We start from the raw sequence: 72,089 nt of genomic DNA, 5'->3' as shown, positions 1-72,089 counted from the left end.
GCATATAATAATGTAGTCAACACAAATTAAAAGACAAATCAACTTATTCGGTACAATATCAAATTAGATAGAAGACAATATCAGCTCCCAAAATACCCCATTAAAAATTGCTGCAATAATCCCACTGGGGATACACAATATTAAAAGATGTCAAAAAGTCAGGGTGAAGTGAACAAAAAAATGCTTTTTCTTTGTCTTTGTGAAAATTTCTTTGCGAAAATATATCACTTTAGGTGCCAGGCAGAGAGAGCATTTCAGAGTCAAGGAACTAACACTGAAAAGACTTTCTCTCATACATGCCTTAAGAAAATGGGAAACATGCACTAGATAGTAACAGGGGATTGTGGATTTGCAATGTAATGATTCCTGAAAATGACGACAGGCTAAAAAAGTGAGGCCTGTAACAAAACATTGCACCCTTAACTACAAGTTAGTTTGTGTTGCTGTTTCACAGAATTTCCGCTAATTTCCCATACAAATTGATCAGGAGATTTTAGCATAGCAGCCAATATTATGAGTGGTGAGCTAGAAAACTGCAGGATTGAACTATGCCAAGCAGAGGAATCCAAACCCCCATTCCACCATACTGGTGGCGGGTTGGATGCAGCAGTAGCCTTCTGCCTGGCTCTGCTGGCGGGGACCTCTGCCACCAGGCAAAACTGTGTATGGGCAGAAGTTACCACTGGTGGTACCCTTGCCAGCGGCAGCTGGAGAGAATCCCATTAATGGGAGGTTTCTGGGGTGGGATGGAGTGCAGCTGGGCCTGTGAAGGATGCACTGGGTTCTAAGCTGGGCCAGCTATGGGCAATCAGTCTGATCCAGGAGTCTCCACCACACATAGCTGCCAAGTTATCCCTTTTTTTCAGGGATTTTCCATTATGCTGAATAGGCTTCCTCGCAAGAAAAGGGAAAACTTGGCAGCTATGCCACCACATCAGCCTACAGCTAGGACAGCAAAAATTGGTGCTGCCACCCCTCATCTTCTTCCCTGGCTTTCACAAGCAGCAGCTCCATAGCTCTATTCAGCCCTTCTGCTCCCCAAGCTATGACCTCCAGGTGCGGCCTTAGACCATGGGTCAGCAAACTAAGGCCTGCGGGCCGAATCAGGCCCAATTGCCTTCTAGATCTGGCCCGTGGATGGTCCGGGAATCGCTGTGTGGATCTCCAGTGCACGCGTTCTGTCCCTCTCCCTCACACGGTGGTGCTTTTCTCCTCAGGGATGGAGCAATCTTGTCCCACGGCGGGCAGTGCTGTGAAGAAGGCGTGTTGGTGCCGGCTGCCAGCTGCTGCTGCTCCTGCCTCTCCCTCAGTCCGCCCTTCCTTCCATCTTCCCTCCTTCATTCCCCCCATGGCGTTCAGGTAGGTCATTATGGTGGCCACGGCTGCCGCTTGAAGGTTGGTGGGCAGCTCTGTCTTCTTCTCCATGGTGCCTCTTGGGAAGCAGCAGCAGGTGGTGGGTAAAAGCTCCGGCAACGCCCCAGTTCCCCTACCTCCGCCTGCGGCTCCTCCACCAGCGCTGCTGCTTCTGTCTTCGCCAGCCAACACAACCTCCTACTGAAGAAGCCCAACTGCAGCTATTGGGACGACAACCGAGACAGGTAAAGCGAAGCATCTTCAAGCCTCTTTGCGCATGGGCAAAAATCGTCCAATTTTTTTTGCCCAAAATATAGTCCGGTCCCCCACAAGGTCTGAGGGACAGTGGACTGCCCCCTTGCTGAAAAAGTTTGCAGGCCGCTGCCTTATACTGTTATCTCTCAGCCTCCCAGCTGCAACACAAGGGGATAACCCTTTGTAAGGTTCCCTGAAAGAATATGTGTGAAGAGAGTTTTGGATTTGATATCCTGCTTTATCACTACCCGAAGGAGTCTCAAAGCGGCTTACAATCTCCTTCCCCCACACACAACAGACACCCTGTGAGGTGGGTGGGGCTGAGAGACTTCAGAGAAGTTTGACTAGCCGAAGGTCACCCAGCAGCTGCATGTGGAGGAGCGGAGACGCAAACCCTTTTCCCCAGATTACGGGTCTACCGCTCTTAACCACTACACCACACTGGCGGTGAACACTCCAAAAGTGTTAAGGAGACTCTACAGCCTTATGTAAAATGATTCAATTGCTTCTCATGTTTTTGAGTCCTTAAGGACATTTAGCAAGGTCACGGTTGAGGCATTGTTTGAAGCCGGGGCTCCTCAACTCTCCGTTTGCACCAACAAGGAGCTGCTTGAGCTTCCAAAAGGGTTCCACTGCTTCCATGTAAGTTTTTTTTGTACTGTTCACTATCTAGGAAAGTCTGTGATGCATGTTGCATCAAAATGTGGTTGCTGTTGTTGTTTTTTACCCAGAAGGATCTGTTTTTCCTTTCCCTTTAAAACTATTAAAAAGTATTAATAGTTGCAATCACCAGGGCAGGGAGAGAATATTTCAACTCTTTTGTCAATTATGCTACTTAATGGCATGATAGGACAGCGCACAGTAGGGGGTATATTTGAAGGTCATTAGCAATGCATGAGTGAAGCAGCTCCTCCTCTGGAGAGAGGAGGAGGAACGTTGGGGAAAGCTTTCGTTTCGATTTAGCAGAGGTTATCGTAGCATGAAAAGCAGGAGAGACAATTCCTGTAAGTGCAGGGGTCACAATTCAGTAACTCTGCGATTCATTTCACCGGTTTGACATGCAGAATTTGTGCTATGTGTATTTTGCTCATAACTCACACAATGTCACACAACAAGATGTATTTTTTCCGTGTATAAGACACCCCCATGTATAAGACGACCCCTATTTTTTTAACCCAGTTTAGCTTTTTGGGGTGGGGTGGGGGAAGTCACGTCCACCAATCGCTCACCCGCCTGCCCACCACTGCCGATCGCTTGCCACAGCCACTGCTGATCGCACACCTCGCCACAGCGGCCAGTTGTCTGCCCGCTTGCTGCCACCAACAGCCCACCTGCCCACTTGCCGCAGCCGCCAATCGCCTGCCTGCCTTGCCACAGCCACCAATCACCGCTGCCAATCTCCTGCTTACTGCTGCCATTAATCGCACTTCCCCCTTCTGCATGCACTATCTGTGTATAAGACAAGACCATTTTTGCCTATTTTTTAAATCAAAAAAATCGTCTCATACACAGAAAAATACAGTAATTCATTACAGTCATACCTCGGTTTAAGTACGCTTCAGTTTGAGTACTTTCAGTTTAAGTACTCCACGGACCCGTCTGGAACGGATTAATCCACTTTCCATTACTTTCAATGGGAAAGTTTGCTTCAGGTTAAGTACACTTCAGTTTAAGTACTCCGAGGACCGTCTGGAACGTATTAATCCACTTTCCATTGCTTTCAATGGGAAAGTTCGCTTCAGGTTAAGTACGCTTCAGGTTAAGTACAGAGTTCCGGAACCAATTGTGTTCATAAACCGAGGTACCACTGTATACGGCACTAAGATGTATTGCAATACATCAAGTGGTTACTTTCAGCAGGTTAGGGCTAAAACAAAGTTGCAAAAGGGAGCTGTCCTGAAACAGTGAAAAGGTTTACCTTCTTCTTAACACAGGACACATTATCTGATGTGATGTAAGCAGATATCAGTTATGTATTGTATGCAGTGTATTCAGAGAGGGGATTTTTTAAATGAAAGGTTTATTTATATAGTATTTTCCTGAAGAGTTGGTGTGCCACGCTTTAGATTTACAGCAAAATTAAGTCTTTCCTTCCACCCTTCCACACACCACACACACACACACACACACACACACACACACACACACACACACACCAGTTACTGTGTACATGGGAGGGGAATAAAACCCTGGTGTTATTTTCTTAAGAATCTCAAAAATCATTTTAATCTGGCTGACAATTGCTACTATCTTAAAGCATAGGCCCATTTTTCCCTGTTCAGTTTTTCCTTCTATAAATTGGTTACATACAAAATTTCAAACTCCACAAAAGAGCATGTTATTGTTGTTGTTGTTGTTGTTGTTGTTGTTGTTGTTGTTGTTATTAAAGCTATTAGGACAATTAAAATACTGTCCTCCTACCCAAAAGGACTTGTGGACCATTTAACAGCTCTCATTTTGCGTTACAATCCAATTTTCTAAGGAAGAATCATAAAGCATCTGGAGACCTTCTGTTTGAGAGCAGCAGCAGAGGCTCAGGTCAGTCAAGATATCTTATAGTCAATATTTCATGAAAATGAGAAAAGTTTTGATGGCTCATGTAATCGATGTCCTTGCCAGGGTAGAGCTGCTCCCTATCGAAAAATGGCCAGTTTTAAATTGGGATCAGGTAAAGGTCACATTCAGACTGATACTGAAGGCCTCGAAAGTCAGGACTCCCAGCACAGTTCAGTGGCTATCAAGTGACAGGGAACATTTGTGTTACATTTCCTCTCATTTTTATCCCGGTCCTCTGAGGTATAAGTGACTGCAAGGGGGTGGCGATACACAGGCAATTATAACTGCTCAACTGAGCAATATAACATAGTTTTCATCTTAGCCAGTTCTTTTGTACTTGTAGAAGTCACCCCTTAACAACTTCCAAAATGTGGTGAGAGCCCACAATAATGATGGGTGTAAGACCTCGCTGGGTAAGAGTCAGGGTGGGCGTGCCTATCATTCACCCCGTGCATGAGGGACTGGAAGCCTTTGATGTCTCAAGGTCGAGTCCTGGGTCCAAGCTAGTGGATGCAGGTGCCAGGGCCGGCCCACTCATGAGGCAAGGGGAGGCGACTGTCTCGGGCAGCAGTTTGTCCAGAAATTCAGATATACAGAATTTGCGATTGTAGCTTTCAGATTCCTTAAGCATTTCCTAAAAAGGCAAAACCATGGCCAGGGTGGAAGAAATGCTGCTTTGCTGCACCTGTTCTCAGGTTGGATCCTGTGCATCCAGTGCTAGGCTCAATTGAAACACCCTGTTTTTGAGGTTTCTGCTGGGTGGTAACTTCCACCCACTATTTGGGCAGGTGCATTGCACCTTTGAGGCTCCCCAGAGACAGCAGAGCTCCCTGACCAGTGGAGGCTGGTGGGGCCAGAAAGAGCTGGACAGAGGGTCTTCTCTACTCTCTCCAAATCTCCTCCAGCACAGCAGATCAGGGGCTTGGGTCGCTCTGTAATTTGTTGCCATGTTCTCTATGTACAGACTGCTTGCAATTTGCTAAATATCACATAATCGCTTATGCAACATTTCAAATACATCTCACAAAATCTCATTTCTTATCCCCTCTGTTTCTGTAGAATGAATTTTTGTGTGCGGTATGTTGCAAGTAACAATTGCTGATCAGGTTTGCAAAATAAAATTTCTGAATAAAGTTTATTTGTGCCCTATATAATCACTTTAAATGGAACCAAATAATTGTTACAGCAAAAAAAGTTCTTCATTTTAACTCATTTTCACAGTACTTGAGAGACTTCCAGAATAATTTATAGAGTCTCCATAGCTAATTCTTTACCTTCCATTTCTATTGTCTTGTTTCTTTAGAATTCAAATGCTTCACATCTTTAAAACTCTGTTGCCTCAGGCTCTTTATTATCCAATCAGTCCCAGTCTGTTAAGCTTCAAATGTGCCTTGATATACTGATCTTACAGTATTCCTCCCCCACCCCACAGCCCATCAGGACTGAAAGAAATCAGTAGGACTTCAGTGAGTTCAAAGACGGACTATTTATTTTTCCTGCTGCTCAATTTCCCAAAAGCTCAGAAGGTTCCAAACACCTCAATGATGGTGAAAGAGATATACAGTACTGGAATGGCTCATTGTCTCGTTTATTCCACTCTTCTGATTGTTCAGCTTTTTCTTTGGTCTTTTCTCTTTCTTCTTGCCCTTGTTCCCTCTGGGATATTCCCAAATATGATCACCAAACACACATTTAGCCTGACCTACAAAGGGTGGCTTTGATTGCAAGTGGAGTTTATTACAGAGAAATTTGCAGGATGTTCTCCTCCTCTGTTCTTACCAAACCCTTCTGTCTCCTTGCCTACATGGAGGTGAAAGCTCTCCTAATCCGCAAGTAGGTTGTATAATGCTGGAGTCTTAGGAGCTTCTACTAAAGTTTTCCTCCAAATCCCAGCCTCAGCTGCATCTGGCCTTCACTTGGGGAGATAAGTAGGAGATATTCCCTCACCTACAAAGTTGCACTGACTTCCACTGGAGAGGTGTAAGCACTTTAAACCAGAGGTGGCGAACCTGTGGCTTTCTGGGGTTGGGGGTTGGGGTTGGACCTGTCCATTGACTACGTTGGCTGCAGCTGATAGGAGGCATAGCCCAAGAAGATCAGAAGAACCAGAGATTCCCCATCTCTGCTTCAAATGAATGAGAATTAAGAGTGTTCAAGTTTCTCTCCAAGTGTGAGGGTTTCTCTTTGTAGCGGGGAGCGGGTGTGTTTTTTGTCTCTCAAGTACAAATTCATGCTGGGGATGAAGTGTGACTATTGTGGCACAATAAGCATGATTAGGAAGAAAATGCTCATGGAAGACAACAGAATGAGAATGCTATACAGTGGCACCTCAGTTTACAAACACAATTGGTTCCGGAAGTCTGTACTTAACCTGAAGCGTACTTAACCTGAAGCGAACTTTCCCATTGAAAGTAATGGAAAGTGGATTAATCCGTTCCAGACAGGTCCATGGAGTACTTAAACTGAAAATACTCAAACCGAGGCGTACTTAAACCGAGGTATGACTGTACCTGCTTACATAGAAAGTTGTCTTCTACTGAAGCAGACCTGTGGTCAGTATGGCTTGTACTGACTGCCAGCAGATTCCCGGCATTTCTCCTGGACATGCCAAGGATTGAACCTGCAACCTTCCACATGCAAATCAAGCTCTGCCCCAACAAACTATGGTCCTTCCTTGAACTGCCCCCCCCCCAAAAAAAAGTTGTCTGGGTTTTCTTCAAAGAAACTTTTCTTAGTTTGAGTTAAAATTTTGCCTGTTTAAATTGTGCTCGGAAAGAGGTTAATTTGATTCAGTGGCCTGTGTCTCCAAAGGCACCACGGTTCTGTCTCCAGAATAAGCGCCGAGAAGGAAAGTACACATTGCACTAGAGCAGACTTGGCTTGAGTGAAAGGAAATATTGATATGTTCCCTCCCCTCTTGGCGCAGGGGACATGTGTCCTGCTGCTCTTGTGAACTGGCGCTCAGCAAAAAGCAGAGGGCTCCTTTGTGTTGAGCTGAAAGCAGCTGCTGGCACATTTATTCCAATGAACAATGTGTAGATTCTGCTCCTCCACAATGCCCATCATTTGCAGCCGATCCCCAGGTGGAACTTTTTTTATATACTTCTACGAAGAAAATCTGTTGCACAGGAATGGATAGCTGAGGGCAGAGCTAGTTGTCATCTGGACATGTGTTCTCAAGCCCTTGGTTTTATTTTATTTTACTTTTTAACAAAGGAAGGAGAGTGGGGAAGTGGGGGACACATACAGAAGAGGATCAATAGATGGGACTAGGAGGGATGCACAACTAATAATTCCCTTAATAACCACCCCAGGCATTTCCCCCACAGCTGAGCTTATTGTTGGCTACAGAGTCCATCTTCGCGAGAAATCAATGAAACAGCAGTAGAGAAGTCTAGGTGCTGGGGAGAGCCAGTGGGTAGGGTCAAGGATTGAGCATGCTCTCTCCCAGCTACCCAATTACCCTTGCAAGCACCCCCTCCCACCACAACAGTGTTATGAGTAAAATATGGGCATAGAAACTCCTTTCCCCGTAATAACTATTGGATTCTGCCTTTGATTCAGTTGCCTGAATTTTTAATTCAGGAGCAAACAGTAAACTCTTGAGTGCTGGAAGCAGATGTTGTAGGAAGCAGGAGAAATTTCATTTCCCCCATCCCTCTATATCTTATGCAAAAGCAGCATTGTGCTTAAAAGGGAGAGATATTCTTTTCTCGTCTTTCTGGGGACCAGACGCCTGGTTGCTAGTACTCCACCTTCCTTTTTTATCTGCTTAAATAAAGAATTGGGGATTACCATATGCTGGACAAAAATTCAACAGAGCTGGCCACCATCCTGAATGTTGCACTAATGCCCAAGAGAGAGAAACAGTGGACACCCAGCGTATTTCAACAAAACGAGATTCGGTTCTACTCATTTTGGAAAGGTTCAGGAAAAGAATTTGGAGCAGCCCTATAAGGGTTTCTCCCTGTGTAAATTTAAAGGCAGAACTTCATACAGTATCAGTTCTTCAATGTAATGAAGATTTTAGCAACGAATCATTATTATTATTCAATTTATTAGTTGCTTGCCACTTTAGGAGTCTCCATTCAACGTACAAAATTGCAAGACAATAAAGCCTAACATACAATCAGAAAAAGAACAATTCCTCATATTAAAAACCATTGAATAACCTAATAGAACCACAACAAAAAATATACAGCAAAATCATGAAAGACTGAATATTGCTGGAAGGGAATCTACAAAGACTGCAAATTTCTCTCATGTGGGCTTAATTTGTCTGGCGGTCAAGACTTTCTGACTGAAAACAATCAACAGAATGATGCAAGCTCTATTCATTATAGACCTTTATGCCCCAGTAGTATCTCTCTTGGTTGGATAACAGTTCAGTTAAGGAGTTTGCTGTGGCTTTGTTTATTATAGCAAAAATTGTTATTGCCCGCCATTGGTAGAACTTTGACCCTTTATGTCCACAGCTAGGAATGGAACAGAACTGGGAGGAGCAGGATGAGAGAGTACACCAAGATTGGGTAAACCAGGGCACAATTGTTTTAAATTGATGTGGGTATTGGTGTGGCAAACACCCTTGCAGTAGGCCTTGTGCCAGTGATACCCCATAGTCCAACATGCCGGGAGTTGTAGAGGGTTGCCAGACTTGCTGTGGTGAAATATAAATAAGTATTGTGTGGTTCTCTTGACTGGGACCAAGACCAGCTCTTCATTTTGCTTAAGCTGTTTGCAAGAAGTGGGGGGGGGGGCGCTTTGCTGTGCGATTTTAATGCCTTTGAATCCGTAGGGTATGATTTCTCTTCTCACTGTGCCGAGCAAAGGAAATTCATCCTAGGGCAAATTAATCGTTCCAGCCAATGTGACTTTAGGAAATTTGGCAGACAAACCTCATTAAAACAGCAGGGCCCATATTCTGTTTATCACACACACGCACACAATTTATTCCAATTCAATTTACTAACTCGCTCTGACTTCTGTCGAAAAATGCAGGTCTCCATCAACATCAGCTCTCTTCTCCAAATGAAGGAATGCCAGCTGCTTTATGCTTCACTGCAGTGAGCTGCAATTCACAGGGTCCGAGAGACTAATTGTAGGGCATTAACAAATTGTATCGCAAGAAACTGATAATGATTTTGCACTAACCGTTCACATCCTCTCTGAAATGCTCATGTTTCCACCCATGTTGCCATCCAAGTACATAATGTTCAATGGGCTGAACAATTTCTCAGCGTGCCTCTGTGCCTTTTGTATCAGGGGCTTTTCTAAACTGTGTGGCTCAGGCTTGCTATGTTGTGTATTAGCATCCTGACACTAAAATTAAACTTTAGGATTTCTGGAGAATGCACACATCTGAGAGACTCTGCCCTCCAGGCCTTAATTCATTAGCAAGAAGACTACCAAAGGTTTCGGAGAAGTTAAAGGTAAATGTCTGGCGGTATCTGATATATATAAAGTCTTTAGAGCTTATTTCAGTTGAATTTCTGCACTAAGAAGACTGTTCATCAATGCGGTCTTAAGAAACTCCAGAGTGGATGTTGAGGGCACTTGTTTTTTCATGCACCTGTGACCTGTAACAGAGTTCAAATAAAGCAAATCGCTAGGCACATTTGCAAACATACACACACACACATGCAAAAACCTTCTAGACATTTTTTTATTAACATGGCAGCTAGTGCCTCTTGGGGGAAGTACATGTAAAAGAAATTTAAAACATACACCGCAGCCCAAACTGCTAGGGAACCTGGCATTTCAGGTTGTAGTGCTGAGAATGGGAAAAACACAAGGCTCAAAGATCTGCTTTGCAATGTAAGGGGAATGAATGGCTCATAGCAGACACACACCCATGAACATTCAACGCACAGAGGGAGAACAGGACCACATACCCCAGCTTCACACCACCACCACTTCCAAGTATTCAACACATTTGAAAGAGAAGCCCATGCTTTTATAGCAGTGCATGCAATTAGTCTCTCCTTCTGAATGTTCTCAATCTGCATGGAGAAAGTCTCTTCCCCACCTCGGGGGGAGGAGATGTTGTGGGCGCCACGAGGCCTTCACGTGGGGGGGGAATGGTTAGCATTCCCCCCAGCCCATTGGTCATCTCCCTGCCGCGGCACACCCCTAGCACAGCCAATTAGGTCGCTCTGGGGGGCGCGGCTCGCCTATTTGAACAAGAGCGCGGCAGGGACTCTGCCTTGCTTCTTCTGGATTCAACAACTGTGTTTCTCCCACCCACCTCCCCCACGTAGGCAGGGTTTCTTCGTGACAGTGCTATGGACTACGGTTGGTCGCCTATTGGGGCCTGGTAGGAGTTTTTCCCACTTGGCCAATTGGCTCAGGCCTTGTGGTTTTCGCCTACCTCGTAGCTACTCGTCACAACTTGGGTTTTGGCGGTAGGCATTGGATTATCTCGTGAAGGTACAGGTGTGGGGGGGAGGTTGCGGCCATCACCTCCCCCAAAATGCGGAAAGGTACTCCCTTAAGGAGTCCGGGGGCGTTGCCAAGTCCGAAGCCGTGGTAGGTGAGGGCCAGAGGGCACGCCCCTAGCGGTGGCCCCAGGATGAGCTCCTAGTTGATGTGCATCGCAGGACTCATCCAACGGTGGTTAACCTTTCACAGACTGCCAGCAGAGCGGGCTGGAGTCAGATATAGTCGGTTAGATCCAATGCCTAGGCCAATACCCCTCTACATCCTTAATCAATAAAGTTGTGGCCTTCTATGCCCATTAACCTTATGCAATGTGTCTAGTGTTTTTGTTTCTCGGGGAGGCATCGGGGTATCGCCACACAATGTGTACACATAGAACTGTATGTGTATTAGGCTTCCTTTTCGAGCACTGTGCTGATGTGAGGAGTGGGGCCAGTAGGGTACATGAAGTTGGAGGCAGGGACAGCCTGCTCCACTGCCTACATAGACAGCCATCTGATGGGATCATTTAAACATTCTGTAGTCCGGGGTAGGTACTGGTACCTACCAGTTGATGCTGGGCTATAACTCCACGGACCTCAAACCATCGTGATGGTAAGGGTTAATGGAGTTGTAGGCCAGCAACTTCCGGAGGGCACTAGGTTGGCCACTACTGCTACTGTCAATATTATTTATGAAGGGTGGTTGAGGTAGTGCATCTTATGGGCATTTGTTGAACTTACGTTAGCTCTTAATAAGAAGGGATACGATTGCACTGTGCACTAAGAATAAGCACAGGTGACCTGAAACCTGGAGAGGAGGCACATCCGCACCTTGCCATGCCTAAATAGCTGCCCTGCCAGCACCTTACAGGACACACGTGCCTCTTGTGCTATGCCTCTCCTTGTCTGATTTCTTATTGTTTGGATTGCGAATCACTACTACGGTGACATACGTTGTCTTTGACTACTGTACAAGAGCTAAGCACTACTACTATTAAAAAAAAAAAAAATTCCTTCAGTAGCACCTTAAAGACCAACTAAGTTTTTATTTTGGTATGAGCTTTCGTGTGCATGCACACTTCTTCAGATCACTTCTGTTTCTAGTGTATCTGAAGAAGTGTGCATGCACACGAAAGCTCATACCAAAATAAAAGGACCTTGACTACTGCATGCTACTTATGCACATGGATGGTGGTGATGAAATAGAAAAGCAGACAAATGCTTTTTTAATAATAAAAAAGCTGAAGGTTCTGTTTTAACCAGTGCTGGTTCTGCATTCACATTGGGCAAAAGAATCACAACCAACCCAAAGTATGCATTGGGGGTTATTGTTTTTGTGGTTTTATATTGTGAACTACCCTGTGATCCTTGGATGAAGGTGTCAGGGACATGCCCAGCAGAGGAGAATCTCTAGAGGAGGAGGAATAGGCTGCACCTGAGTCACCAAGAAGTAGGAGGTGGAGCAAGCGATTAGAGCAGAGGTGGGGCAGCAGAAGGCAGGGAAGGATATCTGGCCTTGGGAGGGGTCAGAAGCCAGTCAAGTCAACTGACTCCAATGGTGAAGGATGAGTAGTGGAAGCCTGGACTGCTGTAAGCCTGTTATTGAGAAATAAACCTCAGCTACTTAAACTGCCAGCGTTCCGTGTCTTGTGTGGGATAAGTGCTAAACCTGACAGATGGACATCCTCATCATCAGTGCTTTTTTCAGGGGGTACTCAAGGGTTCGCGGTACTGGCACCTCTTTTTTGTTGTTTAAAAGTGTTTAAAAGTATGATGTTTACTGTAACAACTTCATGGTGTGTACCAGCACCTGTTTTTCTAGGGGGGGAAGCACTGGTCGTCATCATATGGTAGCAAAATAGAGATTGCTGTTGTTTAGAATGTGGTAGGGAACTTTTAGTCAAACTTCCCCACCACATACTAAACAACAGTGATCCCTATTTTGCTACCATAGGTGGGTTTCTATATGAACTTACCAGATCTGCACAGACTAAGGCACAGAGTGGAACTTAAGCTATCCCCTAAGTATAAGCTTTTATATTTCCCATAAAAGAAAGAGATAGATGATTAGATAGATAGATAGATAGATAGATAGATAGATAGATAGATAGATGATAGATAGATAGATAGATAGATAGATAGATAGATAGATAGAGCTTTTAAAAATGCATATTAAAAATGTAAACTTCCATACTGATTTGGTAGATCAATGTCAAAACATGCCAGAACCGGGTGGCCACATGCAATAGTTATACTGTAAATAAACTGTTTCAACAATGCCTAATAGGTTGCAAATTGTAACTTTATATTGTTGTCAATCAGGGGATTGGCCACCTGAGGCCACAGTGCTGTGATTCTTAGTTCTGAGACTGAGCTATGGGCAAGGGAGGACTAATGAGACAAAAGCAGAAATGCTGGCAATGACACTGGCAGAGCAGTCAATGAACCACATTTGCTAAGGAGATGTCTCTTAATGGACAGGAACGCTGGAAGCAGGGGGCAATTGGCAAGATTCAGCGGGGCAGCTTGCGCAACTCATATTTCTTTCTACATCTGATCAGAAATGCACGAGAGGATACTGCTCACAAGCAGCCCAACTAACCTCAGACATCTTAACCAGGAAATGCTGCTTCTTTAAAAGGTAGTGTTTCCTATTCTGCTTTCTTTGTTGGGCACAACAATGGGTTGGAAGTAGTTAGTTACAAGTAGTCCCCACTGAAATAAGAGCAAATTAATGTAGTTGTGATAAACTTTTCGCACTGAAAATCAATGGCGCCTAAGTTCAGCTAACACAGTCTGGATCCTAACCAGTCTGAAAAAATTTGCTGCCAGAAAGAATCCTTGAAGAACCAATTTCCCTTTCACTCATAAAAAGACATTTCAATCTGAGCTGCACTGCAGCAATTCAATAGAGGTACACTTAAAGCACATTGAAGCCATGGGCTTCTGCAGGCTTATTTTTTTTACGGATTTTGTAACCTTTGCAGGCTCTTCTGTTCTCTCCATTCATCTTTTAGTTTTGCAGGTTACCTTACATCCAACTTTCCCCAAAGAGTGAGAACTTTCATTTTATGAATGCTTTACTGTATAGCCATTATTCACAGGAACAGCGGGTGCTAAGAATGTCACTCCAGTCTTTATGGGTTGTGTACATTTTTTTTTAATGGAGAGGAAAATTTTGTGCCTTGCTGCTTCTGAAGAAGAGTGCAAGTGTTTATTTTGCCAAGTGGTAACTTTACATCAGGGGTAGGGAACCTGTGGCCTTCATGATTGGTTGTGGTGGCTGATGGGAGTTGGAGTCCCATCTGGTGGGTCGCAGGTTCCTATTCTGCACAATCATTTATGTGTGGGGCCTTCTCCTCCTCCTCCTCTCCCCACCCGCAAACACAGTGCAACCAGTGTTGGTTGTAGCTTCCACTGAGGGTGGGGAGAGGGTTTTTTCATCAGGCCCACAATAACAAAAGCAAGATGCATGATGTAGTTGCAGTCTTGATTAGGAGCTTCCCCTATCAACTATTTACCATTTAAAAAAAAACACCAAATAGATCTTAAAATGATGAGTGTTGCATTTTAGTACCACATGTGGTTTGGGCTCAAAGCAGAAATGTAGCCAGGAGATTAGAGAGACGTTTGCATGATCAAAATGGTGGGGGGGGGGAGAGAATCAACACCTTGGCTCCCAGAAAATTACCGAGAGAGAAATGAGTCTCGAACAACATCTGTATTGATTGCAGAGGGCATTTCTTCCTTGATTGCTGCTGTGAGGCGTCACTATTGCAACAACAAGGGACATTCACCCCATAAATGCAATTACCACAAAAGTTTTGTCTTTACTTAAAAATCTGTCAAGCTGTTTTGCCCTTGCTCTTTCAAACACCCACTTAGTCATTTTCTCCCACTGAGAGACAATCCCACTCCAGAGAGCTCTAGCGGCAGAAACCTTGTTACCGGAACCTTAAATCAGTTCAGTTTCATTTGCTGGCAATGGGGGAAATCCACTTCCCTTTCCCGGATGTTGCCACTGCAGGATGGCTTCATTTGCTCCCCTCTGCCTGCGCCTCATCACCGAGGGACAGGGGAGGATTCGACCCTGTTCACATTTCAAGCTGAACTTATCTGTGATTTCCCAAACAAGAGGTGGACTAAAACATAACTATCCTTCAAGATTCACACGTATCTGAGTCATGTGCTCTGCATGTACTAAAATGTGCATATAAATGCATAATTGTTGCCATCCATCTAGCTTGAGAGACAATGGAGTGCATCTCCAGGGGTGAAATCAAGCAGTTGTGTTTGCAGCACCAAAGCGACCTCTCCGGGGTACAAGCCTGGGAAGTGTGTGTGGAGGGTCATCGACTCCTCACTGATGTGGTCCAAAGGAAAGTGGAGCAATATGTTTTTGCACCAGCATGGCTGTAGAAGGTGCTGGAACTAAGCGTACAAGGTAAGGTTACCAGATTTTTTTCAATGAATCCGGGGACACTTTTCAACTTCTTATTAAATAGATGGATTTTGTCAGGGGACTGATTTGTAAATCCGGGGACTGTCCCTGGTAAACGGGGACGTCTGGTAACCTTAGTACAAGGCACTATCCAACTGTCTTAGGGACTCCTCTCTGGATGTGTGTAGGGTTTACTCCTTAGCCTTTTCTCCTCCCAAATATATCCTACAAGGCAACAGAGGTTAGGATCAGAGGTTTCCTTCTCCTAGATTGCCTACCTTCCCAGGTTGACGAACCCTAACTGCCCCTTCTCTCTACAGCACATGCAGAAACCACCTTCTTGACCGTTGGACCCACTATTTGTCTTGTCTGGTCAATCTGCCAGAGCCTGTCTTTGCAAGCAGGGGAAATTCCTAACTCACCAAGGGTTTGGGACCCATCGGCTACCCTCACCTGGTTTAACTGGTAGCTTCTAAGAGCCACAGGTGAGAACTGAGTGCAGGATGGAGACCAAAGGTAGACAAACAACTCCAGAAGGAGTACAACATGTCTCTCACCAGAGGTACTACCCCCTCCCCTAACACACCATACTCCTCAAATGCATATATTAGTGAAGAGTATGGACAAGCAACACTAAATGCCTTCCTTCTAGCTGAAGCTAGGTGGGATTCTGTGAGGCAGGAACAACCGAAAGCCTTCCTCTGTGTGACGTCAGTGATTGACTTTAAAGGCCTCCTGAGCTCTAGGATCTAAAGTATCCTGGATCCAAGCTTTTCAAGGCCTTGTATATTAATTTGAGGATGAGGCATATACTCTCTGTGGGGACTTGCACACAGAAAAAGACTGCAGAGACATGTTTTACAACAGATGAAGCAGGAGACATGGGAAAGATGGCAACTCTGATGCTTGTAACAATTCATTCTTCCGAAGGAAAAAAAAATCTTGTGTGCAAAATGCTTTGCCAGTTGAGTTCCTTTATATTCAGGCACTTCTGCTTTTTAAGAAGCCATTTTCGAAAGTCAAAAGAGTGATACATCCTTCAGGCAGTGTTTTGAAATGTAAAAGCACAGCTCGTGAGTCAAGCTGTTGGAAACAGTTTGTGTGTGTCTGCTTTGTGCTTTCGGTTTGGCTCTTCCAAATTTGCTCTGCCTCCAAAATCTGAAAGTTAAGGGTTGAAACTAAGGGTAAGGTAAAGGGACCGCTGACCATTAGGTCCAGTCGTGACCGACTCTGGGGTTGTGGCGCTCATCTCGTGTTATTGGCCGAGGGAACCTGCGTACAGCTTCCAGGTCATGTGGCCAGCATGACAAAGCCGCTTCTGGCGAACCAGAGCAGCACACGGAAACGCCGTTTACCTTCCCGCTGCCCGCTGTAGCGGTACCTATTTATCTACTTGCACTTTGACGTGCTTTCAAACTGCTAGGTTGGCCAGAGCAGGGACCGAGCAACAGGAGCTCACCCCGTCGTGGGAATTTGAAACGCCGACCTTCTGATCGGCAAGCCCTAGGCTCTGTGGTTTAACCCACAGCGCCACCCGCATCCCTGAAACTAAGGGTACTCATGCTGAAATGTGTGTTGCCTTAACTGTAGTCATTTGAGGAGTGCTTGCTTCCCTGCTCCCCCTTTCTTGCTCCCCTGCTCCCCCTTTCTTGTATGATTAGCTGCAAGAGAATTTTCATCTGCTGTAGTGCCTGGTGCCCACTGAGACAAGCAGGTGGAAAGCAGAGACACAAACAGTAGGTGGAGCCAACCCACCTTGGTTTTTCTTCCATCCTACTCCCTGATGAGTTCTACAAAGGCAACACTGAGACTAAGGAGGACTCCAGCAAGAAGGCAGACTGGTAGGGGCTGAACTAAGGGCAGACTCAGATTGGCATGGTAGCGCTCCATTGGTCCTAATGGACCAAACTCCGCTGCCCATCTGTATTGGCATACCACTGGCTTTTGAAGACACATCTATTCATACAGGCATTTCCCCAATTCCACAACCTGGGTCTTTTAATGTTTTTGTTTCAATTGGATTTTTTTTTGGAGGGGGGTGGTATTTTGATTATGGTTGCTTTGATTTTTAATTGGATTTTTCATGTGTGTTTTTATTATGAATGTTTCTATTTTAATATTTGTGCAGTTGATCTTTATACTTGTAGAGCACTTAAGAGAGCTGAAGAACATACAGAGACTTCTGGAAATAACCTCTAAAAGGGGGGGGGAGTGATGCACCTGTAATGTGGCTGTCATGTATGGCGCCCGTCAGTGTGACATTCTGGCAACAGTTTGTAACTGTCCAGGTCAAGAGAACCACCAATGTGCCTCCCCTATGCATAGATGACCCTCACCCCACCAATCTGAGGGCAGCACCCATCACAGTTCCTCACATGGAACAAACGACTCCCTAAAAAGCAGTCAGGAACACAGTACACACCTAGCATTGCTGCAATATGCAAGCTCTTGTGTCACACACATACCTGGGCATTTTGCCAGCATATTTGGAGTTCTTTGTTTTGCTCATTCTTCCTTCAGTAGATCAGAAATGATATCTTTAAATGCCACACACACACACACACACACACACACACACACACACACACAATTTTAAAAGCTAGGTTCTCTAGAACAGTCCTTTCCATCCATAGCCACTCGGTGCTTGAATTCTGTAAACAGAATAGGAAATGACAGGAACTGGCAGGTCTGTAGCGAACACTCAACACTTGGCCACCCGGTCCCTCTTCCATCTCGGCTCCATTAAGGAGGTCCTTTTTCCATCTCGTTACCCTCCTGAATGACACATAGTGCTGCGCTATGCCAAAATCCTCATTTCCCTTATCGTAGCTAACATTAACAAGATGACAGCATGGTATTTTTAAAGAGATCTAAATATTTGATTAAGGGCAGAAGGAGATTTGAACATAATGTCCACGGGGATGGATCAGAGGGGGCGTGTTGGAGTAGGATAGAGTTTTCTGAAAGATAAGGTCAACTATTCAAATTATATATTACACATGATGCACCCTCACATTGTAGAAATGTTATTGTTGGCTAAAAATATTTCTGGACAGATAGAAGGCAAAAAAAAGGCCTGGTCTTATGGCGTCCACCTCCATGCTTCTTGAGAACCAGTGTTGTGGAGTAGACAGCATGTGGGACTTGCAGTGGAAAGACCTGCGTTCAAGTCCTTGCAGAGTGATTATGTTCCCTGGGCAAGCTTAGGTCAATTATTCTCTCAGCCTAGGTCCATCTCATAGGATTGTTGTGATGTTCTGTGTGGGACTGATGGGACCTTGGTCCAAAACACCTGATGGGCACCAAGTTGGGGAAGGCTGGTCTAGACCAGGCATCCCCAAACTGCGGCCCTCCAGATGTTTTGGCCTACAACTCCCATGATCCCTAGCTAACAGGACCAGTGGTCGGGGATGATGGGAATTGTAGTCCAAAACATCTAGAGGGCTGAAGTTTGGAGGTGCCTGGTCTAGACCTTCCATCACAAGCCTCAAAAGAGAGGGAGCATGGTGAAGCTCCACCAATCATGGAGCCACAATTTCTTGTATGGCTATGACAGAGAGAAAGACACCCCCCCAATAGGCCAATCTGAAAGGCTGGAGAGATTGATATGGGGCCATGTAATTTAAGGTGTCCTGGCCTGGAGTTCCCAGTAAATTAAAGTTTATTGTTAGTAGCTAAACCAACCAAAGCTATAACACATATCGTCATCCTTCCGTCCTCCTGCTGCCGCCACACACAGATCTCACATTTTCTTTGCTCTTTGCATTTTTCCTGACCGTATACAGTCCCAGTTACATAGAGGGCAACCTGTAATCTGGGCATTTTAAAAAATAAAAAAATCAGCTTCTATAGCCCACCTTTCAGCTAAATGCACATATAATCCAGTTTCAAAACAGACAACATAAAAACACAAATCAAATCCAGCACCAGGTTAATGGCTGCAGCAGATCAACAGAGCACAGCAGGGTGGGGAAGTATAATTGTAAAAGCCACAGAGCAGCAGTAACAATCATTTCAAAGCGTGGGCCAATAAAACCATTTGAAGCAAAGTGTGTATACTGTACGTGGACAGGGAATGATGCAGCCATATTCAACCTCATTTTTATATAATCATTTCCACCAGGAAATGCCCTGATTTTCATTGCAGAAATGTTGGGGGGTATGGAGCTATGCAACCCCTGAGCCGTTTGAAGGCAATCCTGTATAGGGAAGTGGTTTTTTAATCTTTAATGTTTCATTATGTTTTATGTATGTTGGAAGCCACGCAGAGTGTCTGGGGTAACCCAGTAAGGTGTGTGGGGTATAAATAGTAAAATTATCATTATGGAATGGGACATCCCTATTTTCATCGGAGATGTTTCCAGGAGATGCTGTTTCAATTTTGCACCTTCTGTTCTACGGCTGAGCTAAAGCCCTTCTGATCTCACATGATCTGCCTCTTACTCCAGGACTTCCCCAACAGAGGGCAGACCTACCCAGTTTTGGAAAGCAGCCTGAACAAGGATGCCTAAAAGCGGCTTTTGTAGCTACTAATGAAGTTTGTTTCTTCTACCTTTTCTTGTGTGACGGACGCTGCAGAAATGACTATGCCAATACATTTGGGTTGGTTTTAAGAAGCACCACCCAAGTTCGATATTTTTGCTTTCGAAGCTCAAGTTCGATATTTTTGCTTTCGAAGCTCTTCTAGAGTTGGGCACTGGAAGGGTGCAATATAAATTCAATGACAAATAAATAAAAGAATAGTAATAATACTAAATAGGAGTAATTGGCTATTAAACAAATTCTTTTTTTAAACGGATTACTTAAAAGCAATGAAAATAGTTTGGAAGGCAAGGACTGCCGTCTAGCCACTGGTTGGAAGTTTTTGTGCCAATAAACCTTTCCCGCCTATAGAACAAATATCTATTATTTGTAGCAGCTTGACATGGCACATGTTAGGCTGTGCCATGTGCAATTTATTACTTCCTGCCTTATTCTAACAAAGACTAGAAGCTGCGCAAATTAGACTAGTCCTCAAAAGTGACCCGTAGGCCTTGTTATTTAATGCTTTTACTTTTTTTTTAAAAAAAAAGTTATTTGCTTCCCTTTTATTTCTGTGGCTCAGGGGAAATACAGTAAGTCGTTTGAGACCAGATTTTCTTCAAATGTGATTTTTGTTTTTAAGTGTTGAAGCGCCATCTAGCGGATCCTGGTTAGATGTGTGGAGTTTTGACCAAGTCTATGTACAGACATATATCATTTGACCTGCAAGTTGTTTGTAGAAGCAAACATGCTGCATTTTGTCCAGATAAACTATCTTCTTACCGAGCCTATCTTTCATTTCATTTCACTTTTAATTTGTGTACCGCCTTTCTGTATACGCAAGGTGCTTTATAGCAACAAAATATACAACACACACCTTACGACGATCAGATCCAATAGAAGAAAGTCATACTAAAACATAACTTTAAAATAACTTGAATCTGTCCTTCAACTCTAATAAAGCACCTTGCTTGCCTAGATGCAGGATACAGGGGGCAGGGATGTAGAACCTAGCCATCTGTGCAACCATAAATTTTGTTTTCACTGCTCTGCCCGCCACTGGCATGTGGTCCTCTATAATGTTGTCCAAAAGGAAACACATGCCACAGTGACAAAGGTTCCCCATCCCTGCTCTATAGCATAAGACATTGCTGGGTGTGCTACCAACTGACCGCAACCTTGTGACATCATTAAACCACTTCTTTCCAAAGTCCTTTTTTTCCCAAAATTTTGAATTTCGTATTAAATTTATTTAAGAAAAACAAATATATTAAATGAACACACACACACCTACACAGCTTTTTTAACTAAGGCCGACAACCTATCGGAAGCATGGTGAGGAGCAATGAAGAGACCAGTTTTTCTTGCTCGTTGCTCTTGTCAAATCTAACACAAATTCACACTCAAACTGCAAGATTGGGAAGACAAACATTGCCAGAAGGCGACCCGCACGGAGCTACCACACAAAATTAATGTGGGGCTCAGTCCTCAATACTTCCATATGTTGCTTAGACACTAGAAGATAAAGCTGAGGGAAGTGAAGAATTAATGTGGTGAGACTTTTTGAAGTGCTTTATTTCACTCCCTGCCAGTTGCACAAATGTGCATTAGCACAGTCATTAGAGTAAATATATACTGTTCGGATTTAGCCCAAGAACACTTGTTAATTTGTTTTTCTTTTAAAAACAGAGATTATCCCAGTGAGAAACCAATGCATTTAGAACTGGGTACATCAAAACAGCCCTAACCAAGCTGAAGAGCTCTCTCTCTTAATGGAGTTTCACTTAAATTCCATTATTTCACAGAAAAGCAGGCAGTTTTTTGAAGCGTTTGCCTCTGCTGTCATTGAAACAAAATGATTGGGGGGGGGCAAAGCCAACATATCTGGAGTGGTACATATGGAATACAAAGGCTGTCTTAATATACTTGTAGCAACTTAGTGGGGGCAGCCACTCCTCGGAGCTCATAAAGGTGATCCCACACACACAAGGTGAGCTCAGGTGGAAGTTTCTTGAGTTCCACTACCAGAAGCAAATAATACTTGAACAGCTCAGCTTCACAACACTGCCCCCCCAAAGATTTCACCGGGCGCTGCTTGCAATTTTTAAACAACCTTTATAGCTGTAATAGGAGTGGAGACTCTTTTTCTTCTGAAGAGATTTGAAGGCTGCCGCGAATTGTGGGTTTCCCACATGGACAGCGCCTACATCAAAATATAGCTTTCTCTCTAAGCCACTCATTCCTCTTGCACATGTACAGAGAAATTCAGAGGTCTGGAAAGGAGTTGACTGCAGTATTGGGAGACCAAATAATGCCAAAGACTGCCTGAAATTAAGATTCCCCTCCCCAGTCTATAAACTCAGGTTGCTGGCTCCCAGTATGTTTCCAAGCAAAATTCGAAGTCTTGCTGCAGACCTTTAAATCCCTAAATGGCCTCGGCCCTGTATACCTGAAGGAGCGATTCCACCCCCATCGTTCAGCCTGGACACGGAGATCCGGCACCGAGGGCCTTCAAGCAGCTCCCTCACTGCAAGAAGTGAGGTGACAGGGAACCAGGCAGAGTGCCTTCTTGGCAGTGGCGCCCACCCTTTGGAAAGCCCATTCCATCAGATGTCAAGGAGATACGGAACTATACAACTTTTAGAAGACATCTGAATGCAGCCCTGTAAAGGGAAGATTTTAGAGTGGCTGGGGCAACCCAGTCAGATAGGCGGGTATGTGATGAAGAAGTCGATAAAAAGAAAAATGCCATGAAAGCAAAGATTCTGAAACTGTCAGCCCCGTGCCACATTTCTAATTTGACCTGGCGCAAGTACAGACTCACAGAATGCACTCAACCCTGTGTTGAAGATGTTCTGGAAGCTCTACGGACACCATCTTGGTAGTCGAGATAACCCTGCAATTAATTGGTAGCTTTTACAAGAGTGAGCTCATATATGATTATTATAGTCACTTGCTTTGATATATGCTAATTGGCTTGCTTTTATGTGGGCCCTGGAATGCTGGGCTCTCGGCCCAGAGAGGGGAGATATCAGTAAGCCTTGGATCGTTGCCACCTATGCCCTCATGGGTCAGGAGGAGGTTCTGGCCAAACTGATGTATGCTGTCCTCCATATAAGCAATGGTTAACATATTAGTGCTTGGTGGGAAAGTCATCACAACCTCTCACTGCTGCGGTGTCCATCCCATGTCTGTAAAGGCAGTGAGGCTTTGCAGGTTGTGCTGTACATCTTCACCCTTCTTTTAACAGAGCATTAGAGCTGGCCATTCCAGCATTTTTGACAACCTTCTTTGGCATCCCTGCATCAAACCACTCACACAGACCCTCGTCTGGGTCTGTGGATCAGAACAACTGCTGTGGATTATTGTCCCTGAGAGAATAGATGGAAACAAAGACAGACACAAACACACACATCAAAACGATGTCGGTTATTTTAATCCTCCCAGCTGTGACAAAGCCTATACAGGAATTTCAAAACACTAGTAGGAAGCACAAAGTTGTGCATATAACTAACAGTACAGATGCTATACCATTTCCAATCTACATCCACTTTTCACTTTAGAAGAACTGTGCTCCGAAATTCAACAGCTGTGGATTACATTATGTACATGATTCTCTGTAAAACAAAACAACAACAACAACACAACACTAAAATCAATGTGGTTTTTTTGTTCGGAGTCGCCGCTTGATGATTTCGTGATCACTTTCCTTTTGATCCATCACAATCTGAAAAGGAATTTAAGGAACTGCTGTTAACAGATCAAGTGAATAACTACTGGACTAAAGTAAGTAAAACTTTTCTAAGAACTTTTTTGGAACGGTATAGAAGTGTGAGATCAGTGGCCAGGAATCTCCAGTCTTCAGAGTGTTTTCCGTGATTGAGGGGCTGTGTGCCTGGACAGCTTACTCTCCGGGACAAATGGCTTTGCTGTCTCAGTAACTGCATTCCTATGCTCATGATAAAGCTTCTTGAACCCCTCCCACAAGTTAGTTGACCAAGTCATATAGAAATGAACATCTTACACTCTGTCCCATTTGGGCTGACCAGGAATCTGAACTCATGGTGAACTACTCAGACCAGGCATTGGCACACCTCAGGGTTCTACAAGCCCTGAAGTTAACCAATCAGAGACAGCTACAAAATAGCAGCTCAGGAAAGAGGATGTACACTAAGAAACTAGGAACAGGGTACCTACAGTATGAGGCACATCCTAATCTCAGGAATCGTGTTCAGAATCAGAACTGGGCTCATAACCCTTTCACAACAAAATCCACTCCTGCCCCTTGCCCCAAAATCCACTTCGTTTCAATAGCCTAATTTAGAGAGGAAGACACCTCTCAGTTGTTGCCATTGTCGACCACATGGGAATCAGAAGCCCTCCTGGAAACCCTAGCTGAAACAGATTTGCCCTTGGTAACAAGTCCTTACTACAATTCTATGTGTGTTTACTTCGGATTAAGTCCCAGTGGACCTTAGCAGATATGCATAAAGTCACAGCTTGATGGCAGGAGAAGGAGGAGAGCTTCTGTCATAAAATGAAATGTGTTTGTTCTGCCATACTGCCAGTAGATTAAGCTAGCATATTTGCTTAATGCAGCTTCCAATAGCAGCATGCATAGGGAAAGAGGGTTAAACACAGCCTAAATCCGTTACGTCTATCTGTGCTATATAATAGTGTCCAGTTGGCTGCCAGCTCATTTCCAGGGCTGATTCAAGGCATGTTCACATTAGTTGGCCCTAAATGACTTGGACCCACTATGTGAAAGACTTCCTCCCTACAGAACTTCACGGGTATTAAGATCAACGAAGGCAGCCCTGTTGGCTGTTCTACACTCTCAGGTGCTTGGAGGTAGCCCGTTCTCTGTGGCAGCCCCTAAGCTGTGGAGCTCGTGCATCTGGTACCTTCAACAGTAGACACAAACTTTACCCTGGCCTTTGACACAAGATTTAACTGTCTAGGACCCACCCTACCCCTACCCCTGCGACTGCAATTTGATTAAATCAATTTTTAATGTTGTCTTTTAAATTGTTCTGATATACCCCCACCCCAGGATCTTGGACGGAAGGAGAGATGATAAATTAATTTATCAGATGAGTTGTCCCCCAAGGGCGGCTTCCTTTAAAAAACTTTTTTCATGATATCGCTTACCACCTGTCCAGAGAACTCCATAGGGGAAGAAATATCCGTTGTGTACAGCCTGCGCTTCGCTCGCTTTGGCTTGCTATAGTTTTCTTTAATGGACTCAGGCTCCATAGATCTGGGCGATTTCATCGCTGCCATCAGTTTCTTGGCTGGAAGAGGCGTTTTGCAACATTTTACCCTTCTGTTATGTGCAAAACTGCACAAGTGCATCCCTTCCCCACAGGGGAAGCAGCATACCATATATCAAATGAACAGCAAATAAAAGTAGCAATTTTTTAAACAAAAATGTAATAGGAACCATTAGAAAGAAGTATAATGCAAATAAGTAAATATAAGGCAAGCACACCTTATTGCTTGTGCTGTTATTTTACCTAAGCCAGGCATGTCAAACCTGCGGCCCTCCAGATGTTTTGGCCTACAACTCCCATGATCCCTAGCTAGCAGGACCAGTGGTTGGGGAAGATGGGAATTGTAGTCCAAAACATCTGGAGGGCCGCAGGTTTGACATGCCTGACCTAAGCCATCACACTGATACCTTCCTCAAAAAGATACTCTCCTGCTGTCCGGTTTCACAAGCCAGGACCAAGACAACTGGGATGCATGTAGCAAAAATGGGCACAGTGTATAGTCTACCTTTCCTCCAAGGAGCTCAAGGTAGGATATGCGGTTCTTCTCCCCTCTCCCCCCTTTTAACCTGACAACAGCCCTGAAGAAGGTCAGGTTGAGAAAAAAGCAATTGTCAGGAGTCAGGTATCAGTCAGCAATAAAAATCACTGCCATCAGTGAAGTTAACTCTTTATTCAAAGAAACCAAAACAATGCAGGCTCCTATCAACCCTTCCCAATAGGTCTTATCCCAAAGAGACAGTTGTGAGGACAAAGTCCTCACCTTCCCACCACTGAGCCCCCCCCAGTTCATTTCCCAGCACCCTAAGGCTTTGTCATCTTGCCTCTCATTCATTTCTCTGCATGTTCTGAGAGGCCAGGGGAGAGGGGAGATGGTTGCAGCAGGAGTGGGGGCTTCCCTAGATTCTTCAGCAGCCTGCCTTATTGCTGTCTCCTGGCCCCCCTCCTCTCCTGCCTCTGAGTCTGGACTGCCCTCTGCCACAGCCTCTTCCTGCTCAGTAAACTCTGTTGCCTCTTCAGCTTCCAACGCCTCCTCTTCCCAGTCTTCTCCCTCTGACAACTCATCATCGTCCCACCACCACGCCCCTGGCTCCGAGCCTTCTTCCCCTGGGGGTTCCCCAGCTGGTGCCTCCCAGCACTCCTCTGCATCCATGATAGCAACTGCCCTAAGGTCACCTGCAAGATTCATCGCTGATTGGAGATTTGAACCCAGGTCTCCCCAGTCCTAGTCTCACACCCTAACCAATGTTTGACAATGTTGCAGCAAAGGGGCTGAAGCCATCTCCAAGTCCTTGCTCTGCAAGAGGATCAGAGTACAAGAGTGTCATTACAGCTCTAAGTGTGCCTCCCAGAAAATACTGCAAACAGGGGAAATGGAAGACAGATCCCCCAGACATGAAAATTCGGTTCTTCCCCCATGTGATTCAACGCAGGCTGTCTCCTTTAGAGTAGGCGTTACAGAAAACATTTAGGAGATGAAATAAATTAATCTCTGGTTTACTGTTTACCTTTGGACTGTAGGTTTGAAGAACTCTGAAAGAAATGGCCAACTTTCTGTAGTGCCCCACCCGCATTCCCAGGTGACTTTATAGCCGATGCAAGTTGTTTGCTTCTTAAGGGATAATCCTTTCTAGGAGAGCTGTCAGGAGCAGTCTGAAGGGACACAGAACATCACAACAGACACTTAGGATGGTAGGCTTAAGTGCAATTTGAAAGACTTGTGCTATCATATAACCAACTGCCTGCCTGCAAGCAAGCAGCTGATCTTCTGGAGGGAGGGACAGGATCCTGCTACAGTGTAATACAACTAATAAAGCTGAGGCCTTTATTATAAAAGTTATTTGCACAGGATTTTAAGGTAAAGCTTAACTACCCTCCAGAGGCCAGCGGGGGGCTTAAACTAATGATTTATGGGGTGCTGTTATGCCCCAATGGGATTTCCAAAACACTTTACATGTGTTCTGAGTACAGTCGTACCTCGGCTCCTAAACGTTCTGGCTCCCGAAGGATCGAAAACCAGGAGTGTTCCAGTTTTTTAATGTTCTTTTGGAAGTCGAACATCCAATGTGGCTTCCAATTGGCTGCAGGAGCTTCCTGCAGTCAATTGGAAGCCGCGCTTTGGTTTTTGAACATTTGGAAAGTCGAACGACTTCCAGAATGGATTCTGTTCGACTTCCAAGGTATGACTGTACAGGTGATGACCATTTTGCACACGTCCAATTGACGTGGGTCCTTTTGGACCCGCAAGAGGGTGGAATGGGATTACTCCGCCAATGCGTGCAGGGGCCAGAAATGGAACCTCCACGCAGTGGGCACGACCTGTAACAGCCCAAAACATTAGGAAGCACCTGCTAGTCAGAATGGTGATTTCATATTAAAGTGGACAATTGCATCATTCAAGTCATTGGATACAATCCTTCCCACACACACACACACACACACACACACACACACACACACACCTTTTTATTTTCTCTGGATAATGAACCGGACCAGGTACTAGCTGGGGATGTAGAATTCTTCTCACTTTCACTCTTCAGGAAGTCCTTAAAAACAAAGCAGCATGCTCAGCACCCAAGTACTATTTCTAAGAAGGGCAATTTAAGGAAAAAGAAAACTATTGTTTCTCAAAGGAAAAAGAAAACTATTGTTAGAAATCTAACTAAAAGCAATGCTCAGAAATTCATGAACTTGTTATACAACATTACTTAAACAAGAAGCATGCTTGGGAATGAAATGGAAAGACTGAAACTGCTGTTTTAATCCAGTTTCACCTAATTTCTTCTGTGTGTTAATTATGCAAAGAAATATAATATGTAAAGCAAAGTGAAAGGGCAACTTTTTAATAGCTACAGAAGTCAGTATGGCAGCATCTAGTATTGATAGCCAGCACATAGGCCAATGAGATGGGAATGTTTGCTTATGTGTAAAAGAATTAATGAATAGCTAGCATGATGCAGGTTGGTGGAATAATCGGGACCTTTTTGCAGGTTTCTGTCAAGCTGTTGACACCCTGTAGGTTCAGGATAAACCAAGGTTGAGGTAGCAAACACTATTTGATAAACTACTAAAATCCACAGACTATATAGCGGGGGCTTGCATGTCTAAATGGGAAGATGACTCCATCGCCACCACTCAAATAAAAACAGCCCTTTCATATTTTTTTTAGTTTTTGAATTTTAAAGTGCTGTCACCAATAAAGGCCAGCTTTATAATCCCAGTTCCTGAGCAAGTTTCTCAAAACTTGCAAGATAAAACAAACAAACAAACACCAAAACCATTTGATGCAGGAAATCCAACCCATTTTAGTAGAATTTACTTTCAGGTATAGATGCTTGAGACTGTAGCCCAAGTGCCTCATAGAATTAATTGACACAAGTTACTGGCAGGCTGATTTCAGTTGTTGTACATCTCCTGTTCTGAGTGACGAACAAGTACAGTAGAATAGCAGATTATCCGCAATAGGTAATAGGTGGTTGATGAGATGGGCTCTGGAAGCTGAATTTAGCTATGGTTTAGTTTCATTGAAGTGTTACGACGCAACACATGAAATATGAAGAACTAATACTGCTGTCATCTACACATACATCTAGAGCATAAAGCTCAAAGAGATCCAGTACCTGACTGAGACCATCAGAAGTGCATTTACTCCTAACTCTGCTTTTCCAGCATCTTGAGAGTGTATTTGTCTTGAAGAAAAATAGTTGAGGAGCAGTTATTTTTCCAGTGAACTCACCTCCTCCAAATATTCATGAATTCATGTGGTCCGTTCTGCAGCACTCTTCTGAAGTTTTAACACCAGCCGTTAAAAGTATCCAAAAGTATCTGCCACAGATAGTGATCCAAAAGGACCACACGCTGCTCTCCTTAGCAAAAAGCTACCATTAGTGTGAAAATTAATTATGAATTGGCCGACTCTTATGTGGAAAGGAAGGCCAGTGTGATATTTTATGGGCACAACCTGACGCACACTTCTACCACTGGCAATGATATACTGATTGGAAGGCTGCCAATAATCAGAGTACAGGCTGCATTCAGCTAGAAAGCCAATCTAAAAGTAAAATTCAAATTCCCTGGGCTGTGACCTTCTCTGCCTGGGAAATACAGAGATGTCCTCTATGCATTGGCTTGTGCTGCCTTTGCTTAGATGACAGCAACTGACTAGGAGACGGAATTTATGTTTCCGGCTGTGAACAGTCCAGAGGGGCAACTAAAATATGATTAAAACACAACAAAGCTTCTTGCGGCACCTTAAAGAATAACAATGTATTCTGACATAAAGGTTTCATGCCCACTTCATCAAATGGGTTTGTTAGCTTTTTAATGTGTTTAGGATTGAAACTTTGGGGGATTTTTTAAATCAATATTTTAAGTACTACAGTCGTACCTTGGGAGTCAAACGTTCCGACTCCCAAACGATCGAAAACCAGAAGTGAGTGTTCTGGTTTTCCATCTTTTTTTAGAAGCCGAACGCCTGGCGCAGCTTCCACTATTGTTTCCAGCACGCCTGTGCTATCGGGAGCCAATCAGAAGCTGCACCTTGGTTTCTGAATGTTTCAGAAGTTGAACGGATTCTGTTCGACTTCCAAGGTACAACTGTATTTACAGTGGTATGTGCACGCACCCTGAACAACATTAAACAATCTCATGACTAAATACCTCATCCATGGCACTGCTCTTCCTTTTCCTTGCCTTGGGGACTTTTATGGTCACTGTGGCAGAATTCCCCTGATGCTTCACTTCCATCTTATTGGGCTGCAGAGGTGTGAACTGAATCTCCATTTCAGGTTTTGGAAATCGACTGGCTTGGCTGCTCTCTGAAGATACTTCACAAGAATCCAGGATGGTGTCTGACTGGTCCTACAGTTGGAGTAAAGCAGCGTAAATCAGAAAGAAGAGAGAACAAAAACCACATGGGTTCAGAGTGACAGGTGGCAAGGCAAGAAGTTCCACACAAGGGAACCCGAGGGAAAAAGAGAGATTGGAGGATGGAGGCCTACCGGAATATGCATGAATAAAAGATTCCATTGTAAGATGCTAAAACGTTAAATTACCAGTTTATAGTCACAAAGGTTGTCCATCTTGATTTCTGCTTCTTCTTTTGGAATGGGTGGCATAGTTGTAGATTTCTCAGAACTAACTCGTCTTACATTGTTTGTAATGCCGTCTCTAGATTCTGTAGCTGTAGTTTTGCAATCCTTTTAAAAGACAAAAAGAAAAGAAAAGCACTGTGTTTCACTATATTTATCAAGAAATGAATGGTCAAGCACAGGTTAAAGTGCACTACATTAGATTCCACTCTTTTATAGAAAAACAAGCTAATCCAGCTGCAACGTACATTCAATGTGGATGTTTCAGTGCACAATTCTGTTCGTTTAAAAAAGGAGTCCAAAATATTTTTGAAAACCCACATGCAAATCATATTTGTCACACTGAATATGTGAAAAGAAATCCCTGACAATTAAAAAGCCAGCTTGTATTGCACACACAGTATTTTTCGCTCCATAAGATGCACTTTTTCCCTCCTTTAAAAGTAAGAGGAGATTCTGTGCATCTTATGGAGCAAATGCGTGGTCCCTGGAGCCGAGTTGCCCAGGAGCGAAAAGCAGATTGTTCCCAAGAGGGAAAGAGGAAGCCGCTCAGCAGCTGATTGCAAGAGATCAGGGAGGGAGATAAGGGAAGCTAGCTCCCTTCCAGCCCCGCCCCCTTGCCCAGGCCTCCATTGTTGAATGTTCTGCAGAGGCAGGCTGTTTGTTTCCTCAGCAACATGTGACTGGCTGATTAGATTATCAGAAGCTGCAGAACTGTGAGCTGAGCAGGATTTTTTCCCTTTGCAAAGTAAACTCAACAACTTTGCACTGATCCTTTAAAAAATGGGGCTTTTCCTCTTTGCAAAAGTATCTGCACAACTGTGAGCTGATCCCCCCAAAAAACGGGGCTTTCACCCTCTCCTCCTCTGAAAACTAAGTGCCTCTTATGGTCAGGTGCGTCTTATGGGGCGAAAAATACGGTAGTACAAAAAAAGATGCCCATCATGATTCAGCAGCTACAAAAACGGACTACATTCTTGAAGAATCTGGAACTGCAAGAAATGCTGCAGTTCAAGTTCCAACGCAGATCAGCAAGTGCTTCACACAGTTTCGCCGTGTAGCCTGCCAGATGTGATCTGTGAGGCCACCAATGGCAAAAGCTGTTGTTCTTCCCCAGCAACTTCTGATATGCAGAAGTCTGCACCCCACATGGTCGCGGGTTTTTGGGTGGTCAACATTAAGTGATCACTCTGTGCGTGAATGGGCTATCACAGACTGAATGCCACTCCAACAGAACTTTCAGATCATCCTAGATATAATGTGTTTCATGGAGTCAGTTCGCACATTCAGCTAACAGTCATCAAACACCCAGTAGGTCAAGCAGCGGACTTGTAAATATCAAACAAGTTCTAGTGGGGGAAATGTCATTAAGACCCTTAAACATACTTCCACTACATTTCACAAAAAACAGAATACGTGTGCGAGAGACACACCAATACAAAAAGGCAGATGTGAAAAAGGAGATGGCATTGCACAGACCTTGCCAGATGTTTTCAGTACAGTTTCTTTCAGTTCTTTTATTTCTTGGTCTTTTTGCGCATTACTTGAAAGTAGAGAGCTAAGCTGAACTTCCAGAGCTGCCACCAGCTGATCTCTCTCTGCCCGCCATTTTTGGAGATCATTATCTTTCTCAGTCACAAGTTTTTCCTATAGGCAAGGAATTGAAAATCACAGTAAAAACCCTTTAGGGAGGAATTGTCCCAGCTGCATGACTTTTTGTGGACATGTTGTTTCAGGGTTGTTGTTTTTTTAATACACGGAAGCTTTTTTTTTTTTTACAAGTTATTCTAATAGTAAACTAGTTTGTGTCATTTGGTAGAGAAGTAGCAGATTGGGGTGGAGAACCCCTGACTCATGGGCCAAATTATGTCTGCCAGGCCTTCCCATTTGGACTCCCAGGACATTTTCCCCCAAACCACTCCTACCTGCTGCACACATGACATCACATAGAGATGTGGCTGGATTGGCTACTCACACAGGTGATCCCTGGATTTAACTCCCTGTGTATCAGTTAACACACAGAAAGTTCCATCTCCACCCCCCAGGCCAACTTTTATAGGTGGGCAGGAGCACCCACTTATCAATCACTTGACATCATTATGACCTGTAAAAGCTGACCTGCAGGGTGGGGAGATACCGATCTGATCCAAAAGGTTTCCCAACACTTTAGTAAATTCATTCCCATTTGGGATCCTTCCCCAAAGGAGAACATATTTGGCACAGTGCAGACTTCAAGCTGATACCTAATCAACATGGCTGATGGTCAGGAATAGGAAGCTGTATTCCAGAATATCTGGAGAGCATCAGGTTGGGGAAGACTAGCCTAGAACAAGGTGCTATCTGCAGATCATGGCAAGGGGGTTGAATGGAAGGAGGAATTCTAAGAGACTCCAGTCCTATTGAAGGTCTAAAGTTCAAATTCAAAGTATTGACCAGTAGCCAGGGAAATTCTCTTGACACAAGTATACAGCCTGAGTGATCAGCACTGGCTAACGGCTGTGATGCCTCAGTTGGAACAAATTAAAGTTTCAAGGGAGGCCCAAGATAAAATGCATTATACTATTCCAGTACAGACAGAGGGTTGGAGTGGGACCAGAGGTGAAAGGGCAATTTGGGGCCAGTGACCATCTCTCAGCTTAACTTGCCTTGCAGGATTGTCACAAGGATAAAATGCAGCATCTCTGTCACCCCCCCTGACTTGCTTGAAGAAAAGGCAGGATATGAATAAAAGTGATATAATTTAAAATGTGCACTCTGGAGAGAAGGTAATGGGGTATAGTATTTTACGCTATGAGCCATGAGTAGGAACAGTACGAAATAGCTCAGGTGGTGGAACATGAGGGTCTTAATATCAGGATTGTTGGTTCGAGCCCCACGTTAGGTAAAAGATTCCTGCATTGCAGAGGGCTGGACTAGATGATCCTCATGGCCCCTTCCAACTCTTCAATTCTATGGAAGAGGCTGCTGATCTTTTCAAGGGTTAAGACTGCAATCCTACGCCCAGTTGTTGTTTAGTTGTTTAGTCGTGTCCGACTCTTCGTGACCCCATGGACCAGAGCACGCCAGGCACTCCTGTCTTCCATTGCCTCCCGCAGTTTGGTCAAACTCATGTTCGTAGCTTCGAGAACACTGTCCATTTACCTGAAAGTAAACCCCACTGAAAACAGTAGGACTTATTTCTTAGCACATCCTTCCTGTATACACCTGCTGTTTGACCCTTCCACATAGAACTGGTTAGTGCACTAGGAACTCATGGTTACTCACTGCTTCTTCCATCTGCTTCACATGATGTTCTCTGTCTCCAGCAAATCTCCTCATCTCTCTGTTACGGTGAGTCTCTGCTTCTTTTGCCTGAGTTATGAGAGCCATTTTTTCTTCCAGCCACTTTTTGCGATCTATTTTCTGTTGTTCTTCATATTCCTGTTAAAATGTTAAAAAGTCACAAGGTTTGGAAAGAACGTGTTATTCTTTTCTACAGAAAAAAGTGTCCACCCACCAACATGAAGCACCCTTGCTGAGTTATTTGTACAGTAGTTCCAAAGCTATGCTACATTCAGAGGCAGTGCCAAACCATGGTTTAGCATTATGCGAATACCACAATAGCAAGCCTTCTGTCTGCATGCTCTTCTTTTGCCCGCTCTCTTTTTTTGCATGCAAAGGGGGGAAATTTGAAGCTTCCATTTCGTCAGTCTGGGAAATTGTACATAGCCACATGAACAACTCTCAGGAAAGGCAGAGTCCACCCAAATAATGTTGTCATGGTAGCTATGGATGGTATCCAACTAAGCAGTTCCCCTAGTGCAAGAACTTTAAGCTGTGCAATGAAACTCAATGAAATGCATAAATGGGGGGCCACAGCATGAGGCTAGGGGCCCACAGAGGGAAGTGAGAAGTGAAGGAAAAAAATAGGTTTCTATGGACCATGACATCAGTGCAGCTGGCATATGATAGTTCCTATCAAGTATATGACCTGGGATGAATAATATCCTGACCTTTAATAATTGTATCAAATATCAGTGTTGCGTATTTTCTTTGATTTGCCTTGTTCTTTATGCCCCTTATTCCAATTATTTATCCTTAATAAGTTTTTGTGTGTGTATTGTAATGGGACACCAAGCATTGTTACCAAGTACGAAATGAAGAACTGAGTAAGCTTTAGGATTATGAGCTGTATGGACGCAACAATTCTTTTTCCACTTGCCTACTCCACCTCAGAAGGCTCTGGGTTCAGGGAAGGAAATTACAGCAGCTGAAGAAATAAAGAGGCCAGTGAAGGCCTAAGAACCCACTTGTAGCTCTAAGCTACTGGAGCCAGCAGGAACTTGCTCATGCCAATATTACCAGGCCATGCAAATGCACATTTCTAGATACTTTAGGTTCAGTCAAAGGTGCAAGTTGCACATGCATTTGGGTAATTTGCACAGGTAACACTATTCCTTCATGATAGGACAAACAACCCATTTCACTAAGGTGAGCTCGAGTAAGGGTTTGACTCACACCAAGTGGAAAATCATTAAACCACCTGGATAATGATGTTCCAGACACACAGGTCTTAGACACTCAGGCTTACCTGCCCCTTCTACCCTCAGAAACTGCAGTAGCAGTTTATTAATATTCTTCTGACAACAGGCAGGACAGATGGCAATGAGGTCCTTCAAGTGGTTGGCAACAAAGTCATGTAGAAATCTTTAAACCATGACAGCAACCCAAACATTACCTTCAGCTTCTCTTGCAGCCTTTTTAGTTCTTCACGGAGAAACTCTGTGCTTTTTTCACATTCTGTGTTAACCTTCTGTTGTGCCAGACTCCTCATTTGCTCCTCTAGGTCATGGTACCTTTTCTTCCATGCTTCCAGATCTACAGGGGGAGATGCATTTATAACAATGCAAGAGACTGCATTGTCAGAGGGATTTTTTGGACTTTCTCCTTCGTTTGTCACCCTGATCCCAATTTGTTTAACATCTTGCCCAGTGAAGAGTTCTGGAGAACTTGAACTTGCTTCTGTGGCATTTTGGCTGGACCAAATAAAAAGTATTTCCCAACTGTGGATTCTGGCATTTCTCTGTTATTAAAAGTTGCTCATATGTGCTTGGATTTCAGCTATTCAATTTTAAATGTACTATCAGAGACTGTACTTTTTGCACTGCATGACATTCAACTACTCTGCTTCCTTCTCTTCCCTACCACCATCCAGTACCAATTTAACATTATTTAATATTATTTATTTAGAAGGTCTGTATCCTCCAAAATCGCCTATCCCAAGCCAGGTTGCATCATATCGTCCCTAGCCCAGCTCTAGTTCATGAACATTTATTGTGCCATAGCAAAACTTTTAGTCTTCAAGCTGCTATAAGGGACTAACAAGGTTATGCCTCTCAAATTTAACAGAAGCCTTGACAGAATTTTAACTATAAAGAATATATATTTTAAGAGATACACACACACACACGTACCAAAGGGATGGGGGAAGGTTGGGCTCAGAAAAGGGGGTAAAGGAGCTTGTCCTGTCCTCATAACTTACCTGCCATGAGTTTATTATTCTCTTCAAACCTGGCTTCAAGTTGTTGGTCTTGTTCTGACTGCGTTTGTTCTTGCTCCTCCAAAGTCAGTTTCATATCTTCAATTATTTTCTCTTTGGAACATAGATCTATAAAAAGATTAACAAATACTGACATACAGTGGTACCTTGCTACTCAAACAACTTGGAACCCAAACACTGCAAACTTTTGGAAATTTTTTCAGAAACCGAACATGATCCATTGTGAGTGTTATGCTTCCGATTTGAGTGTTACATTGAGGTCTGTCTGTTTTTGCTATTTATTTTGCATTTTTGTGGCTCTTTTTGTTTTGCTTTTGTGACCTTGTGGAACCCAGTTCAGCTACTGATTGATTGATTGATTGTGTGACTGCAGTACATTGTTTATTGCTTTCATTTCTTGTTAGATAGTAAAATTCAAGTTAAATTGCTGTCTTAGGGGTTGTTTTTAAAAGTCTGGAACGGATTAATTCATTTTGCATTACTTTCTATGGGAAAGCGCGCCTTGGTTTTGGAACACTTTGGTTTTGGAATGGACTTCCGGGACGGATTAAGTTTGAGAACCAAGGTACCACTGTACTTGTTTAGAGCCAAACTCAATATTTAAAAATAGCAAGGTTTGACTACTGAAATAATAGTCCAGAACAAAAACCTTCAACATCGTGAACACAATAAGCAACTTGCATAAACCAAAATTAGGGCACACTTCCCTGTAAAATATACAAACTCTGGTTATTACATACCCTTGCATGCTTTCTGATACTGCTGCAAAGCTTCCTCGAGTTTCTTATTCAGTTCTTCCTAATTTGGACACAGAGGGGGGAAAGGTGCATATGTGCAAAAATGAAAACTACATCAATATCAATAGCTGTCCATAAATTTAAAGCCTTGTTACACAATAACAATCTTAAGAAGTAAACTTTTCCTTTGAACCAACTTAATGCTGATCAAGGGCAAGATCCAGCCTAACTTTTCAGTAGCATAAGCTTAACTCTAAAACTGAGCTCAACTGTAAAACTCTGGCTTCACCTATGGCAAAGTCAGCAGACCTGGAAGGTAGATTGATGCATTGGTCTTCAATTGGTGGGTTGGGGATTACAACTAGATCATCCCCAATCCAAGATGGGTCGAAACAGCAGTACTACCAGCAAACAAATATATGGGGAGAAATTAAACAGGTCTCTCAATGCAGGTTTGGGTTTAAAAGATGGGTCCCAGGTCTGAAGGCTACTGGATTATAGTGATGCAGGAGAGAGGTGCAAAACACAGTGGAAAATTCATTGCATGACTGGGAAAAAAGCCGTCACCCGTGCAGCATAGAGAACAACATATACGGACATAGGCACACAAAGGTTCTTGACCTATTCCTGATCATATTTGAGATCTGTTTTGTGTAAATGCTTCTTGACACTTTCACTCTGCATTTTAAAAAGTGTTCAACGTGCTTCATTAACCTCTGAAATCCTCACGGGGCCAGTGCAAAGTACCTGTATTATCCCATCCATAATATAGGGAACAGACAGTGATAGTGGTATGTCTAAGTTAGGAGTAACCAATGCTAAAAATTCTACTGGGTCAGACCAAGGTCTATCTAATCCAGCTTCCTGTTCTCACAAGTGGCCAATCAGATGCTTATGGGAAGTCTGAAGGCGGGACATGCATGTGAAAGCACCCTCCCCAGTTGAGATTCCTGACAGCAGGTATTCTGTGTCCAACAGGGGAAGCAGAACATAGCCTTGAGCTACTGGACTAGAACTCCCATCAGCTACAACCAGTCAGGGCCTAGGACAGCCTAGTCATATGCTTGATCCCTATACTCCAACACTTCTGTATTTGTTATGCAGGGAGTTCTCACAGTATTACACAAAAGCAGACATGATTTTTATTAGAAGAAGAAGAAGAAGAAGAAGAAGAAGAAGAAGAAGAAGAAGAAGAAGAAGAAGAAGAAGAAGAAGAAGAAGAAGAAGAAGAAGAACCTTCTTAAATTCCTGGATAGTTCGCTGCTTGATAACCAGCTCTTCAGATAGCTGGTTTTTGGCCTTTTCAAGTTCACCGACTTTATTCCGTAGTAGTTTCTCTTCGCCACGCATGTCCCCCACCTGCAAGAAGATTCAAGTCTCTGTAGGTGTTTGATGCTGTATTATTGTTTCTGCACAGAAAAGCCACAAGCAACTGCATGGTTCAAAGTTGCCCGCTTTGGTTGCAACTTGGAGCACAAGGAGCAGGACATAGAAATAAAACGCACCAGCAAAGCATACTGGAAGATTAATGGTGTCCAGTAGGGGTGGGAGCACCCAATTCTCTCTTAGCTAACAGACCAGCAGCCAGCACTGGATGGGGCCAAACCCCACAACCTCTTGCACTCAACCTCTTGCACTCCCCAGCTGACTGGGAAAGATTGTTAGGAGGAGATATTTCCTCAGGGTCAAATTCATTTCTAGATTGCGTTTTCCATATACACACATCTGTGCTCAAAGCAGTTCACATAAAGAGCAAGTGGTCTAATTCCAGCGGTGCAATGATGATATCTATTGATATATATATTAAATAATTACATAAAATAAAGAAATTGCGTTTTCCTGACTGCTCTTCCTACAAACCTGTCTCTGAACTTGCTCGATTTGCTTTTTGGCATCAGCCAGTTTCTCTTTCAGGTTAGCATATTCTTCATTTTTCTGCTGGATTTCTGTTTGTAGACAGGTGGAAAAAGTCGTGCTCTCAGAGAGCTCCTTATTCAACCTGGAAAGAAAAAAGCAGCCGGGGGGAGGGGGGGAATTATTTGAGAATTTTTTTCTTTAAGCCTTGGGGCTTAATTCTAGGAAGTCAAGAAGCAGAAGAGAATGAGGGTTTCTAGGAGCTACCAGGTTGAGCAAGCCTGGTAAAAATATTATAAAATTATTATTAATAATAATAATGATTTAATTTATTAGTCGCTTGCCACACGACTCTCCAAGCAGCTTACAATTTTTTAAGAGAATGAAATAACATAAAATAAAATTACATAACGAAGTCGGAAGCATAACATTAACACAAAACTGGAAAAAAATGAATACATTTATATTGTACTATAAAAGGAGTACAATAACCTATAAAGACAGACACAATAAAACAGCAGCAAAACTTCATCAGCAAGAACATTTCAGCAATGCATAGTAAAACCATCATGATCTGTCAATTGCCTGGGTAGATGCTCCAAAGGTTGACCAAGCCTTCGACAGGAGCACCAGTCATAGCAGCCAGAAAATCCCTCAGATCTGTCTGAAAATCCATTGGATCCATCAGCCTCTAAGAGCAACCACCCTAATAGGTCCCTTGCCTTTACAGAGAGGGAAAAGGTGCTAAAAAGCCTATATCTCAACAGAAAGTGATCTGATGTCAATATCCCCCACTTTTACGTCACCCTTTTAATAATAATAATAGTAATAATAATAATTTATTATTTATTTATACCCTGCCCATTTGGCGGGGTTTCCCCAGCCACTCTGGGCGGCTTCTAACAAAAGATTAAAAATATATTAAAACATCAGTCATTAAAAACTTCCCTAAACAGGGCTGCCTTCAGCTGTCTTCTAAACGTCAGATAGTTGTTAATTCCCTTGACATCTGATGGGAGGGCATTCCACAGGGAGGGCGCCACTACCAAGAAGGCCCTCTGCCTGGTTCCCTGTAACTTTGCTTCTCGCAGTGAGGGAACTGCCAGAAGACCCTCAGTGCTGGACCTCAGTGTCCAGGTAGAACAATGGGGGTTCCTGCCCAGTTGAGAAAACAAGGGCCAGAGTGTGGCTTGCCATATGCATTGGGCTGGCAGCATGTTAGGACAACCCCAGTTTCATTATGGCAGCCACGAAATCCCAAGCCACCCCAGAGTCAGTCGCCTTGGCATGGATGTTGAAATCTACCAAAACCAGAAGTCTGGGAGTCCTTAACATGGCCTCTAAAACCAGCTCAAGCAGGGAGACTGCTGGGCAACGAGGTGGGGCAGTAAACCAGCAGAACCCTTAATCCAGGCACCCCCAAACTTTGGCCCTCCAGATGTTTTGGCCTACAACTCCCATAATCCCTAGCTAACAGGACCAGTGGTCAGGGATGATGGGAATTGTAGTCCAAAACATCTGGAGGGCTGAAGTTTGGGGGTGCCTGCTCTAAACCCACCCACCCACTGGACAGAGAGGGGGGGGGATTTCTACAGACCACAGCAACCCACCCACCCCCTGGCTAACTTTCCAATCTGCCCTGATGCCGCCCCGAGTACCCAGGTGGGCACAACTGGGTGAGACCAATTCTGCCCTCCTCACAGTGATATAGACCAGGATCATCCTCCTCAGCCATAATCAGATCATGAATGAGGGAGGTCTTACTGAGCTGACCTGGCATTCAGCAACAGCAGCTGTAGGCTAAAGGGCTGGCCAACAGGACAACCACAATTCCCCAGGTTGGAGGAGGTGCTGCCACAAGTCACTAACTGCCTGTGCCATGTGCCCCTTACCCATCAGGGACATCAGTTACTCAACAGTGTTCAAATCCAGTGAACCTTTTTTTCAAAGCCATTTTTAAAAAATGTGCCGCCTAATCCCAAAATTGCTTATTCAGAAGCAAATCCCATTCTTTGATTAGTGGGGTTTACTCCCAGAGAAACGGCACACGTCTGAAGCCTTCGTCATGCCTTTATTACACACTCAATTTAATCTACACTATTTTAGAACAGCTTGCCAAGGTAAAGCTCATAAGTTTAAAAAATGGCTCAGAACAGTCTGAAGACACATATGTTTTCATTGTATTTTTCTCACTGCTGTCTCTTCACAGAAGAGAAACAGCACACACCACCACCAATTTTCAAGAAAACCGTAAGGGCCAATCAAGAACTCTGTTCCATAATACAATTCAACTACTGAAGCTAAAAGGGTGGAATGGGGACCTGACCCTGCGCAATGTCGGGATAGGAGACCACCACAATGGAAACCACTCCTGGGAAAAAGAACTGTAAACAGAGCAATACAAGAACTAACATCCTTTTAAGTGCATGCCTGCATTTCAGGAAGATAAAATAGTTTCTTACCGTTCCGTTGCTTGCTTTGATTCTTCATAATTCTTTTCAACGGTTCTCAAATTATTTCTCAACTCTAGAACTTCTGCCTTCAGTTGAGATTCCTGGTCACTTAACCTCTGCATTTCGGATTCTGAAAGGTTGAGTTTCTCCTGCATGTCTTTCACCTCTCTTTCCATGGCTAAAACTGCAGATTCTTTTTCTTTCAGCGCTTGCTCCAGAGATGCTATGACAGCCTCTTTTGCCCGACACTCTTCCAACAGGCCATCAGTTTTTTTAACTGTCTCTAAATAGCCAAGGGCTCTGTTTTGCTCTTCCCTGTATTTTTCAGCATAACACAGGTTTTCCTGTTGCAGGCCCCTTAACTGATTCAGGGCGCATTCCTTTTCCTGCAAGGATACATCCCTTTGGTTGGTCATTTGGCTCAGCTCCAACTTTAGCCGAGATGCCTGATCCTCAGCATCCGAGGCCCGCCTCTGCAACTGCTCAACTTGTTGGAGGAGGTTTTCCATATGAGCGCTCTTTTGAGAGGAAGCGTGAATGATCTCCTTGCTTATTTCCCAGATAAGTTCCATGCTGCAATGAAAGGAGCTCTTTCGAACAGCAGTTGCAGGAGTTTCCTCGGGCTCCTCTTTGGGAATCTCTGCCTTCTCCGTTTGGTTTGCCAAGTCAATATCCACAGTGAGCTTGCTTAGCTCGCCTATTTTTACCTCAACCTCTTTTACCTTGGATTTTTTCTGTGCAATATTTTGTCTGGCAGCCTCTAGATCTTGAAGGAGAGCCTGAATTTTCTCCTCTTGACCCTTACTTTCATTTTTCAGCACAACGTTTTCAGCCATTATCTTCTCACAATTAGCCTGCTGCTGCTGGAGTTCCCTGCTTAAGATAGAAGCCCTTTCTTCTGAAGAAAACGGTTCCTGACACAAGCTGGCTATCTTTCTAGAAAAGCCCTCACTCTCATTTTTCTGTTTTTCCATCTCCTTCTCGAGCGTAGCCAACTGCATTTCTAACATTCGATTGGTTTCTTGCAATGCCAGCATTGCTCCTTTTTCCTTCATTTCTTGCATTTCTTTGGTGTTCTTTGTCTCTGTGGCATCTTTAGACTGGTTGATAACTGACCCTACAAAAATTTTAAAAAGATGGTTACTTCTATCCAACAGTAAGCCAATACCAAGCAAATATTTTCCAGAAGATCTGCGGCCAATAAAAAGATTGTTGGTTCACTCAGAAATGGATGTGCTTTCACACAGCTGGAGACCATCTTTTTAATTTCTGCTCCATTCTAAAGTTCGGATCTTATGATAAGATTGGGCAACTACAACACCTAAAAAGATATGAGCATCATCATTGGGCAAGGACCTAGGAAGCTTACTGTAACAGAATTACTGTAAACGGAGTTAAATACTATCCATTAAGTTACAGCCATTTATTGGCTAGCTTTGTTTCTGGTCTTACCATACTAAGTAATCCCGATTTGAGATGTTTTACCAGTAAGAACCATCTTCACATTACAAGAACCACTTTCGTGCTTTAAAAAGGCAAAGAATCATCTGAATATTTTTTTCCTACTGAAGGCCCAGAATACGATTTCTTCAGCTCTAGGGCCCAAGTAAAAGATGTTTCTCAATTTATTTATAAAAAAAACATTTATATACTGTTATGTCATTAAAATACATCACAGTGGTTCACAACAATATGAAAATGTAAGGCCGGACAATAAAGTCATAAAAAGTTATAAATAAGTAAAAAGAAAAAAAGAAATTAAACACGAACATCAATAGATCATTGGGGGGGGGGGTCCCCCCTTCATATTGGTAGGATGTGTTGCCTGTTGCGCGCAAAGCGATTTGTTTGTTCAGTTGGTTCTTTAACTATGTTTTTTAGCTGTCTCAAAAACCTGGCAAATAACGCTAACCATTGCCTGTTTAACTTCAGCGTGGATATAACACTGCTGTGCATCATGCAAAAGCAGAAAAGGACGGAAGAGAACGGAAGAGAGGTGGGAACCTGCAGAAGACGCCCGATGCTTAAGCATTCTTAGGGAACATCACGCTTGCACTGGACCTACACAGATAATATTTCGGACAATTCTTTTGACTAGAACACATAGAAAAATCAAGTTACATTGAAGAAGCAGATTCACTAAACAGAGGATAGCTCATACAGCAGAAGGATAGCTTACACTCTATGATGAATAGACACAACATGCGAAAGGAAGTTTTCAATTAAGGCACTTTTATTTCAGACTTGTATAATATAAAACAATAAGCAACAAAGAGTTCAGGCAAGATGCATATCCTGGTTTGATCTGACAGTCAGCTTTCTTCCCACCCCTTCCTTTATGCTGGGGCTCTTTTGTTAGCTTTTGACCTCAGGAGCCTCTGCATCTGCAGAACAGGAAATGATACCTTGCTTCGCAGGTGGACCTTCCACCTCCTCTGCATCTTCTAAGCATCGTTTTCTTCTGCCACCCACACAGTTCTCCACAGGCTGACGAGAACAGGAGCAGCTTTCTCTGGTAGTGTTTTCCTGCGCCATTTGTCGTTTAATACTGGCTATTGTGCTCTCCTGCATTAATATAAAAAGGGAAGGCAATTTAGTAGAGTGGTACCTCGACATCTCGGAAGTCGAACGTTTCGGTTTTTGAACACTGAAAACCCAGAAGTAACTGCTTCGGTTTTTGAACGCACCTTGGAAGTCAAACAGGAAAGGTGGCATCTGCAGAGTGCAAGACCCTAAATCCTAGCTGTTGGCTACTGAATTTCGGTTTTCGAACTTTTCAGAAGTCGAACAGGCTTCTGGAATAGATTATGTTTGAAAACTGAGGTACCACTGTATAACCATTTCAATTTCATTGGTCTGGTGCTTGAATAACCAATGAGTCAGTGGCTAGAGACCACTGTTGTCTTCTACTCCCCCAGCAGCTCTCACATTGCCTTAAGATAGGAGGTGGGGAACCTTTGGCCTTCCAGGTATTGCTGAATGACAACTCCCATCAGATTTGGTTGTTGGCCATAAATGCAGGTTGATGGGAGTTGGGAGCCCAATGAAACTGGGAAGGCCTCACTTTGCGGAAGATTACATTAGACAGAAGACATTATTCCCCTTGAGAATTTGGGATTTCTTCTATTTTGATGAAAACTGCCATGATTGACACACAGTGAAGCCCCTTGCGGGGGGGGAATACATTCCTCGCCCCCCCTTTCCTCCCTCTGTATTTTACCCCACTGCCGTTCACTCTTGCTACCATCTTCCCCATTCCGCCCTCCAAAGTCTGACCACTCTTCCTTGCACATTGCTGCCATTTTAAAATCTGCCTTAAGGTACCTCATGAATTTTAATCAGATCATCCTCTGCCCCTCTTGAAATCCAAAGTTGGTGTTTTTCTAAGGAAAATTCGACTGCATTTATAGTCGAGCTTTCTTTTCAAGATATTATACATGGTGTTCCCAAGAACCAGACCTGCCTAGCTTCTAAAAGGCTGCAGCTACATCATGTGCTTTCAGACCAGGCCCTGGGAACAAAAATGCATTTCCTCTGTCCAAAGGCAGCGAGGCAAATCCTATTATGCTTGTATGGTAACATAAAATACAAGTAATAAGTTTTAAGTCGGGAATCCAGGAGCCATAGAGCTGTTTTAGACACACCCAAAGGCTTATGCACACAGCGTGTTTAACTTTCTTTGAACAGCAGGCACTCGTGTCTTATCACAAAACACCTTTTCTGAAACTTTCCATTTTAAGTGTGTCTTTGTGAGGAGACTTGAAGGCTTGCTGTTCAAAAAATAAAGCTCTTAAAAGTCCCCCTTGGGGGAACTGTATTAAGCATGTGGCTTTTGGAGCCCAGTTTTGCTCCAGGTCAGCATTTTAATTTGGCACCACTATGTCAACATGCAACTGCTGCTTTTGAGATTAATAAGTGGAAAATTAAACACTCACAGACTCTTTTATGATTGCCTCCAGCTGATTTATCAGAACTTTCAGCCTTGCTATTTCATCATCCTTTTGCTCCACAATTTCACTTAGCTCTTGTATGCGCTTGTTCTGAAGAGCCATTTTCTTAAGGAGAAGGTAAATAAGTTTAGGATTAGATGCAACAAAGCACTGCAATATGTGGTCATTTGGAAACTCAACATGCAGTGAGGCAAATTGTAGGCCAGGTCCAGGTGATATTTTCACAGCTTCATAAGCTATGGGTTTAGAGCTCCTCCCTTCTGGCATTGGAAGAAAAAGACTTATTGTGCATTTAACAGCTGTATTTCTACAATGAGGACCAGCAGACATAGCTGACTTTCCATGGCAAGCATGAGGTTCTCACGGGGGGGTGGTATCAGCAATAACTATACTATCACTAGTTTTGTGTTACACCATGCCTCCCCTCATAACAGTCATTTTGTGCTATGCTATGCCTCCTGACAGCCATTTTGTGACTGGTACCCAAAACTCAAAACCAGAATGTATAGAAAAGTTGGCGACTCCTATTGCAAAGGCAGATATTAAAGAAATCTAAGTGCACTTACCTGAGTAGCATCTTGAACCACTTTAGCAGATTCACTCAATTTATTCTCCTGTTTTATTAGCTCTGTAATAGAGTGGTTAAAAGTTAACACTGAATACATGTCGTAGAAAGAAATGATCAAATTCGCTTGGAGATGCGTTAGATGTTCTAACCACATTCTGTATTTGATACTGCAAAGTTTGATACTTTAAAGTAGTAGTAGACACTATATATTAAGTAAAAGGCTACTGGGCTTTTGGACTTATTTCCCTTTAAGAACAGAGCCCTTCCCTGTCTCAATGCCACATCCCAAATTGCTTTTCCTTGTAGTTTGCTGTGAAAACGAAAGACTGCTAGCCAAGAAACACAAGGCCAAAGTCCTGTTGGGTGCATGGAACTGGCTGTTTGTTTCTTTAGATCCTAGTCAATACTTTTATAAAGTTTCTCCATCATACTTACCTTCTTTCCTGGCCAAGAGCTCCTCCCGGGTGTGAGATAACGCAGCTGTGACCTCTGCCAACTTCTTTTCAAGACGCTCAATAGTTGTTTGGGGCGCTTCTAAGGCACTAAGCATCCCATACGCTATTTGGGCCTGCTGCTTAATATCAGTGACATTTTCTTGCAGTGACTCGACCACGCAGGAAATATCAGCTGGATTTCCCGATTCTCTAGCTTCCGCTCCCTTATTGAAAGAAACACACAAAAATAAAGGGGAACAATGAAAATTTGCTCATACAGGCTTATCATACAGGCTTTTCTTCTCCATTCTGGGTTGCCCAACCACTGCTACCGTGTCTTTTATCTTGGCAGATCAAGATGAGCAGATGACAACAAAGGTTGCAAGGTTTTTTAGCTGGGGCAATCGGAATAAGGTCCACTATTTGACTGTTGATTCAGGACCCTAAAGTGTGTTTTATACAATTGACTTTTTATTGCTGTTCCTTGTATATCACATTGTTCTTTTGTTGCTATGGCCAATGGCTGGCGCAAATAAAGATTAATTCATTCATTGCTCATACAGGAGCTTCACTGGCCACCAGGAGGCAATATCACACCAGAGGACCACTGGAAAAGTCCTCTGGAGGGAGATGGGGAGAGAGCCAAGAATGGAGGGTCCTTCACAAAGTCTGGTAGACCAGCCAACGCTGCTTATATACCCCAGCTAATTTGGCATGATGAGGGCTGACCCTCAAGTTAAAGCAGCATTGAATTGTATATGGCATCTTCAAGAGTCAGTCCACCATTTAGCTCAATACAAGTAACTTGCATCTTACACGAGGGCTTCGTTCAGGGGATGGCAGGTATATGTAACAACACATACAGTATACTCAAACCACCCCCTTGGAACTGCCCTCACGTGAGCAATCTCACCTTCCAGAGATGGTGCGCTACACAGGTTTTACCATCCCAAGCAGTGCAGAGTTCCTAAGCTCTCTCCATTGCTTGCTAGGTTATGGGAGGCTCACATGAGATCTTGCAAGGCTGATCCAAGTTCTCCAAAGCACGGGGTAAGCAGGTCTGAAAGCTCAAAAGCTCTTTTCCTGCCAATTTAAGTTCTCTGCTGGATCTCTGCGATTTCAACCAGCTGGCCTTCAGCCACATAAAGTTGAGTTCATGCAAGTAAAACTCAGGCAAGTCGCTCTCTAAGATTTCAGTCAGGGTTCTCTTCCAGCACTTACATGGAGATGCTGAGGAGCAGAAGTTCTACAATTGAGATGTGGTCCTTCTGTATGGCTGCACTTTCTTGTTCTTCCTCAATGCATTCAAAATCAGGGGACCCAGTGGTTAGACTTAGCTAACCTATCTGTTAAAAGGTTAATATTTCAGGTAGAAAAGGGGCTTTACCTTTGGAAAGAACCCTGAAGTCTCAAACTGCAAGCATCTCAAGTGTCTTTCAGGTAGCAGAACTATACAGTCTGACCTTGTTGGCACAGCAAGACCGCTACAACCACATAGGTTTGGGTGCCATTTTTACATTAGGACCCCAGTGAGCTCGAGAGCTAAACTTTAGAAATACATCTCTTTAAGAGGTTCAAGGTGGAATAAGGTTACTGGCATTCCCCGTCTTATTAGGCTGTACCTTTTGAGTCTCTTCTGCTTCTTCTCTGCTATTTGGTAGTGGGATGCATTCCTTCACCAAGTCCTTGTAAATCTGCATGCGCTCCTCGCAGTTGTCCTCCATGATTTCTTGCGTACGGCCAACAAATGTCCTAAGTTTAACCAGTGACGGAAAGGAAATACATGTCAAATGGTTCTCCCAAAGAGAAACCTCCTCTACTCCAGAAGGAGGATGACAGCAGCAGCAAAAGGCAAAATGTCAGGAAGAGCAATGATGGTAAGCCCCTGGGCTCCTGGGAAGCACCAACTGCTGGTGCAGGTCTTAAGACAAAAGAATGGTAGAGGACATAAAGAAAATGCCTGTACTTGAAAATGGGAGCTGCTTTAAAATATCTGTAGCCAAAACACATCTGGGAATGGAAAGCAGGGAAAGAAATGTGGCTTATGGCGAATCCTACACTCTGAATAAGAGCAACAAGAAGAAGATACCTCAGTGCAGCTATTACCTTTTGTGTGCCCTCAGGGAATGGAAGGGCCAACTCTGCTCCCCAAGAGGGCCTTGAGATTTATGAGCTCTGTATTCCACCACAGTGTAGCAAGATGCACAAGGGGGTGTTTTCAATCAGGCAACTTTAAAGCTGAACTTTAAAGCATGCACATAAAGATGCCACACACATCAAGTGTGCCTTGTTCCCTTGGGTATCAGTGCACAGTTCATAGCCAGCTGGCTGCTGGATTGGGCTATAAGTGGATGCATGCCAATCCTGAACATAAAAGCAATGCTGGCAAGCCCTCTGGAAATACAAGACCGGCAAACTTACTTGAAATGGTCGTCCTTTTCTACAAAATACTGGGCGCATTCCTGCGTGACCTCTTCACGGATCTTCAGCTCCATGAGCAGCTTGTCTTTCTTTTCGGCAATCAGCTTGTTTTTCAGATCTTCTATTATAGCAAGCAGCCTCTAAACAGGAGCACCGGGAGTAGAGTCAGCACGTGGAAGGCATGTTTAGGGATCCGTTGCCGTGGCGCATCAAGTCATTTTGTTTATGGGGAGCCCCAAAGCCTGTTGCTTCTTACGTTGTGAGTCACAAGAAAGGCGGACGCAAAAATGCATTCTAGTGAATCCCTAGGGAGACTTGGAAAACCTAAAATGGTTTATAGAATGGCAGGAAGTCCTGGGATCAAATGACCAAGTTTGAGAGGCCACCGAATCCCAAGCCTTAACCTGTGGCAATGGTGGAGAACCACCCCATTTGGCTCACGAGGCTATATCAGCCAAGCCATTGCACCCTGCCCTACACCCAATCTCAAATAGAACTTTAAGCGTGGGACAGGCCTGGCTCAGTCTAAAGGGCACCTGCAGGTCCCACCTATCATGCCTGAACAGCCCTTTGCACAGGGCTTCATAATAGCCATCCTGCAAAGCAGGACCTGACGGTCAGCTGACTACCGAAACTTTGCAAGCTGTACCTTCACCCACACAGCTGGATTTCAAACCAAGCAGACAAAAAAGGTATTATCGTGACCTCAGATCATTTGACAGGTGGGCAGCCCTATCCAGCAGACATTTTTCTGTGCATCTTTTTTGTTTTCAAACTGACTGCTACGTTCATTTACACACCTTAGAGAAGCAGAGTGTGAACGCCCCAAATTAACTCAGTGGCTCTTATTTTCAAGCATTCCTCCTTTTTGCTGCAACAGATCCACATAGCTATTCCTGTCACAAGGGCATACCTGGTACTTTTCTTTTCCAATGACGACGTCGCTGTCTTCATCGCCCACTTGGTTTGGCATTTCTTCAGGCTCAGCCTCTCTGTCAAGTCTGGTTTCTGCCACAGAGTTTACCTCATACATCCCACAGCCATCATCTTCTAGCTCTTCCCCCTCCCCCTCCTCTTCATCTTCCCTCACATCCTCCAAAGTCCTTTCCCAGAGTATAGTTGCTCTTTTAACGGGTACATGCACATCTTCTTCAATGTTAATTTCAGATTCAGCTTTGACAGCCATCTGCTCAAATGACTCTTCTGGGGGAGAATCGTTGGAATCTAAGACCATGACCTATTTAGGAAGGAAGCAAAAAACATATGGAAGCCAGTTTGTGACGGTAATTTTAGCTTCCTGCCAAAACAAAAACAAAACCGTGCTTGTTTTAAGGATTTCCAGAATCCATGTTTTCTTCCAGCATAAACCCATGCCATATAGTTTCTTTGTTATGACGCAGAAGCAGAGGTGGTGGAGGGGGTCTTGCATCCCATTCAGGTAGCCAAACACCTCCTTGCAGGCCATCCAGCTAGCTCAACACACCGAATGAAATCCACTGAATGAACACCCTAAGTAACGGCTGTCTGGCCTCGTTCTGAAGACCCCCAACAAGAGAGAGCCCACTGCCCCTCTAGATCATTAATGTCAAGGTGCTAGGTCTCATTTTACAATATGATGGGAGCACTGCATTTTATAACCCGGCGACCCTCTCCATCCAGGCAGGAAAGAGACAGGATCACAGTTCCAATAACACACTCTAGATGAAAGGTACTGGAGGATACTGCAGAGCAGGGCTGGTGAAGCACTGAGGGCCAGATGCAGAGGCTAGGTGGGCTCCATTGCCCCCCCCCCCGCTATAGATTGGCAAATCAATAGCTCTGTTGTTTAGCATCATCCATTTATGTGGCACCTTACAGGTACAGTGGTACCTCGGGTTACAAACGCTTCGGGTTACGTATTTTCGGGTTACAAACTATTGTAACCCGGAAGTATGTAACCTGAGCTCTCGGAGGCCTCGCCGCTGCCTGGAGTGAAGCCCAGACATCAGCGGGGCCTGCAAAGCCTCCGCGAGAGACAGCAGCAGGATGCTGCTGCTGCTTCCCACAAGAGCAGGGGGGTAGCCCAGTTTCCCCCCGCTCCTGCGAGTGTCAGCGGGATGCTACTGCCTGTCTCTCTCACCCCTTCTTTCTTTCTTTCTTTCCTTCCTTCCCTCTCTCTCACCCACCCCTTCCTTTCCTTCTCTCACCCCTCCCTCCCTCCCTTTTCTCTCTCTTCCCTCCCTCCTTCCCTCAGTCAATGATTTATGGTCTCATTAAGCCAGTAGAATTCATGTTAAATTGCTGTTTTAGGGGGTGTTTTTCACCGTCTGGAACGGATTAATCCACTTTCCATTACTTTCAATGGGAAAGTTCACTTCAGGTTAAGTACGCTTCAGGTTAAGTACGGACTTCCGGAACCAATTAAGTACTTCACCTGAGGTACCACTGTACATAGGTGAGCTTTTGCCTATCAACTAAACGCTTGGGGAGTCAACACAATCACCAAACATGGATACCATTTGTAAACTTTGCAGAAAGCACACAGGTTGTAGAAGTGCAGAAGGATTTGTTTTATATGAATATCACAGGAGTTATTTGCAGTAATTGAGATTATAAGGAAGGTGAGTTGACACTTCAGAATAGGTGTTACAGTGATTTGGAAGGGGGAAGAAGTTTGGTTGTTTACATTTAAAGTTTCCTTGGTTGGTAATATTTGTGTAAGGCCTTCAAATTTTAGAGAAGATGTGTACTTGATTTAAGATACCACTTAATGATCTGCTTACAGAACAGGAAACACAAGTTAATTTGTATAAGCAGCTGCTGCCAAGGATGCTTCTTCGTGTATCAGTTCTTGAAAACTGGAGATTCGTTTTTCACCCCACCCCCGGATGTTACTGTCACTCTTGTAGATCAGTCCCATAATTAACCACATTTCCCCCTTTCCATTCTCTTTCAGGTATTGGCAAGAATGCAAATGTGTGGCATTTAAATTCCTACACACACACACACACACACACACACACTTTTCTCAGGGATCATAATGTAAAGTATAAGATGATCCAAAAGCAGTTAAGAATTTCAGCTGGGATAGGTAACAATCTTGTTTGAATGGGCCATTCATATTCCAATACTAGGACTACAATCCTGTACTTCCTTGCTTGCAAGTAAGTCCTACCAAGCTCTGACTTCTGAAACATTCACCTACCCTTCAAAAGAGCTCTAAGGGCAGAAGCCAGCTAGCCGACCCATAGCCTTTTGCATGTCTCTAACTGCATGGTGACTCCAATAATTTATTTCCAGTTTCATACAAATGCGAACACTTACTTTCTGAGCAATTGCTGAAAACCTGAGCACATTGAGGGTTTCATCATACGCAGAGGCGCTCTGGCTGACGTTCACTATCATGCACACCTTCCCCTTACCAGTGAAGAAGCCTTGAAAGAAGTGAGTCAGCTTACTTTCCCGAAAGGGGATGTGCTGCTGCAGCCTAAAAACGAAACCAACAAGACAGCTGCAGTTCACTTTTTCAAAGAGTGTTTTCAAGCAGATTTTCTAGGCTATGGGGCCAAGCTTCATTTTAAACAGGCATAGACTGAAAGGCTTTAGGTCCATTCAGGCATGTTCCTTCTTCACCACATGCTTCCCAGTTTGTTTGTTTTTAATAAGTTTCAGCACAGATCCGAAAGACAAATCCGAAAGACAATGGTGCCTGGGTTTACTTCTTCCCTCTTCCCTCCTTGTTGCTTTTTCCTTTTGTGCCATTGCTTTTAGGCCTGCGGGCAGGGAATGCCTTGTTTTAATTTGCAGTCCACAAGCCGCTCTGCGAACCCTTTGGCTTAAAGACAAGTCAATGTCCGAAAGACAAGTCAATGAGGATGGGTTGTGGGAAGCAGCCTGAAGGAAGCCCCAAACTGGAAGCCATAGGAGAAAGTCAGTAGTTGGGACCAAATAACAAGTTAAGACCAAAGGGTAGGCCAGGAAGAAACAAAAAGCAACAATCTGTGAGTACGCCAGAGCTCAGGCAGAGTATGTTGCTCAAGGAAGGCTCAGCCAGAACAGAAAGCTATTGAATACTCCTTCCAGAACAGAAGAGTGGGTTCTTTGCGGAGAAGGCTTCTACCTGCAGTGATTAACCACAAGGGGACAGCCACGCACAGATTCAGCATCTCACTGTGTACCTCTCACGCTTATGAACATCGGCTGTCCTTTCAAAACATTGCAGGTGTTCACTGGGAAACAAGTAGTGGACATGCAGCAAGCTTGGATTGGGCATCCAGTTTTAAAGTAAGTGTTGTACAATCAGGGAGACTTTTTGGCTTGCTTCTTTGATTAAGCAAACTTAGGTAACACAGCCCTTTTGGCAGGGGAAAGCTTTTTTAAATATATTACAATCGCATTATGGCCCTGTCACTTGCATGTTTTAGTTCAGTTTTGAAAAATACCGTAATAATAATTTTTTTAAAATCTATTATTTTAGCTTGGAAACTGCACTGCCAATTGAGAACTGGTCAAGTATTATGCTTCACCTGACTAGCAAAAAGATATGCTTGCCCTAAAAATGGAAAGATCTCTTACTACTCATATTTAAGGACTGGTTAAAGGCTTAAAGGTAACCTTGGAAAGATAAGGCAATTTCTGGCTCTTTAAAGCACTCTGCCTCCTTTTACGCCATTTCCCGCTTGTTAGGATTCACATCCTGTACGGTTCATGTCAGGTGGGGGGGGAGGGTTAAGGAACAGGATGTTAAGCAGTCTAGGTCTCTCTCAAACACCTAAGTTACAAGAAAGGTAGCAGAGATGCCCATGAGGAATATGCATACTTCTCTCATTCACCAGGTGTTTTCCTAGAGGGCTGCTAGAAGCCCCCCACCCCGCAACATAAAGTGAAACGCTTTCCCAGAACCTACTTTGATTGCTGGCTCATCTTCAGGGCACTGATGCATTTGCCTAGAATGAGCAAGGAAGTGTTAATATTCCCACTCTCTTTCAACCTCTCTCCTTCGTTGTGGGTTCGTGTACAACGCTCTGAGCCAGCGAGGTCGCAGAGGAATAATCTGGAAAGAAAGAAAAGGAGTGGGAAATTTAGGTTGCCCGGTCTTACAATTTTAATCAGTAAGAACACAGGAAATACAAAACTTACTCATTGACTTGCATCACACGAGTTGCTTCAGGATCAATTCTTAGCATTTTCACAGTGAATATACTGTGGCTGAAAGATCAAAAACACACAGACGTTGCTGCCAGCAATGCTATCTTTAAACATCAGTGAACACATTGCAGCCTTCTGCCATTTTGAAAATCTTAATAGCTCCTAACCTCAAGGCACTTCATCCGTTCTAGTATATAGTGGCGCATTTTAAGATATATTTATATCATTTGGAAGATACGCAACCATGCATATTAACTTCTTTTAACATCCCAGATAAGGATTTTAGAATATTGCAGGCCTCTTCACTGCCCTATTCACCAATTGAGTACAGTAAGTCTGCAACTTACACACATTTAACTTGTACACATTAAGCTTTATGCACTTGGCCATTTGGGGTTTTTTTTAGGGGGTGAATGTCTGGGGGGAAAGACTTTGGTAATCCCACCCACTGTGGCACCCAGTGTGTGTTGACCATATGCAATTTTGGCTTTACGTGTTATCGCCTGGAACGCAAGCCCTGTGTTGTGTGCTTACTGTAACTTAACATTAAAAATCACACTGGATCTCCAAGGAATCACCTACCCATTACTATTTTTTAAATCACAGAAAACTTCACATAATTAAAAGCCCCAAAGTTCAGCACAAGATACAAGCATGTGAGTGATTATTTCAAGAAACTCAGCTGAGCAGGAACGGTGCAGGGATCCTTAGGTACTGGGCATTACTTTAACAAGTCTGTGTTGCTTAAACTTGCAAGTAAAAGCTGAAAGTGAAGCATTATGCTACTAAACATTGAACATCCTGATTTTACTATCGGCCTCTTACCTTCTACTGGAATTGGCATTCAGTTTTGTGGAGGCAAAACTCTGGTGTTTCAGGCCTAGTTGCATGAGCTTAAAAGCTTCTTTGAAATTTGAAACCTGAATCCATTGTAGATCTTCAGGAAATAGAAATGGTTCATTATTCACCACTGAACAAGCATTAAAGCAAGAAATTAAAGGAAATGAGAATACGAGTTAGGAACATTACACTGAATTAAAAGCTAGTTTGCACACAGCCTGGGCACTGAATAAGCAGGACACTTTAAGGCTACTGAAACTGGTTACCAAAGATTTAAGATATTTGTTACCTTTAACATATGAACAGCCTTTTACATCCTGTGACAGACGCAACACCTTCCTTCTTCTATCATTGGATATTGGGAGCAGCAGGTCGTAAATGCACTCATTATAAATTTCACAGAACGAAACCCAGATAGAGAATTTCGCGCCTCTCCCTTCATCCACATTAGATTGTTCAGCTTCTTTCGCTAGTTCATCAAACTCTGTCGGAGCAATGGAGTGGCATTAACATTCTGCTGAAGTGAGTCCATCTCGCCGTGATTTAAAACAGGCTGCTTCAATAGCACAGAACATTGTTCAGACAGCATTGCGGTTTGCAGTACAAGATCCAAGGTTGGAAAATCACAGCTTTTCAAAGTATCGGAGGAAGTCTCATTTCAGCATTACTTGCTATGGCAATAGTTCACACTGAATTTATGGAGCCTAATTTTGGCTTTTGGATACGTAACTTACCATCAGAATTATCAGCAATTCCGCCGCGATTCCCATTAAGGACACTTGGATAATCAACCTGAAAATTAAGACAGGGACAAAGTATGGGTTATCATAGATGTTCTACTGATACTATCATCTATCGTATTTTCTATGGCAGGACTGGAAAATTATGGATTGCTAATGGATCATTGCAATGAAACTGCCATTTCTATGGCAACCATAGCAAGTCTTACCAGGCATACCTATGCGAGTCTGCTGCTGGAACAGCAGCATTGTATGGCATTTTAAGGGCTGAAGGAATGAGCATTCATGGGCCAGAACCTACTTTGTGTAGGTCACAAAGTAATCTGGATATGGTAGCAATTCAGAAGTCAGTGGAAGAACATTTCAATTGCCATGGAAATACCACAATTCAACAACTCCTCCAGGAAAGCTCAAATATGAGGATGCTGAGTTTATGCTCTGCATAGCAATGGATACACCTACAGCTATTTCTTGCAAATTTTTGCCTTTGGATCACCAAGTTTTCTTCCTCCTCTCACGCACCTGATGAAGCGGATTCCAACTCATGCCACAATTTCCATAACAAGATGGTATTTGTGCCAGAGCATACTTAGCACTTGAGAAAGCACGATGGCTCAGTGGGACAGCATCTGCTTTGCAAATGCAGGTTCAGTTGCCAGCAGGGCTGGGGATTTCCTCTGCCTGGGCCTCTGGAGAGCTGCTGCCAGTCAGTGTAGACAATACTGAGCTAGATAGACCAATGGTATAAGGCAGCTTCCTTTGTTGCTGTTTTTTGATAACAGTTGCATGCTGGTCATGCAATATTTCAAAAAAACAGTTTGATCAATGGCATAGGAAGAAAGCATGGACAGTACAGGGATGGCCCTCTGTGATGAAGCAATGTTACATTGACACACCTCTTTTACAAGACGGAGAAGTGAGCATTTGACAGACATTTCTTCTCTCGTTTCTTCTTTAGACAGCCTTCTGTGTTCTCGGCAACGATGGGGTTTGAGATCCATCTCTGAATACAGTTTGCCTTGGATGCGCTTAAACAACATTTCCAGTGCCCTTGGGAGAATGCCACCATCTTCATTAGTACCTGTCATGAAGACGATTTGTCAGAACTTTGAACACTCTTAGAGCAGCAGAATCAGGAAAAGGGGGCAAGGAGGCAACATGAACTGTATACATGTGGAATTAGAGCTACCCTTGGAGTAAGCACAAGGTGATTGGATCAGTACAGTGGTACCTCGGTTTAAGTACACAATTGGTTCCGGAAATCTGTACTTCACCTGAAGCGTCCTTAACCTGAAGCGAACTTCCCCATTGAAAGTAATGGAAAGTGGATTAATCCGTTCCAGACGGTCCGCGGAGTAACCGTTCATAAACTGAAGCGAACTTTCCCATTGAAAGTAATGGAAAGTGGATTAATCCGTTCCAGACAGGTCCGCGGACTGAAACTGAAAGTACTCAAACCGAAGCGGACTTAAACCGAGGTATGACTGTATTCCAATAAAAATATATTCAACCCCCATTTTGGAAAGCAACACTTAAACCACATTGGATACGCTTTACCCCTACTCACCGAAGTCAAGTATTTCATTTCAAATACTTTTGGCTATTGGAAAAGTTTGAAATATTTATAGAGTATAAAATTATCACAGTATGCGTTTTCAGCTTTCTTTACTAAAACAGAAATGCTAAAACAGACCAAGTGAATTGAATGTACTAATCTCTCACCCACCCCTAGAAAACCCATTTAGGCGATCAACTAGAAATCCATTTGTGCTGTTCATACTCAGATCTATTCCATTCACTCATATTTCAGGGGGCAGGCAGTTGAAGCCGAGTGATAGTACCCAAGGCTAACAAATGAGCTCATTACCAAGGTACTATGATCCTACATTAGGTCTCAGCTTAAATCCCATCACTTCAATTCATCTGACCTGTCAATTGAAGCTGAGCAACCAGCCTCAGTGAAGGGGAAGAAGGATTAAAACTCAGTAGCAAAGCACATGTTCAGTTCCTGCCATCACCAATCAGAAGACAAGGAGCAAGAGATGGGAACAACCCTTTAAAGTACCTAGAGGGCCCATCAGATGTCAAAGAAATAAACAACTATCTGACTTTTCGAAGACATCTGAAGGCAGCCCTGTTTACGGAAGTTTTTAATGTTTGATCGTATTTTTAATATTTTGTTGGAAGCAGCCCAGAGTAGCTGGGGAAACCCAGCCAGATGGGTGGGGGTATAAATATTATATTATTATTATTATTATTATTATTATTATTATTATTATTATACAGGTTACAAAACCAATTTCCTATGTTCCTATTCAAAATGCATTTTTAAAAACATCATATTATACACATATTCCAAATAAAAATAAGTAGTTCAGAGAGTTGAAATAACTGTAGCACAGTTTGATGACACAGAGCATGCACAAGTAACATGGAACTCAAGTTAACATTTTGTCCAGAGAAATATGGATGTTCAGTAGTACCTTTGTATGTATATGTTTTCCCAGCATTTGTAACACCATAGGTAAATACAAGACGACTGTGTCCCTTCAGGAAGTCTTGCACTGGCTGCTTCACAGTCCCTTCGAAGAGTTCTTCTTGGGTTGTTTCGGGGCCAAACACCTAAAAAATTAACAAGATATTTTATGGCTTTTCATACTGAAATTCCAGACAATTTCTTTCAAGACTACTGTATATTTTCTTAAGCTTTTCAAATCAGTGAGAAGTATTCAAGCATTATTATGTGCAGTTTCCATACCAAGGGTTATGAGTCGCCAATAGCCCTTTACACTTTATTTACCTGTGAAAAAGTAAATTTCTGCACCAATTGCTGCAAGTTTTTTTCACTAAGCCGGAATACCTTGGAAGATTTTGGAGCTTTTAATATAACGCTTGATGCGTCAAGAACAGAAATACAATTCTGTAAGAAAGGGAAGATATAGATATTTTCAGTTCAGCAGATGGCATTCTTAAACAAATTTTGCTTTTAGAATTTATTTTTAAATCACACCTGAAAATCGCCTTCCTTTTCTGACTGCATCAATGGTCTAATGCGCAGGCAAACATGAATGCGTTCTCTAGATTCCAAGCTCTCACTCTACAGAGGGAAAGAGTAAAACCACAGTGCTGTCCAACAATATTGCCATATACTCAAGGCTCTTGGTTTTATGAGACTTTAATCTCAATAGGCTATACTCAGCTAAGTTATTCCACATGGGGAACAACTTCCCACACAGAAGCTGGACTGCAAACTGTTTAATTCCATGAGCAACTGAGTATTCCAAGACATCACATCCACCTCAGCCATTTCTACGTGGATCACTTTCACAAGTACAGTACAATAGACATTGTCATTATTACTTGGAGTCGTCCAGTTCCCTTACCTGGCTTATATCAGAGACTGATGATAAATCACTATAGAGATTCTTCCTAATGTCATCAACATCCACAGGGATAATTCTTGGGGACAATTCAACAGCAGAAATAAAGGATGGTCTGAGCATTGATGGCTTATCCAAATGTGACTCCATCCTATTAAAAAGGGCAAAGGGGGGGGGAGTTGCTTGAATGGAACATCCAATAACATGAAATTTGGACCTCTACGCAAATTTCTTCATCGTGTGAACTCATATGTCAGATTGTTAATATTAATCCGATTTCTTTCCTGCCCTTCCACACAAAGGAGTTCAGGCAGCAAAAATAAAGTAAAAACATATTTAAAACATGCTATAGTTCCTGTGAAGTATAGTTGCCTTGTCCTGTTTTTCTGAGCTTTCCTTGCAGAAAAGGAGAGGAGAATGAAAAAAATGGACATCTACGGTTTAACGCAGTCTTCATCAACCTGGTGCCCATCAGATGTTTCGAGTACAACTACTAGAAGTTCTGGCTATTCCCAAGGTTGTCAGGACTTGTAATCCAGACATCTGGTGGACAGTGGACACCATATTGAGCAGGGCAATTTAGTGCCATGGTTCCCTGAGTGTCTTTAGAACACGGGTGTCAAACACAAGGCCCGGGGGCCTAATCCGGCCCGCCAGACCTCGTCATGTGGCCCGTGTAGCCACCGCTGCCAGTAGCCACTGACAGTAGTTCTGGAGCCTGCGATTGGCCGAGGGTCAAAACCGGGGGCGGGGCTGCAGGCGGAGGCCGGGGCGCTGGAGCCGCGCTGACGGCCTTGGCCAGGGAATTTCAATTTCGAATGAGGCTGAGGGAGGCGGTGGCACAGCGGCCAGACGGGGAAGTGAGATGCAGGAGGAGGAGGAGGAAGCCCACCGAGGAGGTAGGAAAGCCCTACAGGCGCCACCGGCAAAGTTGGTGCCGGGATGGAGCAGCGCTGGATTTTTTTTTGGCGGGCTTTGCTGTTGTCTCCAAGAGCGAGTGAGGCGGCACTGGGGAGCCGCCGCCCGCCGCTTCCCTTCCTCTCCTCGGCTGCATCCGGGAGGTGGGCGAGTGAGCGGGCGAAAGGGACACGGAGTGAGCCTGAGGGGGAAGTAGGCGAAGCGCAACAGCCGCTCTCTTGATGGAGCCGGGTTTCTCTTCCCTCTTCCCCCGTTTTCTCCTCATAGACACTCGGGAGGGTGCCTGGCTTTTGCTCTGCCCCCCACCCCTGAGCCGCCCTTTGGCTTCTCAGTTCCGGCGGAGCTACTCCCCGGGGGGCGGCCGGGAGGGAGGCGACGACCGCACGGGTTCCTGCTCTTCCCGCTCTGCCGCCGCCTCCTCTCAGCCCCTCGTGATGTAGGGCTCCAGATGGAGTCGCCTCGCGGTTTGAGTAGGTGGGAGGGGAATTTTTTTGGGGGGGGGAGGTTTTCAAGCCTCCTCTGCCTGCAGTCCCGGTAGGGAGAGGCGGCGGCGAAGACGACAACAGCGCGGGTGGGGGGAAGAGCAGCTCTGAGGCGAAGATGCACGTCCGCTGGGGCTGCTGCCACCTTCCTCCTCGGAAAATCTGCTGCCCTCCCTCAGCGTGAGGGGAAGGGACTCTGGCGCTGAGGAGGGAGGATGCAAAAGCAAAGCAGGGAGTTGGCACTGCACTGCATGTTCCTGCCCCTCTCCAAAGCATGGGGTGGGTTGCAGCGTGTGGCATCCTGCCTAGCGGGGTTTGGGTGTGCGCAGGGCGGGAGAGGGAAGCCCTCTTTCCATCTGCAGGTTTTTAATCCCAGCAGTGGCTTTCTCCTTCCTGCCGAAGGTTTAGTTGAGCCCCCACCCCCGGAAGCCGTCGATCCCCACCTTTTGTTCAAATTTCCCTCGTTTACATCCCCTCCCACACACGCGCCACGACGCAGGAATGTGATCCGCGTGGGGGCGGGAATGAGCTTACATTATTACAAAAAACAGTAATAATTGAATGCAGTGACAATAATTTATGATAATAAAGAGTGGATACATAGTCCTACAGACACAACCGGCCCTTTGAGGGTGACCAAACTGCTGATGCGGCCCCCAATGAATTTGAGTTTGACACCCCTGCTTTAGAACCTGCAATTCATTGGAAGTTTTGCAAGGGTGTGCAGTAGCATTAATTGCACTTAGTTGTTGTTGTTGTTTTACACAAAAAGTAACCCAAAGTAACTTGCAAAAGAGTGCAAAGATAAAAAGTAGTATGAAACCAAAACAAATTAAAAACTGAAAAACACACCCGTAATATAAAACGCAGGTTTAACAAATCTCAACCTCTGAAAAGAGGCAACAAGTATTTAAATCACTACAAATGAAGGAACAAAAGCCTCGATAAAAAGAAACATGATCAAGTTTCAGGTAAGTTGGCCCAGCAATGATGCTGATACAGTGTATTGCACAAATGTGCAGCTATAGCAAAACAGAGCACATCCTATGCCATACCTCCGATTCACATGTGTTTAAAGTGACCTACAGACCTAGAGTGAAAATGCAGATTTAGCATGTTAACAGGGGCTTATGTGGGTCAGATGCACAGCCAATATCACCTGAATAGACTGTACTTTTATTATATCAGACATGATCATTCTATTCCTCAAAATTCCTCAAGTGGCTTTAGATATGTAAGGAGTGCTTTAAAAAACAACAACAACCCGGCACTGTGGGTTTGTTTTCCTCCCCAATTTTCCTGTGAATTTGCTTCAGGGGGGAAAATCTGTTTTTCTCCCCCATGACTTCAAAGTTTCATCTCTAGTAAAGTCTAGCATGCTTCCCCCACCCCCCACCCTTTTCTTTTGCACTACCAAGATTCGGATTCAAAGCGCAGGTGTGTTGTTTCAAAAACATAAGATATAATGCAACGACGCCTGCAACTACAGGCTTGCTACCAGCTCAGCTTTGGGCTTGATAATAAAGTACGCCGTTCCCATAGCTGCCAAGTTTTCCCTTTTCTCACGAGGAAGCCTATTCAACATAAGGGAATTTCCCTTTAAAAAAAAGGGATAACTTGGCAGCTATGCGTTCTGCTCGGACTCCGGACCCGAATGCAAATCGAAAGGGGCAAAGGAAGGGCCACCATTTTATCTACTGTACTTACTTTTAAAACGACATACAATCGGGTGCGAGAACCAGCTGAGTCTCCCCCCACGAAACAGAAGAAATCAATCCTATCCCAGGGACGGGGGCCCAGCAACGGCAACCTGCCACTGCCACCGACAGGCCTTCTCGCCCCCGTGAAGCGCACAACCGCCCCTAAAAGCGGCAACGCCGTCGCCGCCACAGCTGAAGAAGCTCGCCTGCGCTCTTTTTCAAACCTAGCCGCCGAGGCTCATGGGAGCCAATTTCCCTCGTCGACGAGCACGCTGGGAAATGTAGTAGCGGAGGCCTGGCAACGTCCGTTGGGGCACGGCGAAAGACTACGAATCCCAAGAGGCTCCGCGTCCATCCGGGAACTACGGAAGGATTGTTGACGGTAGAGCTTCGCCTGCGTGTCTCTCGGAAGGCAGGAGACGCAGATTGCGGTGGGGGGTGAACACGCACGTGGGAACAGCTGGCTTAGCTCGGGGCAGCAGGCAGGACTTCGTTTGGACCCAGGGCTTGGGGCCCGGCCTCATTCTTGGGCTCCGTGCGCTCTCAGATCTGAGATAAATAAAGGGAAGACGTGAAATGCCTCTGCGCAGCTGTGTGCCTCTGCCAAGCTGGTTACCCTCCTGGTGTTTCCTGGACCACGAAACCGCTGCTCTGGGGTTGATGGTGCCACTTGTAGTCCCAAATACGTGGAGGCCTCCTGCTGCATGTCTGAACGGCAGAGGGCCTCTTCGGTGGTGGCGCCCGCCCTGTAGAACGCCCTCCTGTCAGACGTCAAGCAAATAAACAACTATCAGACTTCTGAAGGCAGCCCTGTTTAGGGAAGTTTTTAATGTTTGCTATTTTATCGTGTTTTTAATATTCTGTTGGGAGCTGCCCAGAGTGGCTGGGAAAACCCAGCCATATGGGCGGGATATGAATAATAAATTATTATTATTATTATTATTATTATTATTATTATGTTATTATCATTTTGTTGCTCGGAGGGTCATTATTTGTCAAGATGCGTGACGCCAGTCAAGTTTTTCGTTCTGAACAGTTAGTTGAGCCGAGAGAGGGCAACTTTGATTCAGGCAGTAAGGGATTGGTTAATGGATGGCATACAATTTTGGGAAGGGGATAGGGACAGTTTAAGACAGTGCTTCTCAACTTCTCAACCTTTTCCCGACTGTGGCCCCCTTCCAACTTTGTTTCCTTCCTGTGGCCCCCCCCCACTTTAGAAAGATAGCTTTTTTGCTTATAAGTAGAACATTTTTAACAACAGATCATTGAACATATAACGCACTATATATTGAAAAACAGGCCTTTTATATGCTCCCTTTTTGAGTTAACATGCATTAGAAACAAATCATTTCCCCAGGAAATCCTCCTTTCAACTTCTCTTTTCCATTTGTGGCTTTAAAGATTACTGGAACATTTGCTGACGGAAATAATTTTAAGTAGCTTTACTGTTATAATAATTCTAAGGTCTCAAATATAGAATAAATGTTAATAAATGCACGAGGTAAACACACATACATAAGTATATAAACCACTTGTCTAAAATAGTACAGGAGAGCAATCCTGAAGCCATTTTGACTCCCAAAAGGACCTCAAAGTAGGAGGATGGGGAAAACTTTCCAATTGTCTTTTCACTTGCAAATCTTCCCTGCAAATCCAGGCTGTCAAGTTTCTTTTTTATTTATTTTTATTAGTTTTGAATTACAATCCAATAATAGCCTCATTGTAACAATACCAATTTATAATACAATTATTAATACCAGTAGAGTTCAAATACCGAATTATATACCGATAATATAAATAAAGTGGCCTCCCGTATGCTAGATTTGGTGAATTGATTATTTGCTTTATTTCTGCATTCTAAAATCTTATTAATTGGGTCCTCCCACACCAAATGATTTTAATACTCGACCATGCTCCCACGATTCAGTTTTTCTTCAGAAAAAAATGATGTGTAGATATCTATGAGAGAACCTCAAATTAATTTTTTAAGATTTTTTGGTCCAAAATTGGGCACAGGAGAATTTTTTGAAAATTTCAATTTTCACGTGATTTAGTTACAGGTAGATAGACGTGTTGGTCTGACGTAGTCGAAACAAAATAAAAAAATTCCTTCCAGCAGCACCTTAACGACCAACTAAGTTTTTATTTTGGTATGAGCTTTCGTGTGCATGCACATTTCTTCAGATATACACTGAAGCAGAACCCCTGACCATTAGGTCCAGTTGTGACCGACTCTGGAGTTTGTGGCACTCATCTCGCTTTATTGGCTGAGGGAGCCTGCGTACAGCTTCCGGGTCATGTGGCCAGCATGACTAAGCTGCTTCTGGCGAACCAGAGCAGCACACGGAAACGCCGTTTACCTTCCCGCTTGGATCGGTACCTATTTATCTACTTGCAATTTGATGTGCTTTTGAACTGCTAGGTTGGCAGGAGCTGGGACCGAGCAACGGAAGCTCACCCCGTTGCGGGGATTCAAACCACCAACCTTCTGATTGGCAAGCCCTAGGCTCTGTGGTTTAACCCACAGCGCCACCTGTGTCCCTGCTTCACGTGATTTAGGCTAATGCAATTTCTGCGTCAGTTTAGAAAAAAACCTCCTGTTTCAGAATGGGTGGAGTCACAAAGTGGCTTGTTGTTGTTTAGTCATTTAGTCGTGTCCGACTCTTCGTGACCCCATGAACCAGAGCACGCCATGGTGATGTACATCTATGTAAAATTGCCAGGACATGTGGATGTTCCCTATGTAATCTAATATTAAAAGGAATTGACCCCGAGTATTACCAGTTGATTAGATTTGCTAATATGTTTTGCTGGGTTTTATACATGTCTTTCTGAGAAGTCACTCCCAGGGAGTTCAGTAGAACTTGTTCCCAGGTAAGTGTGTGTAGGACTGAAGCCTTACACCATCCTGTAAGGCCAAGTGATTAAAGGTCATTATGCAGCAGTCTTTTTTCAGTGTGGGAGGAACCCTAATAAAAGATTTCATTAATCTCTAGAACCATTGCTGGTTTCTTTGTTGATACTATCTTTACATATTCACATGGGTACGTTGGCTATTTCCCCCATGCCATGATTCTGCTCTGAGGGTTAGCAAAGCTACTTTCTTCAACTACCGGTAGCAGATTGGACAACAATATATCATCTGTCTCACCCCCTCAAAAAAAAATCCTTCCAGCAGCACCTTAGAGACCAACTAAGTTTGTCATAGGTATGAGCTTTCGTGTGCATGCACACTTCAGATACGAAAACTCATACCTATGACAAACTCAGTTGGTCTCTAAGGTGCTACTGGAAGGATTTTTTAAATTGTTTGTTTCAACTACGTCAGACCAACACGGCTACCTACCCCTCAAAAAAGAAAAGGAGGAAGGAAATACTATTAAGCATGAGCATCCCCTATAAATACCACCAACTTCCCTAGACTTCCCCATTTGGGGCCCTAAACTATCCAGGTATCAATCTCTAATAATAGGAATCCTTCTCACCGGGCGGTTCCTAGGATTTGGTATTATCATGCGTTGTAATATATGGTTCTACTGTTTCGGTGTGTTTATGCTATAAACATTATTTTGGACTATTGTTTGTTTCTGGTAACAACAGTCTAAAATAAAAATAATTTGGGCATTGTTAAAATGGAGGCCAGTATCACCAACCTGACCAAACCTTAGAAGCCATGATGAATATAGGCCAGCTTCATCACAGTTACTATAAAATTAGAGGTGATGACTGGCTGACTCATACTGTCAGGGAATTAATTAAAAAGAAGCAAACTCTAAAGCTGGCTTCTGTTGATTTTGTTTACCCCGCCACCCTGAATATTACGTTGAGGTGGCTGTTGCTAGGATCCTGGTGATAATGCAAATTGGGACCCTGATCTTTTCAGTTTCAGCTGTTCCTGAACAGGGATATTTGGCCATAGTGATCTGTGCAGTAGTCACCTCCCGACTAGATTAGTCCAACTCACTTCTGTCCTTAAGCAACTGCAGCTGGTGAAAAATGCAGTAGCCCAGACTCTTCATGGGCATATCTATGAGAAATCAAATAAATCTGGCTGTCAAAAGACCTGCACTTGCTGCCTGTTGGTCACTGGGCCTAGATCAAAGTTTAGGAAGCCCTAAATGACATAGGATGCTAGTGTATGTAGGATGCCTTTATCCCATATAGCCCTGTTCAAGCCTTGATATCAGCTGGGGAGCCTCTTCTGGCAGTGTCCTCAATGACAGAAGTCTGGGGGTTCAATTACAAATGGTTCTTCCTCCTGAACTTCAGCAGCAGCTGTTTTGTCATGTGGTGTCAGCAGCAGACCTGCTGTGCAAGGGCAGTGTGGCCATGCTGCTGGTAATATTTAAATGTAGATCGGTGACCATGATTTCTCCTCGCATCTTAACTATTGTCCTTACTAGTTTTTCTTGTAAACTGCCCCAAGATCACTTGTGATGGGCAGGATACAGATGTCTATACTGTACATAAAAGTTATTCCCTGGAAAAAGAACCTTATCCTCACCTGGTTAGGAAAGGATGGAAGCTGTCAAACCAACATCCCTCCACAAGTGTGGGAGGAGAGGGGGCAAATCCTGTGGCACTGCTGCTAATCCTTGCGCTGGAACAAGTATTTAGTTGACTACCGCCCTTCTATGCTGATGGGGAGCTTACAGCCATGGCCATATTTCATTAATGGAGTGAGTGTAACTGGGTGGATTTAATTACCAGCCCACCCCTATTGACAAATGGCTGCTTAGACGCTGACTCACATATTTGGATGGAATAAATGCAGATATTGCAAGGAGCAGTGTTGACTGTGAGTATATGTAGATGTTAAACAGCACAGGGGATGTGCAACGTTGGTCACCATGGAAGCAATTGATGCAATGAGAATACAACTGCTGACATAAATGGGGTGTTTCTCATTACAATAAGTTTCTTCATCATCCTGTGGACTCCGTCTAGTTGGCAGGCTAAAAACCAAACAAGTGATGACGCAGAAGAAGATCCTCTTTACTCCTAGAACTCAAGGACTGCAAACAGTAGGCATTTCCAGAACAGTCCAGCTGGGGTATTTGGTGATTTAAAAGCCAAATTACATTGCACTACACGTGAATGTTCACAAAGACCAAAAAATTGCATTTTTTTTTAATCGTTTTTATTGGTTTTAGAAATACAAAGTACAAATAAACATAAACTAGTAAAAACGTATCTGTATAAGGAGATTCTCCGAATCTCGAGACTCCCCCTGCCCCAGTCCATGGAGTCTTACATCTACAACTGCATATTCATCTGTACTCCCAATTTCTTTATCAAACCATATTGTTCATAGTGGGGGTTTTTCACTACAAGTGAGTCAAAACCCTGCTCTTCTTTCCATCTGCTTACAGTGGTCTCCTAAGTAACTTATAATTTCCCCCCCATTTTTTAAATAAAGATTTTATCCACTTTGTTTCTGAGTTTTCCAGTCACCTTTGCTATCTCGGCATAGTCCATCAGCTTGGTTTGCCATTCTCTGGTAGGGACTTTTCTCTGGTAGGGACTTTGTCTTCCTTCCAACTCTGGGCTAATAACATCTGGGCGGCAGTTGTTCCATACATAAAAAGTATTTTCTGCTCCTTTGGTATGTTGGTACATGTAATTACTAATTTAAAAAAGCTTTTGGTTTCTTAAAGTTTTTTAAAAACTTTTTTTTCATTTCATTATATATCATCTCCCAGAAAGCTTTTATTACCTTACAAGTAAGAAATGGAAATCTTCTGAGGTATTAGGAGGACAACCCTTATTTCAAATATACTGTAGATCTTGATGTAGAATGAACTTTCAGCTTTATTTTATTACGGTATGATGTGTTTTTTTTTAAAAAAACTGAAAGCTGTAAAAATCAATGTTTCGGTATTATAGGAAGCAATATATTGTAAATTTAGATAGAATTTAGTTGTAGATGTGTTTTTCTTTGCGATCCCCACAAAAGGTTTGTTCATTCCTTAGAAAGAGAGGAAGAACAGGCTATAGAAGGCTGAATAACTCAGTGAACTGAAATGGCAAGAAGTGTTGTCCCACTGAGGCATAGTATAATCTAGGTATGCAACAAAATTAATGTTGTTAAGTTTTTCTTTAACTTGCATTTCAGGCAGAATAAATATAATGGCAGAAGGGCCCCTGCAAAAGGCCAAAAATAAAACTACAGTGGTATTTAAAAATTCCTAAACTGAATGCATCCTTCTGCAAACTACTAGCTTGCTGTCAGTGCCGGGTGGAACTTCATCTACAAGGTCTGAGAGTCGGGCAACAAGGCTTGATCTCTGCCTTGGTAGTGTAGCAGCAGAGATCAGTCAGTTATGTTCATTCCTTAGAAAGAAAAACAGGCTATAAAAGGTTGAATATATATAACTCAGTGAGCAGAAATGGCAAGAAGTGTTGTCCCGCTAAGGCATAGTATAATCTATTGAACAAAATGTATAAGTAGCATTGTAAGACTGCAGTAATGTAGAGACAGTAAAACAAAGGAATGGTAATTATCGGAGCATAGATTTGCTAGTAGCTGTAACAAGTTCTTTTTGTAATTATCTGCCCTACACAGTACTTTCTCTGTCATTTGAGAAAGCGCATGAATGCTACTTATTACAATTGCTTTCCAGAACACGATTCACTCTCTCGAGTTGGCATTGCATAAGAATAACTCTCATGAAATGCTCTGGGGAAATATTTTTGGTTCCTGGGTGTTGCAAGTATATGTTGCACCTGTTACACTTGTTTTGACCTAGCCTGCAGCCTGAGGTCTGTAAGCCCCAAACAATGTAAGAGAAGTTAGCCTTGTGCAATATCTTTGGGAACTTGGTGCCTAATTGCCATTTTTGAGATGCAGGGTATAAAACAACTCAGGCATCTGCTGCATTGTTTTAACTCTCATTAGTGTGATTTCAGTAAGGGAAGTACAATACAGTGGTACCTCGGTTTACGAACTTAATCCATTCCAGAAGTCTGTTATTAAACCGAAACCGTTCTTAAACCGAGGTGCGCTTTCCCTAATGAGGTCTCCCGCCACCAGTGCCCTTCCACTGTTCGGCTTCCGTTCTTAGACCGAGGTAAAGTTTGCAAACCAGGACACTACTTCCGGTTTTGTGAGTTCATAAACCGAATCGTTCGTAAACAGGGCTGTTCTTAAACTGAGGTGCCACTGCATGTAACTATGTTTTAAACTGAAACTTCAGATTCAAAGACGGCAAAAGAAAGACTTCCGATTGTTAGGCTGCAGTCCTATACTCACTTACCTAGGAATGACCGCTGGGAAGAGCGCGGAGAGAAGAAATACTATGGTGCATCTGCAGCAGCCCAGCCAGACACCTTCAACTGCCCTATCCGCAAGAAAACATGTCTCTCCCATATTGGTCTCTACAGCCACAGCAGGCGCTGCAACCTGCCAACAGTTTAACTCCACCCCAAAGGTGCACTCTTCCATTGTCTCCCAAGAAAGACAGATGCCAATACCAGGAGTTAACTCCCACCGAAGTCAATATAGCTTATTTTTGTGTTGACATATATGGGCTTGAATTATGGTGCTGGAGGAGACTCTTGAGAGTCCCATGGACTGCAAGAAGATCAAACCTATCCATTCTTAAGGAAATCAGCCCTGAGTGCTCCCTGGAAGGACGGATCGTGAAGCTGAGGCTCCAATACTTTGGCCACCTCATGAGAAGAGAAGAATCCTTGGAAAAGACCCTGATGTTGGGAAAGATTGAGGGCACTAGGAGAAGGGGACGACAGAGGACAAGATGGTTGGACAGTGTTCTCGAAGCTACGAACATGAGTTTGACCAAACTGCGGGAGGCAGTGCAAGACAGGAGTGCCTGGCGTGCTATGGTCCATGGGGTCACGAAGAGTCGGACACGACTAAACGACTAAACAACATATGGGCTTGCAGTGTTAAAGTCAGAAGTATCATAGAATCGTAAAATTGTGGAGTTAGAAGGGACCATGGAGTAATGTTGTCTAACTTCCTGAAAATGCAGTAATATTTTCCTCATTGGATCCTGAGATTAAGAGTCTCATGCTCTACCAACTGAGCTATGCATGCCATCTCAAGTAAACTTGTTAAAGTATAAGGCAAGGGTGGAGAACATTTGTTCCTCCAGATGTTGCTATACTACAGCTCCCATCAGCCCCAGCAAGCATGGTCAATGGCTTCATATAATGCAGGCATAACCCCAAACTTCGGCCCTCCAGATGTTTTGGACTACAATTCCCATCTCCCCTGACCACTGGTCGTGTTGGCTAGGGATCATGGGAGTTGTAGGCCAAAACATTTGGAGGGCCGCAGTTTGGGGATGCCTGATATAATGTGTCAGGAAAATCTTAGTATACTGTAACTCTGCAACTTACACAGGGGTTGCATTCCAGAGATCGCACCCAAAGCCAAAATTGTGTATGGTCAAAACACATTCAGTTCAATGGTGGGGTTTTCCTGGATGCCTGCCCCATTTAAACTTATTATTATTTACAGGTAGGTAGCCGTGTTGGTCTGCCGTAGTCGAAACAAAATAAAAAAATTCCTTCCAGTAGCGCCTTAGAGACTAACTAAGTTTGTCATTGGTATGAGCTTTCATGAGCATGACTTCTTCAGATACACTTCAGAAGTGTGCATGCACATGAAAGCTCATACCAATGGTCTCTAAGGTGCTACAGGAAGGAATTTTTGTGTGTGTAACTGAAGAAGTGTGCATGCACACGGAAGCTCATACAAATTATTATTATTATTAAGTGTGTAAAGCTGAATGTGCACAAGTTCAATGCATTCAAGTTGTGGGCTTACTGTAGAGCAATGGAACGAAGATGCAATATGCAAATTAATTTGGGGCTTACTGATTAGGGTCTGCCCTGGCAGGAAGGTAAACGGTGTTACCAGAAGCGGCTTTGTCATGCTGGCCACATGACCTGGAAGCTGTACGCCGGCTCCTTCGGCCAATAATGCGAGGTGAGCGCGCAACCCCAGAGTCGGTCACGACTGGACCTAATGGTCAGGGGTCCCTTTACCTTTACACCCGGACAACACCATTACTGGCCCCAGCAACATCAAACATACCAACTCAGGACTATTTAATTGCTCATCTTCTGACATTGCGTATGCCGTCAAATACCAACAGTGCCCTTCAGCTCTCTATATTGGACAAGCAGGCCAAACCCCACACCAAAGGATAAATGGACATAAATCCGACATCGAAACCAGTAGGAGAACACTTCAATCTCCCAGGACATTCTATACATGATCTCAAAGTATTGGTAGCTGTCTTATTACAAAAGAATTTCAGAAGTAGACTGGAAAGAGAAGTTGCTGAACTGCAACTTATTACCAAACTTAAAACCATGGAGAGGCCTGGTCTGAATAGAGACATTGGATTCTTATCTCATTATACATGATAAATCTATTTTAGCCATCTCACACCTTGCTTTTTCCTGCAAGACCAATTGCAGTCGTTAACAGTCACACCTATCAATCAATCACCCACTCTCACCACCCTTCTGAGTAATACCCCTCCCCACCCTCTCTCTCTATATAAGGGTCTGGTGACTTCTGTTTCAATGTATCTGAAGAAGTGTGCATGCACACAAAAGCTCCTACCAATGACAAACTTAGTTGGTCTCTAAGGCGCTACTGGAAGGATTTTTTAAAAAAATTATGTATTCTTAGTTATTAACTAGCAATAAACCTAACAAAGGAATTGTCACTCAACGGTGTAACAACGGTGGAAGTTCACTCAGCTTAGATTTGTTACCCACCATCTACCGTATAATACATTTTATCATCATATTTATTATACTCAAAATTAGAGTGGCTAAAAATATGTATTTTCCCACCTTTGGCATGCACCTTTATCAGTGAAGAATGAATTTGATCCGTGTTAGTGGCTCTGAATATAGAAATTTGGTGGTACGGTAGTTGTTTCCATACTGACATAGAACTGAAAAGTATGTTTATATTTGACTCACAGGAGTTTGCAAAATAAGATGTGTGTGAAGAACGGTGTGATTGTGTTCTTTATTCATGATTCACACTACTTAAAATACGCAGCAATTTGCACATTTTAAAAATGCACCCACATTAAAAAAGGAATTTGTGGAAAAAGTAATGGGAGATGTGACCCCATGTTGTATTATGCAGAAAGTGTGCCATGATGTGATCATGTATTTGCAATATTGGGCTTGGCTCAGGGGCAGAACTGTGTGATCCCTAAGTTGGCCCACATGCAGTGGGAGCCACCTATGGAAGCTGTTTGTGCATAGACAGGATTTAGTAATATCTAAGAACAGAGGCATTAGAAATCATGCCCTTTGCCCTTCAAGCTCTTCACTCAAATCTACAGTGCAAGAACTGACTATGGTTATTCAGAGGTGAGGGAAAAATACTCTGGGTTAACACTTCACTCTTCAGGGTTAAGCTTTGGCACTGAAACAATAACAAAGGGTGTAGGGTTTAATCCTCACATTAAGCATTAGAAAAAGCATAAAGGTAAAGGGACCCCTGACCATTACAAGGATGCAAATCCTGCCTTAGCCACAAATTCAGGTGGGTGAATCACAAGGGCTCCAATTCTAAGCATCCTTATTGGGGAGTAAGTCCTGTTGAATTAATTGGGACATACTTCTGAATAAATGTGCATAGGATTCAATTGTATTTATTGGCCTTGATTCTCCATCTGTGATTTTCCTACAAAACTCTGCATAGGAAATAGGGTGTAATGTGTACAGTGACTTGTACAAACACTGAAACCTGCAACTGACTATAGCTTATCGGTGTCCAGATTGCAAGAACATGCTGCAAAAAAACTTGCTCGTGCAATCATCGCGTGACAGTTCATACATAAGTTGAAAATTGTTATTGCACAGAAGGGATTTTGTAAAGTATGAAGTAGCCCTAATGACAGCATATTACTTCACAGGATTGGTGAAAGGGATAAAAATCAATCATTGAGGAAATACAATTTGCAAATTGCAACCATGGCAAGCACACACCAAGATGAAACAAGGGAGGCTGACACCCTTTTCCCTTTAGGTGCATCCAGTA

At 43.6% G+C, this 72,089-nt stretch overlaps 1 protein-coding gene across 2 annotated transcripts; it reads right to left on the bottom strand.

Annotated features, from left to right (window-relative positions):
* Window positions 1–22,956: 22,956 nt before the first annotated feature.
* On the bottom strand, window positions 22,957–61,793 carry KIF20B (kinesin family member 20B). 2 transcript variants are annotated; one of them, XM_088670325.1, is made up of 34 exons: window positions 61,053–61,793; window positions 57,949–58,096; window positions 57,576–57,662; window positions 57,366–57,485; window positions 57,049–57,187; window positions 55,462–55,646; window positions 54,560–54,617; window positions 54,115–54,309; window positions 53,811–53,922; window positions 52,977–53,045; window positions 52,744–52,890; window positions 51,162–51,324; window positions 48,772–49,095; window positions 47,859–47,998; window positions 47,060–47,189; window positions 45,439–45,661; window positions 45,002–45,063; window positions 44,421–44,540; window positions 42,891–43,050; window positions 40,495–41,602; window positions 38,039–38,177; window positions 37,415–37,537; window positions 36,182–36,239; window positions 35,424–35,549; window positions 34,620–34,759; window positions 33,167–33,322; window positions 31,382–31,549; window positions 29,867–30,010; window positions 29,472–29,672; window positions 28,433–28,501; window positions 27,275–27,358; window positions 26,321–26,465; window positions 24,694–24,836; window positions 22,957–23,269 (listed from the first exon to the last, which is right to left on the bottom strand). In XM_088670325.1, exons 2-34 carry the CDS (start codon window positions 58,093–58,095, stop codon window positions 23,198–23,200), a joined length of 5,457 nt encoding a protein of 1,818 aa, XP_088526451.1. In that variant the 5' UTR covers window position 58,096; window positions 61,053–61,793; the 3' UTR covers window positions 22,957–23,197. The 2 variants fall into 2 exon arrangements, with proteins under 2 accessions (XP_088526451.1, XP_034994290.3); XM_035138399.3 differs by lacking the exon at window positions 28,433–28,501.
* Between the last annotated feature and the right edge of the window lie 10,296 nt (window positions 61,794–72,089).

Source organism: Zootoca vivipara, chromosome 5, assembly GCF_965207765.1.
Source record: "Zootoca vivipara chromosome 5, rZooViv2.hap1.1, whole genome shotgun sequence".
Lineage (NCBI taxonomy): Eukaryota > Metazoa > Chordata > Lepidosauria > Squamata > Lacertidae > Zootoca > Zootoca vivipara.
This window is presented reverse-complemented; position numbering and strand designations above follow the sequence as displayed.

Excerpts from the sequence above, each read along its gene's own strand:
- KIF20B (XM_088670325.1), bottom strand. The coding sequence starts at position 58,095 with ATGGAGTCACATTTGGATAAGCCATCAATGCTCAGACCATCCTTTATT. Across the intron at positions 55,647-57,048 it reads GAAAACATATACATACAAAG|GTACTAATGAAGATGGTGGC; the intron begins GTACTACTGAAC and ends TCTTCATGACAG. Across the intron at positions 47,190-47,858 it reads GAAAAGGACGACCATTTCAA|GACATTTGTTGGCCGTACGC; the intron begins GTAAGTTTGCCG and ends GGTTAAACTTAG.